The following is a 72,089-nucleotide window of genomic DNA, read 5'->3' on the forward strand; positions in this document are numbered from 1 at the left end:
GAGCTCCCTCTGACGGTGGGAGTGGATCGGTGCAGCCCGGGAGAGAACAGGAGCTCCCTCTGACGGTGGGAGTGGATCGGTGCAACACGGGAGGGAACAGGAGCTCCCTCTGACGGTGGGAGTGGATCGGTGCAGCCCGGGAGGGAACAGGAGCTCCCTCTGACGGTGGGAGTGGATCGGTGCAGCCCGGGAGGGAACAGGAGCTCCCTCTGACGGTGGGAGTGGATCGGTGCAGCCCGGGAGGGAACAGGAGCTCCCTCTGACGGTGGGAGTGGATCGGTGCAGCCGGGGAGGGAACAGGAGCTCCCTCTGACGGTGGGAGTGGATCGGTGCAGCCCGGGAGGGAACAGGAGCTCCCTCTGACGGTGGGAGTGGATCGGTGCAGCCCGGGAGGGAACAGGAGCTCCCTCTGACGGTGGGAGTGGATCGGTGCAGCCCGGGAGAGAACAGGAGCTCCCTCTGACGGTGGGAGTGGATCGGTGCAGCCGGGGGGGTGAGGACAGGCCTCTCGGTGATGGCCACGTTTTTCGGGGAGGTTGTGCCGGTTTTCTCGCGGGCGGTGGACGACGATGATGAGGAGGAGGATGAGGATCTGGAGATCCGGAGGGAGATCGAGGGCCAGAGGTGAGGCCGGGCCGCGGAGGCTGGTGTGAGGGGGGAGGCTGTGGATCCGGGATCAGCTCTGGAGTGTAGCCGGGGTGGGGTGGGGGGGAATTGTAGGGAGGGTCAGTGAGGTTAGAGGTCAGCAGCAGGGTCAGGGTCAGTCAGGTTACACCCCTCCCCCCCGGGGGGGGTGGGGAATTGTGGTAAGTTGTGTTCCCCACCACATTACAGGGGGGGGGGATGTACAGGGTTGTTGTGGAGAGGATTACACAGTATCCCCTAAAAGCAGAGGCTCAGGGCATCAATGTGGACTTTAACAGTTTCCTCATTTCCTCTTTCCCCTCCTCACCCTAGTTCCAAACTTCCAGCTCAGCACTGTCACCATGATCTGTCCTACCTGTCTAGCTCCTCTTCCACCTATCCACTCCACCCTCTCCTCCCTGACCTTCATCCCCTCCCCCACTCACCCATTGTATTCTATGCTACTTTCTCTCCCCACCTCCACCCTCCTCTAGTTTATCTCTCCACCCTTCGGGCTCTCTGCCTTTATTCCTGATGAAGGGCTTTTGCCCGAAACGTCGATTTCTCTGCTCCTCGGATGCTGCCTGAACTGCTGTGCTCTTCCAGCACCATTTTACCACCTTGATGGAAAAATATAAAGTGATGAGATTCATAGATAGGGTTAGAACATAAAACACAAAACATGCCAGCACGTTACAGGCCCTTCGGCCCTCAATGTTGCACCGACCTGTGAGGAATCTGAAGCCCGTCTGCTATTCCATCCTCGTTCGTTTGGCAGAAATGGGTACTGCAGACACTGGAGTAGAGTCAACATTAGAGTTGTGCTGAAAAAGTACAGCAGATCAGGCAGCATCCATGCAGCAGGAACATTGACATTTCAGGCAAAAGCCTTTCATCAGGAATGAGGCTTTTGCCTGAAACATTGACTCGCCTGCTCCTCGGATGCTGCCTGATCTGCTGTACTTTTCCAGCGTCACTCTGTGCTTGTCCATATGTTTATCCAATGATATTTAAATATCCTTAAAGTTGGCAAGTCTACTACTGTTGCAGACAGGGCTTTCCATGCCCCGCTACTCTCTGAGTAAAGAAACTACTCCTGACATCTGTCCTATATCTATCACTCGCAGACACCTCCTCCGACTGCCCCCTTGACCATGACCCCACCTCACACCACCAAACCATCATCTCCCAGACCATCCATAACCTCATCACCTCAGGAGATCTCCCATCCACTGCCTTCACCCTCAAAGTCCCACAACTCCGCACCGCCCCGTTTCTACCTCCTACCCAAAATCCACAAACCTGACTGCCCCGGCCGACCCATTGTCTCAACCTGCTCTTGCCCCTCCAAACTCATCTCTGCATACCTCATCACTGTCCTGTCCCCTTAGTCCAAAATCTCCCCACCTACATTCAGGACACCACCCACGCCCTCCACCTCCTCCATGATTTTCGCTTCCCCGGCCCCCAACGCCTTATCTTCACGATGGGCATCCAGTCCCTATACACTTCCATCCCCCATCACGAAGGCCTCCAAGCCCTCCACTTAGATTAGATTACTTACAGTGTGGAAACAGGCCCTTCGGCCCAGCAAGTCCACACCGACCCGCCGAAGCGCAACCCACCTATACCCCTACATATACCCCTTACCTAACACTACGGACAATTTAGCATGGCCAATTCACCTGACCCGCACATCTTTGGACTGTGGGAGGAAACCGGAGCACCCGGAGGAAACCCACACAGACACGGGGAGAACGTGCAAACTCCACACAGTCAGTCGCCTGAGGTGGGAATTGAACCCAGGTCCCTGGCGCTCTCCCGCCGACCCAACCAGTACCCTTTCACTGACACCCTCCTTCGACTGACTGAACTGGTCCTCACTCTAAACAACTTCTCCTTCCAATCCTCCCACTTCCTCCAAACCAAAGGAGTAGCCATGGGCACCCGCATGGGCCCCAGCTATGCCTGCCTCTTCGTCGGATATGTGGAATAGTCCATCTTCCACAGCTACACTGGCATCACCCCTCAACTTTTCCTCCGCTACATCGATGATTGTATTGGCGCTGCCTCGTGCTCCCATGAGGAGGTTGAACAGTTCATCCACTTTACCTTCCACCCCGACCTCAAATTAACTGGACCATCTCAGACTCCTCCTTCCCCTTCCCAGACCTCTCCATTTCTATCTCAGGCAACCAGCTCAACACAGACATTTACTACAAACCGACCGACTCCCACAGCTACCTAGATTACGCCTCCTCCCACCCTGCCCCCTGTAAAAATGCCATCCCATATTCCCAATTCCTCCGCCTCCGCCGCATCTGCTCCCAGGAGGACCAATTCCACTACAGAACAATTTAAATGGCCTCCTTCTTCAAAGACCGCAATTTCCCCTCCGACGTGGTCGATGATGCTCTCCACCGCATCTCCTCCACTTCCCGCACCGCCGCCCTTGAACCCTGTCCCTCCAATCGCCACCAGGACAGAACCCCACTGATCCTCACCTTCCAAGCCACCAATCTCTGGACACATCGTATCATCCTCCGTCATTTCTGCCACCTCCAGACAGACCCCACCACCAGGTCTCCCTCTCCACCCCTATCAGCATTCAGGAGAGACCACTCCCTCCGCGACTCCCTCATCAAGTCCATACCCCCCACCAACCCAACTTCCACTCCTGGCACCTAACCCTGCAACCGCAAGAAGTGCAAAACTTGCGCCCACAACTCCCCCCTCACCTCCCTCCAAGGCCCCAATGGATACTTCTATATCTGTCGCAAATTCACCTGCATCTCCACTCACATCATTTACTGCATCCGCTGCACTCGATGTGGCCTCCTCTACATCGGGGAGACAGGCCACCTACTTGCGGAACGTTTCAGGGAACACCTCGGGACACCCGCACCAACCAACCCCACCGCCCCGTGGCTGAACACTTTAACTCCCCCTCCAACTCCGCCAATGACATGCAGGTCCTTGGCCTCCTCCCTTACCAGACCCTGACCATACGACGCTTGGAGGAAGAGCGCCTCATCTTCCGCCTAGGAACCCTCCAACCACATGGGATGAATGTAGATTTCTCCAGCTTCCTCATTTCCCTTCCCCCACCTTATCTCAGTCCCAACCCTCAGATTCAGCACCGCCCTTTTGACCTGCAATCTTCTACCCTCACCTTAACCTTCTTCCACCTATTGTATTTCCAGTGCCCCTCCCTCAAATTCCCCTCCGCCTTACCTTTTATCTCAGCCCCACTTGGCACAGCCTCATTCCTGAAGAAGGGCTTATGACTGTAACGTCAATTCTCCTGCTCCTCGGATGCTGCCTGGCCTGCTGTGTTTTTCCAGCATCACATTTTTCAACTATATCTATCACCCCTCAATTTAAAGCTATGTCCCCTTTGCTAGCCATCACCATCTGAGGAAAAAGGCTCTCCCTGTCCACCCTATCTAATCCTCTGATTATCTTTATATGTCTCAATTAAGTCACCTCTCAACCTTTTTCTCTCGAACAAAAGCAGCCTCAAGTCCCTCAGCCTTTCCTCGTAAGACCTTCCCTCCATACCAGGCAACATTCTTGTAAATCTCCTCTGAACCCTTTCCAAAGCTTCAACATCCTTCCTGTAGTGCGGTGACCAGAACTGTACGCAATACTCCAAATGTGGCTGCATCAGAGTTTTGTACAGCTGCAGCATGACCTCATGGCTCTGAAACTCAATCCCTCTACCAATAAAAACTTACACACTGTATGCTTTCTTAACAAACCTATCAACCTTTGGGACGACATGGTGGCTCAGTGGTTAACACTGATGCCTCACAACGCCAGGGACCCAGATTTGATTCCTGCCTCTGGCGACAGTCTGTGTGGACTGTGCACATTCTCCCTGTGTCTGCATGGGTTTTCTCCCACAGTTCAAAGATGTGCAGATCAGGTGAATTGGCCATGCTAAATTGCCCTTAGTGTTCAGTACATTAGTCTGGGATAAATGTGGGTCTGGGTGAATCACTCTTCAGAGGGTCGGTGAGGACTTGTTGGGTCGAAGGGCCTGTTTTCATACTGTAGGGCATCTAATCAACCTGGGTGGCAACTTTCAAGGACCTATGTACCTGGACACTGAATCTCTTTGCTCATCTACACTACCAGAAATCTTACTATTAGCCCAGTACTCTGCATTCCTGTTACTCCTTCCAAAGTGAATCACCTCACACTTTTCCGCATTAAACTCTATTTGCCACGTCTCAGCCCAACTCTGCAGCTTATTTATGTCTTTCTGTAACCTACAGCATCCTTCGACACTATCCACAACTCTGTTTACCTTAGTGTCATCTACAAATTTACTAACCCATCCTTCTATGCCCTCATCCAGGTCATTTATAAAAATGACAAACAACAGTGGACCCAAAACAGATCTTTCCGTAACCCAACTAAACTGAACTTCAGGATGAATATTTCCCATCAACCACCACCCTCTGTCTTCTTTCAGCTAGCCAATTTCTGATCCAAGCTGCTAAATCACCCTCAATCCCATACCTCTGTGCAATAGTGTACCGTGGGGAACCTTAACTTTAATGCCTTATTGAAATCCATATACACCATATCAACTGCTTTACCCTCATCCATCTGTTTGGTCACCTTCTCAAAGAACTCAGTAAGGCTTATGAGGCGCGACCTACCCTTCACAAAACTGTGTTGACTATCCCTAATCAACTTATTCCTTTCGAGATGATTATAAATCCTATCTCTTGTAATCTTTTCCAACACTTTACCCACAACCGCCATAAAGCTCACAGGTCTATAATTTTCAGAGTTGTCTCTACTCCCCTCTTGAACAAGGGAACAACATTCGCTATCTTCCAGTTTTGTGGCATTATTCCTGGAGACAATGATGACATAAAGATCAAAGCCAAAGGCTCTGTGATCTCCTCCCTGGCTTCCCAGAGAATCCTAGGATAAATCCCATCTGGCCCAAGGGACTGATGTATTTTTACATTTTCCAGAATTGCTAACATGCCCTCCTTTGCATCTCAATCCCATCCAGTCTAGTAGCCTGCATCTCAGTATTCTCATCGACCATGTTGTCTTTTTCTAGTGAGAATACTGATGAGAAGTATTCATTTAGTGCTTCCCCATCTCCTCTCACTCCATGCACAACTTCCCACTACTATGGTTGATTGGCCCTAATCTTACACTAGTCATTCTTTTATTCCTGGTATGCCGATAGAAAGCCTATCTGCCAATGACTTCTCATGTTCCCTCCTGACTCTTCTGAGCTCTCCCTTTTGGTCTTTCCTGGCTAACTTGTAACTCTAACTGAGTTATCACATCTCATCCTAACGTAAGCCTTCTTCTTCCTCTTGACAAGGCGCACAGGTCTATAATTTCCAGGGTTGTCTCTACTCCCCTCTCGAACAAGGGAACAACATTTGCTTGACAAGAGGAAGAAGATGGTCAGATCCTTTGTTTCACGGAGTTGAAATGTCTAATACTAGGGGTATGCATTTAAGGTGAGAGAGGGAAATTCAAAGGAGATGTGAGGAGCAAGTGTTTTTTTACAGAGCGGTAGGAGTTTGGAACGTGCTGGCAGGGTGATGATGGAGGCAGACACAATAGGGGCATTTAATTGACTTTTAGATAAAGCACATCAATATGCAAGGAAAGGAGGGATATGGACCAAGGGCAGGCAGAAGGGATTAGTTGAACTTGGCGTCATGTTCAGCACAGCATCATGGGCCTATGTTCAGTGACTCCAGATGCACACCAGATTGACTCCAGATTGATTCCTGGACTGATTCTGAAATGTCTGTGGGATAGACTGCGGATTAGAGCTGAAAATGTGTTGCTGGTTAAAGCACAGCAGGCCAGGCAGCATCCTAGGAACAGGAAATTTTGCACCAGCTCGGGATTGACTCCGAGACTAATTCTGAATTAACTCTAGGTTGGCTCTGGACTGACTCTGCACTGATTCCAGGGCTGACTCTGCACTGATTCCAGGGCTGACTCTGCACTGATTCCAAGGCTGACTCTGCACTGATTCCAGGACTGACTCTGTACTGATTCCAGGGCTGACTCTGCACTGATTCCAGGGCTGACTCTGCACTGATTCCAGGGCTGACTCTGCACTGATTCCAGGACTGACCCTGCACTGATTCCTGCATTGAGTTTGGATTGATGTTGACTGACTTTGGTTTGACACTAGGTATGACTCCAAGACTGACTGCAGGATTGGTTCTGGTTTGACTCTGGAAATGACTCCCGTTTGAGACTGGGATTCATTGTACTTGGACTCTGGGATTGTCTTTGGTTTAACTCGGGAACTGACTTGGTTGATCCAAGATTCATTCTGGAGCTATCTCTGATTGACACTGGGACTGACTCAAGGATTGACTCCAGTTTGACTCTGGTTTGACATTTCAGTTGATTCTGGTTTGACTTTGGGACTGACAGATATTTCAAAAAGAAAAGAGTTAACAAAGTAATTGCTAGTCCTATTGAAAACAGTCTGGGACTTTAGTTACGGAGAATAAAGAGATGGCAGTTGAACAAATTATTTAAAATTGATCCTCACTCTACAGGGTACAATAGCATCCCAGAAATAACTAATGGTCAAGAAAATTACAGTAACTGGGGAAGTAGTGCTGAGCAAATTGCTGGGCGTGCGAGTTAACAAGTCCCTGGGTCCTGATGGATTTCATTTGAGGGTCTTCAGGGAAGTCATTAGTAAGAAGGTTAGTGCATTGACTTTAATTTTCCAAAACTCACCAGCTTTGGGGAACGTTCCTTTAGGTTAGAAGATAACTAATGTAACTCCTTTATTCAGAGAGGGAAGGAGCTGGAAAGCAGGAAATTACAGGCCAGTTAGCTGAACATTTAAAGCAAAATCTCAGAACCTATTATTAAAGATTTTACATAAAGGCATATGGGAAGGTTTAAGCTAATAAGGAAGCACCAACATAGTTTTGTCAAAGTGAAATCAAGTTTAATTAATTTATTGGAGATCATTGAACAATATAAATGAGAATGTTGGGGCGGGTTATGATAAGTAAGTTTGTGGATGACAAGGAGATGGGTTGAACAGTTAATAGCGAGGAAGGCCATTGCAAGAAGATACACATGTATTGCTCAAATGGGCAGATCAGAGGCAGATGGAATGTAACCTGAAAAGTGTGAGGAGATGCACTTTGGAAAAAGTAACAAGACAAGTGTTGTTTATGGGCAGCACGGTGGCACAGTGGTTAGCACTGCTGCCTCACAGCGCCTGTAGACCCGGGTTCAATTCCCGACTCAGGCGACTGACTGTGTGGAGTTTGCACGTTCTCCCCGTGTCTGCGTGGGTTTCCTCCGGGTGCTCCGGTTTCCTCCCACAGTCACAAAGATGTGCGGGTCAGGTGAATTGGCCGAGCTAAATTGCCCATAGTGTTAGGTAAGGGGTAAATGTAGGGGTATGGGTGGATTGCGCTTTGGTGGGTCGGTGTGGACTTGTTGGGCCGAAGGGCCTGTTTCCACACTGTAAGTCTAATCTAAAAAAAAAGTGAACACTCAATGAATGGTGGGACGTGAAGGATCATGGGATTCTTCTCCACAGATTCCTGAAAGCTGCAGGATATTACGTTCCAAGGAATTTGTGGAATGTCCATCAGATGAGTTTTCAGAGCAGCTTGTGGTAGAAGCCACTAGGGAACAGGCAGTTCTGGATTGGGTTGATGTGTAATGAGGCAGACTTGATTAGGGAACATAAAGTGAAGGAACCCTTTGGGGCCAGTGACCATAATATGATAGAATTCATCCTGCAGTTTGAGAGGGATAAACTGGAATCAGACATAACAGTGTTACAATTGAGTGAAGTAACCACAAAGACACGAGGGAGGAGCTGGCCGTAGTTGATTGGAAGGGAGCATAGCAGGAAAGATGATGGAGCAGCACTGGCAAGAGCTTCTGGGGTAATACAGGAGGCCCAGCAGAAATTCATCTCAAGGAAGAAGAAATATACTGAGGAGAGAACAAGGTAACCATGGATGATAAGGGAAGTCAGGGACAGCATTAAAGCAAAAGGAACAGCACACAATGTGATGAATATTAATGGGAAGCCAGAAGATTGGGAAGCCTTTAAAAACCAGCAGAGGAGAACTACGAAAAAACAATAATGGGGGAGAAGATGAAGTATGAGAGTAAGCTACCACATAATATAACAGACAATTGCAAGAGGTTTTTTTTAGATATCTGAAAGTAAGAGAGAGGCATGATTAACTGCTGGAAAATGAGGCTGGAAAAGTAGCAATGGGGAACAAAGAAGTAGTGGAGGAACTGAATAGGAACTTGACATCAGTTTTCACAGGGAAGCCACCAGCAGCATACCAGAACTTGAAGAGAGTTGGGGGCAGAGGTGAGTGTAGTAGCCATCACTAAGGAGAAGGTGCTGAGGAAGCTGAAAAATCTGAAGGTGGATGAATCATCCAGACCAGATGGACTGCACCCCAGAGTTCTGAAAGAGATAGCTGAGGATTTTTTAGAGGCATTGGTGGTGATCTTTCAGGAATTGCTGGAGTCAGGGAGGATCCCATAGGACGGGAAAATGGTTAATGTAGCATCCCTGTTTAAGAAGGGAAGGAGGCAGCAGCCAGGAAATGATAGGCTGGTTAGCACGATCTAAGATTTTAGAGTCCATTGTTAAGGCTGAGATTGTGGAATACTTGGAAGTGCATGATAAAATAGAACTGAATCAGCCCAGCTTTGTCTAGGGGAGGTCATGCCTGACAAATCTGTTAGAATTCTTTCAGTTCATTCTTTGTGTGGATGTACCTACTCAGGAAGGTGCAAAACTTGACCTACTCTTGGGAAATAAGGCAGGGCAGGTGACTGAGGTGTCAGTGGGGGAGCACTTTGGGGCCAGTGACCATAATTCTGTTCATTTTAAAATAGTGACGGAAAAAGATAGACTGGACCTAAAAGTTGAAGTTCTAAATTGGAGGAAGGCTAATTTTGATGGTATTAGGTAAGAACTTTCAAAAGCTGATTGGGGGCAGATGTTCGCAGGTAAAGGTAAGCTGGAAAATGGGAAGACTTCAGAACTGAGATAACCAAAATCCAGAGAAAGTATATTCCTGTTAGGGTGAAAGGAAAGGCTGGTAGGTATAGGGAATGCTGGATGACTAAAGAAATTGAGGGTTTGGTTAAGAAAAAGAAGGAAGTATATGTAAGGTATAGACAGGATAGATCGAGTGAATCCTCAGAAGAGTATAAAGGAAGCAGGAGTATACTTCAGAGGGCAAAAAGGGGACATGAGACAGCTTTGACAAATAGAGTTTAGGAGGATCCAAAGGGGTTTTATAAATACATTCAGGACCAAAGGGTAACTGGGGAGAGAATAGGGCCTCTCGAAGGCAGACTTTGTGTGGAGCTGCAGGAGATGGGGGAGATACTAAACAAGTAGTTTGCATCAGTATTTACAGTAGAAAATGACATGGAAGATATAAGATGTAGGGAAATAGATGGTGATATCTTGAAAAATGCTAGGTGTCTTGAAACACATAAAAGTCGATAAATCCCAAGGACCTGATCAGGTGTACCCGAGAACTCTGTGGGAAGCTAGAGAAGTGATTTCTGGGCCCCTTGCTGAGATATTTGTATAATCGATAGTCACAGGTGAGGTGCTGGAAGACTGGAGGTTGGCTAATGTGGTACCACTGTTTAAGAAGGGCTGTAAAGACAAGCCAGGGAACTATAGACCGGTGACCCTGACCTTGGTGGTGGGCAAGTTGTTGGAGGGAATTTTGAGGGACAGGATGTACATGTATTTGGAAAGGCAAGGACTGATTAGGGATAGTCAACGTGGCTTTGTGTGTGGGAAATCATGTCTCACAAACTTGTTGAGTTTTTTGGAGAAGTAACAAAGAGGATTGATGAGGGCAGAGCAGTAGATGTGATCTATATGGACTTCAGTAAGGCATTCAACAAGGTTTCCCATGGGATACTGATTAGCAAGTTAGATCTCATGGAATACAGGGAGAACTAGCCATTTGGATACAGAATTGGCTCAAAGGTAGAAGACAGAGGGAGGTGGTAGAGGGTTGTTTTTCAGCATGGAGCCTTGTGACCAGTGGAGTGTCACAAGGATCGGTGCTGGGCCCTCCACTTTTTATCATTTATATAAATGATTTGGATGTGAGCATAAGACGTATAGTTAGTAAGTTTACAGATGACACCAAAATTGGAGGTATAGTGGACAGCGAAGAAGGTTACCTCAGATTACAATGGGATCTTGATCAGATGGGCCAATGGGCTGAGACGTGGCAGATGGAGTTTAATTTAGATAAATGTGAGGTGCTGCATTTTGTGAAAGCAAATCTTAGCAGGACTTATACACGTAATGGTAAGGTCCTGGGGAGTGTTGCTGAACAAAGAGACCTTGGAGTGCAGGTTCATAGCTCCTTGAAAGTGGAGTCACAGGTAGATAGGATAGTGAAGAAGGCATTTGGTATGCTTTCCTTTATTGGTCAGAGTATTGAGTACAGGAGTTGGGAAGTCATGTTGTGGCTGTACAGGACATTGGTTAGGCCACTTTTGGAATATTGCATGCAATTCTGGTCTCCTTCCTTTCAGAAAGATATTGTGAAACCTGAAAGGGTTCAGGAAAGATTTACAAGGATGTTGCCAGGGTTGGAGGATTTGAGCTATAGGGAGAGGCTGAACAGGCTGGGACTGTTTTCCCTGGAGCGTCAGAGACTGAGAGGTGATGTTGTAGAGGTTTATAAAATCGTGAGGGGCATGGATAAGAGAAATAGATGACAAGTGGTGGTTTAACCTGAGGGTCACCACAGTTTTGACAAAGGGGAGCTTGAGAAGGAAAGTCCTTCATGGTAATCTCAGACAGTGCAGGAATTGAACCACACTGTTGGAATTACTCCACATTGCAACTCTGCCATCCAACCAACTGAGCTAACCAACTCCCCTATGAGGTTGGTTCGCATCATGGCCAGCTGTTGAAATTTGAAGGTCTAGTTGCAATATTTCCTTAGCAGCATAATTACCTGGTAGATCACTGTCCATTCCTCATTTGCAGGGTTCATTGGGGTGTCTCCATTTGTTCAGCAGCATGCTACTTTTAACACAGTGACATTCAGAGGCTGCCATTACCCTGGCTTCGATGTGTGCTCTCTGAGTTTATGTTTCTAGCAGTGGGTCATCTTGGGCTGCCACCAAGGAACACCTATCTCATTACCTCCTGGAAGGTCTTCTAGACTCCTGAAAAAGATTTCAGAAAATCACATTGACGGGTTTTCTCTCAGCGACAGTCAGCACCCACAGCCCTTTCTCTGAGACGAACCTGAAAGAAGTCAGGGAGAAATCGTTTAAGCAGTGCTGCTAGGAGCCCAATGGTAGTGTCCCTTCCTGTGGAAACAGGCCATTCGGCCCAACAAGTCCACACTGACCCATGCCCCTACATTTACCCCTTTACCTAACACTATGGGCAATTTAGCATGGCCAATTCACCTGACCTGCACATCTTTGGACTCTAGGAGGAAACTGGAGCACCCGGAGGAAACCCACACAGACACGGGGAGAATGTGCAAACTCCACACAGTCTGAGTTGGGAATTGAACCCGGGTCTCTGGCGCTGTGAGGCAGCAGTGCTAACCACTGTGCCACCGTGCTGCCCACTAAGGAACTTAGGTCCTCTGTGCCACCGTGCCGCCCTCAAGTCCCACTTGCTGTAGAGAGTGTGTAATAGCATCAATGAACAGGTTAAATTAGAAAAGGCATTAAGAAGTTCAAGGCTTGCTTTCGGTCAGACAAGAAGGGACGTGGATGCTGTGCCAGGATTCCCTTTGTGGGAAGGCCAAGCATGAGTTTGTGGGCGACGGTTCCAAGTTTGGTGGTAATGGTAGCTTGACTTTCCAGCCAGTCCACACACATCCATGTACCCCACCGTCTATCCCACCTGAGGTTCAGGCCGGGCCTTCTGTACTCTCGTGGTGCGCAATGAAAGGGAGTGATCGGTCATGTGTGAGGCAGTGTGTGTTTGGGTGGTACAGTGCATTGTGTGAGGCCAGTGCATACTGCGTATCTCCTCTGCCTGTATCCTGCTGAGATATTGCCACTTTGTTGTTGGCAGTTCCCCCCTGCAACCACTGCGCTGGCTCCCCCCTCATTGCCCACTTGCCTTTTTTGGTTCATCTACCTGATTGATCCTACCAGTAGCATGTGCTTGACCATGTCTGAGTACACATGGCTGATAATAATAAAACTGCAAATGGCTCATTAAATCAGTTATGGTACCTTTGATCGCTCCAAATATTACTTGGATAACTGTGGTAATTCTAGAGTTAATATATGCAAGTGAGCGCTGACCTATATGGGGATATATCTATGACTCTCTAATAAAGAGGTGTGGTGCCTTCATGCTTGATGAACTTTCTTGTAAAATTTCTTGCTCAATAACATTTCATAATTCTGGTTGACACCCTGGTCCATCAGTTGAATTAATGAGGTTATGTTCACTAGGTCAACTCAACAGTTATCCAGCAAAGTAAGTTAGCTTCTCTAATATTGTATATTTAATGCAGAGTGCCTTTAAGAGCTTTGTTTGATTCAGGCTTCGCATTGATTCTTTTGGGGCCTTATTGTGAATGAGGCAACATTACATTCTTTCATCAAACTTTTCCATTTTCATTCTTTGCGGTACGTCCAGAAGTGCCATTTTTCTATTTTAACGTAAACACAACTCTGATGTGCATCTTCTTCCACTTCCCTTGGGTTTATTGGATGCCATAATGAGGTTGGGTTTTATAATTCACAATAATGCACAATGTAATACCAATGCAGTCCTCACTTTCTCCTAATGTAATACCAAAAGCAAGTTTACAGTCATAAAGGCAAGACACAAATCACGGGGAGTTACCAATGACCAGGATGACCAACACCTTTAGTTGAAGCTTGCCTATCAGAGGTGAAACACCAACATTCTGAAATCTTCAGGATCTGCACGTCTTTTGGATGGTTTCTGTGGTAAAGTATCAACTCATGTTAGATGGGGTGAGATCAGAAATTCTGAGCATCCCATTGGTATAGTTCCAGATGATACAGTTTACTTGAAAAAAAATAACAGCAGATTAACATTTCAACTGGCAACCCTTTTGGTAGACTGAGTCAGATTACACATGGAAATCACTTAATCGTCTCTTCCCAATCAGATGCTCACTTTTTCTAGCTTTATGTTTTTTGCTGATTTACAAGCCTCTGCCAGTTTGTTTCTTCCTGCTTTCTGATCAGCTCTGTCTGGGGGAGTCTGAACTGCCAGAGCACCCTTATCAACCAGACTTGGCCAGCTTTCTTTATATGCGGAGGAATTGCATTGACTTTATACTCCTGATGATCTTTTCCTCAACTTGTCACTAATAGTTTTGGTATTTATTCAGGAACTAACTAGAAGTTTGATAAAACATTTCCCTGTGATGTGGATTTTCTTCAGACTGAAGTTTAATTGTACTTGTGTCTTCCTCACCAGAAAGATAAATATTCAGTGGAGTCCAGAGAGCAGAACTTCAACTGAAAGCACGACAGAGCAGAGTTTGCCTTGCTCTACATTTCTAATTGCTGTTGGACAGAATGCTGTAGGTGAGTGAGGAAGGTGCTGATGGGGTCTCCAGGTGGGAACTGTTGTCAGATTATGTTTCTCCTTCAGTCTAGGATCACATTGTTTGAGTATCAAGTTGTTGATGATCTGATTTGTGTGCTGATCTGTATGATTGTCTTCCATTCGTTTTATAAGAAACATTTCACATTGCATGCACCTCCACCTTGTACTGTATCCTTGCTCTACTGCAATCAAACATGGCCAGGCTTTCTCAGAATTCAAGTAGCTCCAGAACAGTGCAAACTTTCAGCTCCCTTCAGTCTGCCCGTCTCTGTCCCCTCGGTCTGTCTGTCTGTCTCTTTTTCCCCCCTCAATCTGTGTTTCTCTCTCTGTCCCCTCGGTCTGTCTCTGTCCCCTCAGTCTGTCCCTCTCTCTCCCCTCGGTCTGTCCCTCTGCCTCCCCTCGGTCTGTCCCTCTCTCTCCCCTCGGTCTGTCCCTCTCTCTCCCCTAGGCCTGTTCCTAACTCTTCCCTTGGTCTGTCCTTCCTGGTCTGTTTTCTTACAATCTTATGAGTATTAATCCACAAACTAGCTGGCTGAGCATTTAGAGTTACAGAGATCTACAGGAGTAGCCCTTTGGCCCATCAAACTGATCAAAAGCAACCACTAGATATTCTAATCCTGTTTTCCAGCACCCGGCCAATGGCCTTGGCATTGGAAGTGTACCTCTAAATATTAGTTCAGTGGGATAAGTGTTTCTGCCTCTCCACCCTTACAAGCAGTGAGTTCCAGATTCCTACCACCCTCTGCGTGAAGAAGTTTGTCCTTACCTCCTCTCTAATCCTTCTGCCCTTCCCTTAAAGCTGTGCCCCTGGTCATTGATCCTTGTGTCAAGGAGAAATTTTCTTCTTATCTACTCTATCTGTGTCCCTCATAATTGTATACATCACTATCATGTCTCCTCTGCTCTGCGGAAAGTAACCTCAATCTGTCCAATCTCTCTTCATAGCTGAAGCTCTCCAGCCCGGAGAACATCCTGGTAAATCTCTGCGCCCTTTCTAGTGCACTCACAATCCTCCTATAATGTGGATTCCAGAACTGCACACAGTACTCCAACTGTAACCAAACCAAGGTTATATTATCAGTCCAACATAAACTCTGTGCCTCAGCTAATAAAGGCTCATATTCATATGCCTCCTTCATCACTTTATATTGCTGTCTCACTACCTGAAATGACCGATGTGCATGCACATCAGGGTCTCTTTGATCCTCAGTGCTTCCTGAGGTGGAACTGTTCACCACACATTCCTTTGCCTTGTTTGTCCTGTCCAAGTGCATCACAGTACACTTATCCAGATTGAATTTCATTTGCCACTGATCGGCCCATCTGACCAGCCAGTATATATCCACCTGTAACCTAAGGCTTCCCCCTCACTCTTTACCACCCCCACCACTTTTTGCATCATTCATAAACTGACTGAGCAAGGGCCCCATCTTCCAGTCACAACAACACCCCTCTGCCTTCTGCCACTCAGCTAATTCTAATTCCAATTTGCCAAATTTCCTTTGATCCCATGGACTTTTACCTTCATATCAGTCTTCCGTGTGGGAGCTTAGCAAAAGTCTTGTCCTTATTGAAAGTCCGAGTAGACAATATCAAAAGCGTTGCTCTCATCTACACAGCTCTGAAAAATTCAATCACGTTGGTCAGACATGACCTTCCCTTAACAAAGCCATGCTGCCTGTTCTTGATTAATTCCTGCCTCTCCAAATGCACATTAATTTATACCTTAGAATTGCTTCCAATATTTAATTATTAATTATTTCTAAATAAGAAGGTGGTGGAGAGGTGCCTTCTTGAACCACTACACTCCTCTCTTTATGAAAATGTAAGTGCTGATTTCCCTGATTGCTTCTCCATTTACTTTGCCCTCAATGAGTAAATTAATTCCATTATTGACTTTTGCTGTTCCTTTTAACAGGTTTTCTGAACTCCTTTGTTCAATGCTCGGGGAGCTGGGAAATAATTGGAGCAGTTACACTGTGGAATGAGAGAGTTAAAGGCACAGATACCATAAATCAACAGTTTCCCACTGACACATCATGTCTTCTCTACCGGCTGACATCCAATCCAATGGTCTGTTCACTGATTTGTTGAGTGTGTCTGGATATCTGGCAATCTATTAAAATGTGTGTGGAAGAGACAGTTGCTCCTTTACTGACTCGTTTCTCATTCCTGTTCAAGTGCTTATTATTGTTAAACTGGAGAGGGTTCAGAAAAGAATTACCAGGATATTGCCAGGAATGGAGGCTTTGAATTATAAGGAGAGACTGGATTGGCTAGGACTTTTTTCACTAGAGCATTGGAGATTGAGACGTGACCTTATAGAGATTTATAAAATCATGAGGAGTATAGATAAGGTGAATGGCAGGTGTCTTTTCCCTAGGGTGGGGAAATTTCAAGAGTAAGGGGTGTATTTTTAAGGTGAGAGGAGAAAACGTTTAAAAAGACCTGACAGGAAGTGTATTACACAGTGAGCAGTTTATGTGTGGAATGATCTTGTAGATGAGATGGTGGACGCAGGTACAGTTACAACATTAAAAAGACATTTTGACGTGCATGAATAAGAAATGTTTGGAGGGATGTGGGCCAGTGTAGTTTAGTTTGGGATTATGGTCCACATGGACTGATTAAATTGAAGGATCTGTTTTTGTACTGTATGATTATATAACTTCAAATTCAGCCTTCACAAGCTCAGTCTGACCTGATGGGTAAGACTGTTTGCAAGTGGACTGACTGTGGTGCTGCCAGACTGGCTACCTTCAAGAATCATATTGCAATTTGATCTGACCCTTGCTAAATATTTAGACATGTCACCATCACAGCTAGTGACGAACATTGGGAGACCTGGTGGCTTTTTCTTCAGTCTGAATAGTCCTGTGAACCACATACTGGGTGAACAATGATTGATGTTTGACTGGGTTCAGTGCCACAATTTACCTTTTCAAACTCTCGTCCCTGTTCTATGTGAAGGATATTGCAAGTTGATGGAAGTAAGGCACAGAGAGTGTAGAATCCCATGTCACCCCAGGGTAATAGATTTATTCTATGGTGTTTTCATTAGAAGCTGTGCTATTCTGCTCTTTGATAAGTGTAGCAGAATCCCAAAACCCACTCACCAGTTTGGTCTTAAGTTGGTCAATGTTGTGAATGAACTAGTATCTTCATCAGTATCGATTCCTGTTTTGTCTGTGAATGTTGCTGTTTTTCATGTTTATGTCTTGCAGTAATTCCTGCTATCAGGCTGTTAAAATTCCTCAAGGTGAAGCAGTATCTACACTTTCAAAATAGATCCTAAGATCTTAAAAAGTGCCGTTCCATACTTCAGGAAACATTGCTGAAAAAATATTTATTTTGTCAAAGCTTTTCATCTTGCACTCATCAGGATATTTACAACAGGATGAACAGAGTGTCATTTAGAATGTTATTTGCTTTAAAGTAGTGGTTTTGTGAAGGTCCTGAGTGCAAGACAAAAACTTCCACAAAATGTGTCTTTTTTCAGCAATGCCCATGTATTGTCTTTTAATGCGCTGTCTCTTTTCTTACAGATTCTAACCTGCCATTGTAACTGTTACGTGGCTGAGGATCAACTCTTCGAGTGGACTGAAAAGGTACAAGACACTTTGACACTACTTTTGCAGCAGTGTCACCGGAACTTTTGTAAGATGTGTGGCATAAGACTAATGTGTATATATTGGTTTACATTTTTGTTCATGGAACAGCAACAGATTGGGAATATAAAGCATTATCCTGGAGTTTGGAACAAATTGAGTGTGCATCTCTCTGGGGCCGTTTGAGAATTTGAATTCAGTTTAAATTAATCTCAAAAGAAAAGGCTGGTATTTGTAAAATGATCATGAAATACACAGATTGTCAGAAAACCCTAAATAGTACATTAATAACCTTTAGAGTAGAGAATTTACTGTCCTAACTTAGCTCCATATTAATGTGGAGCTGATTATTTGTCCGAGTAGAATTCCGAGTAACATCTTGCCACTGACACCCCAATCCTGTATAGTAGTAAAGAAACAAAATACTAATAGACACCTTTCACTGCCTCTTTTGTGAAGCTGAATTTTTATTTTTTGTGTATGGCAGAAGGATATGTAAATGTACCAACTAAAGAAAGAACAAAACCTGACCTGCTTCTGGGAAATAAGGCAGGCCAAGTGACTGACGTGTTCCTAAGAGAACACTTTGGGATCAGTAATCATAATTCTGTTAGTTTTAAAATAGTTATGGTAAAAGAAAGGCCTTCCATATGAAAGTTTATTGGAATAAGGCAAATTTTAATGGCATGAGACAAGAATTGCTAAAAGTTAATTGGGGTAGACTGTTTGCAGGTAACAGAGTGACTAACAAGTGGGAGGCTTTCAAAAGTGTGATGACGAGAGTTCAGAGTATTATGTTCCTGTTAGAGTTAAGGGTGAAGCTGGTACAAGTAGGGAACAATGGATGAATAAAGATCAAGAACAAGAAAGAGTCATATATTTGATATAGACTACTGGGATCCAGTGAATCTCTTGAAGAGTATAAAAAGTGCTAGAGGTCTTAGAAAACATAAAAGTGGATACATCTTTGGTGTGATGTTGCTGCTCCTTTAACAAGGTTATGGTGTCCTTGGTTTTATTTTTCAGAGAGATTGTACAAGATATAGACTCCGAAAAGTCTAAGTTTGAAGGGTTTTAAGGCCAATTTGATTATAATTAACGGATACCGCCTCAGGCAAAAGGCTTTCAAGGTTTTAGAAAAAGTTTAAAAAAACACTTGTACAATGAAAGTTCCCCCACCTCAGCTTTTCTCTGGTTTGATTTGATTTTGGCAGTCTGGCTGTTCACTGAAAGCAGTCAGGCACTTTTGAAGCTGTTGGACCCAAAGAAGCAGGCTTATGCTGATCTTCTTCTCTGAGGAAAAAAGGCTCTCACTGTCCACCCTATCTGATCCTCTGATTATCTTATATGTCTCAATTAAGTCACCTCTCAACCTTCCTCAATCTAATGAAAGCAGCCTCAAGTTCCTCAGCCTTTCCTCAAATGACCTTCCCTCCATACTAGACAACAACCTTGTAAATCTCCTCTGAACCCTTTCCAAAGCTTCTACATCCTTCCTATAATGCGGTGACCAGAACTATATGCAATACACCAAGTGCGGCCGCACCAAAGTTTTGTACAGCTGCAGTATGACCTCGTGGCTGCGAAACTCAATCCCTGGACTAATAAAAACTAACACATCGTATGCCTCCTTAACCCTATCAACCTGGGTGGCAACTTTCAGAGATTTATTCATGGACACCGAGATCTCTCTGCTCATATACACTGCCAAGAATCTTGCCATTAACCCAGTATTCTTTATTCCTGTTGCTCCTTCCAAAGTGGATCATCTCACACCTTTCCACATTACATTCCATTTGCTGCCTCTCAGCCCATCCAGCTCTGTAGTTTATCTGTGTTCCTCTGTAACATCCTTCAGCACTGTTCACAACTCCACCGACTAGTGTCACCTGCAAATTTACTAACCCATCCTTCTACGCCCTCATCCAGGTTACTTATAAAAATGACAAACGGCAGTGGAGCCAAAACAGATCCTTGTGGTACACCACTAGCAACTGAACTCCAAAATGAACATTTCTCATCAACCACCGCCTTCTTTCAGCTAGCCAATTTCTGCTAAATCACCCTCAGTCCCATGTCTCTGTATTTTGTGCAATAGCCTACAGTGGGGACCCTTATCAAACAACTTACTGAAATCCATATACACCACACCAACCACATTACCATCATCCACCTGTTTGGTCACCTTCTCAAAGAATTCAATAAAGTTTGTGAGGCACGACCTACCCTTCACAAAACCATGTTGACTGCCCCTAATCAACTTATTCCTTTCGAGATGATTATAAATCCTATCACTTATAATCTTTTCCAACACTTTTCCCACAACTGAAGTAAGGCTCACTGGTCTGTAATTTCCAGGGTTGTCTCTACTCCCCTTCTTGAACTAGGGGACAACATTTGCTATCCTCACTTCTGGCAATATTCCAGTAGACAATGACAACATAAAGATCAAAGCCAAAGGCTCTGCAGTCTCTTCCCTGGTTTCCCAGAGAATTTGAGGATAAATCCCATCTGTCCCATGTGACGTATTGATCTTCACACTTTCCAGAATTGCTAACATCTCCTACTTGTGAACCTCAATCCTGTCTAGTCTAGTAACCTGACTGAACTCAGTATTTTCCTCGACAACATTGTCTTTTTCCAGTGTGAATACCGATGAATAATATTCAGTTTGCACTTCTATCTCCTCCGGACTCCACGCACAACTTCCCATTACTGTCCTTGATTGGCCCTAATCTTACTCTCGTCATTCTTTTATTCCTGATATACCTACAGAAAGCTTTAGGGTTTTTCTTGATCCTATCTGCCAATGACCTCTCATGTCCACTCCTGGCTTGTCTTAGTTCTCTCTTTAGGTCTTTCCTGGCTAGCTTGTAACTCTCAAGCGCCCTAACTGAGCCTTCATGTTTCATCCTAACATAAGCCTTCTTCTTCCTCTTGACAAGAAATTCAACTTCCTAAGTAAACCATGGCCCCCTCACTCGACCACTTCCTCCCAGCCTGAGATCACATACTTATCAAGGACATGCAGTAGCTGTTCCTTGAATAAGCTCCACATTTCAATTGTGCTCATCACCTGCAGTTTCCTTCCCCATCTTCTGCATCCTAAATCTTGCCTAATCACATCATAATTGCCTTTCCCCAGCAATAACTCTTGCCTTGCGGTATATATCTATCCCTTTCCATTGCTAAATTAAACATAAATGAACTTTGCTCACCTACTTCCAAATCTAACACCTGGCCGGGTTTATTACCCAGTACCAAATCCAATGTGGCCTTGCCCCTTGTTGGCCTGTCTACATACTGTGTCACGAAACCCTCCTGCACATGTTGAACAAAAACTGACCTATCTGAAGTACTCAAACTATAGTATTTCCAGTCAATATTTGGAAAATTAAAGTCCGCCATAACAATTACCCTGTTACCCTCACTCCTATTCAGAATCATCTTTGCTATCCTTTCCTGTACATCTCTGCAACTATTTGGAGGCCTATAGAAAACTCCCAACAGGGTGACCTCTGCTTTCCTGTTTCTAACCTCAGCTCATAATACCTCAGTAGATGAGTCCCCAAATGTCCTTTCTGCCACTGTAATACTGCCCTTGACTAACAATGCCTCACCTCCCTTTCTTTTACCATCTTCTCTTCTCTTACTGAAACATCTAAATCCTGGAACCTGCAACAGCCATTCCTGTCCCTGCTCTATCCATGTCTCCAAGATGGCCACAACATTGAAGTCCCAGGTACCAACCCATGCTGCAAGTTCACCCGCCTTATACCAGATGCTCCTGGCATTGAAATAGACACACTTCAAACCACTTTACTGCTTGCCGGGGCACTCTTACGACCTTGAAACCATATCACTGCTCTCAACCTCCTGGACACTGGATCTACAATTTAGGTTCCCATCCCCCTGCTGAATTAGCTTAAACCCTCCAAATGAGCATTAACAAATTTCCCCCCCAAGGATATTGGTACCCCTCTGGTTCAGGTGGAGACCGTCCTGTTTGTAGAGGTCCCACCTACCCCAGAATGAGCCCCAATTATCTAGGTATCCGAAACCCTCCCTCCTGCACCATCCCTGTAGCCGCATATTCAACTGCTCTCTCTCTATTCCTTGCCCCGCTAGCACGTGGCACAGGCAACAAACCAAAGATAACAACTCTGTTCGAGCTCCAAGCTTCCACCATAGCTCCCTGCATTTCTGCCTTAAATCCCCATCCCTTTTTCTACCCACGTCGTTAGTGCCTACATGGCCCATGACTTGGGGCTGCTCCCCTCCCCCTCAAGGATCCTAAAAACGTGATCCGAGACCTTTAATGCCAAGGGGTGTTTATGTGATTGTTGTAAGTATTTAGAACATCATTAAGTTGGAATGATCTGTTGGATTTTTGGATAGGTTAAGTTATTCAGTATTCTGTTCTCTTTTATTTGTGTTTCATTCAGTAAGCTTGTAAAACAAAATCTGTTTTGTTTAAAACTAAGTGGTTTGACCAGCTGCATTACTCTTAGAATATCTGCGTTACACTTGATTTAAACAACTAGCAAAATTATGGTCTGGGCCACTTTCTTGAAATGGTTTGAGGGGGTCTGGCCTGGTCTATAACAGATTGGGAGCTCGTCTGGGATTTTCTCTATAGTTCCAAATTGGGATTGGATTGTTGGATTCAAAGGCAGCAAGTGGTAGGTGTTAGTATGTTTTGTTCCGGGTATTGAATTTGGTTGATTTAAACAGGCTTGGGATAGCAATGGCTCTTTCAGTCACTCAGAGTTTTCTTGGGGTGGAAGAAGTGACTTTGGGGGTTTTACAAAACGTGATTAAGGTCAAGCTGCTGGAATTAGCAGACAAGCTGGAGTTGGAGGTGCCCTTCCGTGAGGAAAGGGAAAGATAATTACAGCAATAACTCAGAATTAAAATTTGCTGGAAATGCCATCAGAATCTTTAGAGTTGGCTAAAATTCAATTGAAAATGAAGCAACTTGAGTTCGAGGCAGAAGACAAGCAAAGGGCAAGAGAAATGAAACAATTTGAATTAGGATTAAAAGCAGAGGTCAGAGAAAAAGAACGAATTGCTTTAGCAGGACAGAAAGGAAAAGAGAGGGAAAGAGATAATAAAGGAGAGCGAGGAAAGGAAAGAGAAGAAGTTTGAACTTCAGAAATTGGCACTTAGACAGGAGAGTCAGCTTAAAAGGATGGAGATGAAGGCTGAGGTAAGCTCAGTGAGGAAGAAAGTTAGCATGAGCAAACCCATGGTAGCCAAAGGCCTGGTGAGAAACTATTTAAATATATTCAAGCGTTGCCTAAATTTAATGAAAAGGATGTGAAAGCCTTTTCCATCTCATTTGAAAAGGTAGGTTAACAAATCCGGTGGCCAATGACCATGTGGGTTGTGTTGATCCAAACAAAACCTGTAGGTAGAGCTAGTAAGATATTCATATCACTATTAGAGGAGGTACCTGGGGCATATGAGGAGGCGAAGAAAGCCATCTTAAGTGGAGATGAGCTTGTGTCAGAAGCTTACAGACAACATTTCAGGAATCTAAGGAGGGACCCTGGTCAAATCTATTTTGAGTTTGAAAGGATCAAGCAAAATAATTTTGATGGGTGGAAAAGAGCATTAAAATGGAGCAAACTTATGATGCTCTTAGATGATTATTTTGGAGGAGTTCAAAAATTCACTTTCTGAAGTAATGAGAACTCTTGGAAGAGCAGAGTTAAAACAGCGAGATTAGCAGTGAAATGGCTGATGATTATGAGTTGGTTCACAAATCAAAGTTTGGCTTCCAAAATCAATTTCAACCTGTGAGGGATCGAAATTGGGAGAAAAAGAAATCCTCAGGTGGTAAAGGAAAGTTAGATCTCGGTGAAGTTCTTAAAGGTAACTTACCACAGGATAAAAAGGAAACCTTTGACAGGGAAAGAGAAGTTGAAAAGCTCCGGTGTTTTCACTACAATGAAGGGGGCCACATGAAATCACAGGTTGGTCGTTAGGGAAAGTGCTGGGAAGCCAGATGTAGGAAAACAGGATAAGCCAGTGAATTTAGTTGGAATGGTAATGGAAGCACAGTGGAGGCTAGAAAGCTGCACCAGAATGTACAACCTGGTCAGAGGTTGGTTAACGAGGAAGTGCCAGATCTTCTTAAACCATATACCTGCGAAGGTAAAGTTTATTCGCATAGGCCAGGAGCAGCAGGTAAAGTGGATACAGTATTGTGAGATACAGAATCCTCTCAATCTGTCATGGAGAAAGATGAGGAGATATTTATCTCTGAAGGACTATTGCCAGAAAAGGTACTAGTAACAGGAATTCACAGTAAGACAAAAAGCACTCAACCATATAAAGTGAGGTTACAGTGTCCGATGAGGAGATATTTATCTCTGAAGGACTATTGCCAGAAAAGGTACTAGTAACAGGAATTCACAGTAAGACAAAAAGCACTCAAACATATAAAGTGAGGTTACAGTGTCCAATGAGGAGTGGAGAAGTCATAGTAGGAGTACGGGACAAACTCTCAGCTCCAGGAGCACAATTTGTCCTTGCTAATGATATAGCTGGTTCACAGATAGGAGTGCTGCCTACTGTGGTTGAAAAGCCTATGGAAACTCAGGCAACTGAACTATTGCAGGATGCACATCCTGGGATTTTTCCTGACTGTGTGGTAACGAGGTCACAAAGTCACCAGTTGAAACAGGAGAGATCAAAGAGTATAGATAAGAAAGTTGAAGTGGAATTAGCAGAGACTCTGTTTGATCAGATGGTTGAGACAAACCAGGAGCAGATAGATTACACAGCAGACATCTTTAGTTCAGATAAATTAACTGAGTTATAGCAGAAAGGTGAAAATTTAAAACAATTGTATCAAAAGGCATACACAGAAAAAGAATCGGAATGTATCCCTGCATGTTATTATCTTAAAAATTATGTCTTAATGAGGAAATGGAGACCATCACATATTCAGGCAGATGAGATCATCAAGTCATATTGCCAATGGGTTATAGAATGGAGGTGATGCGAGTGGCGCATGAGCTTCCACTAGGGGCTCATTTAGGAGTAAGAAAACATCAAAGCTAAAATACAAAAACATTTTTACTGGCCTGGATTGCACAAGGATGCAGTTGAATTTTGCCAGACCTGTCATACATGTCAGGTAATTGGAAAACTACAGGCAGTAATAAAACTCACACCTTTAATACCTATTCCTGTATTTGAGGTGCCTTTCACAAGAGTCTTAACTGATTGCATAGGATCCCTACCTAAAACAAAAAGTGGAATCATTATTTGTTAACAATAATGGATGTGTCCACTAGATTTCCAGAGGCCATTTGACGATGCACTATCAAAGCTAAAAAGATTGTAGAGAAATTACTCAAAATTTTCACTAGTTACGGACTATCCACAGAGATACAATCAGATCAAGGGCCAAACTTTACATCAAAACTATTCAAGGAAGTTATGGACAGCTTAGGAATAAAACAATTCCAATCTACTGAGTGCCATCGAGAATCACAAGGCGCGTTAGAAAGGTGGCATCAGACATTAAAGACCATGTTGATGGCTTACAGTCAAGTCTATCCAGATGTTTGGGAGAAGGGAATTCTGTTTTTACTTTTTGCAATCAGAGATGAACCAAATGAGTCAACCAATTTCAGTCCATTTGAATTAGTTTTGGGGCATGAAGTGAGAGGACCACTAAAATTGATTAAGGAGAAATTGATAATTCAAAGTTCAGGGGCACATATTTGGACTATGTGCCAAATTTTTGGGAATGATTAAACAGAGCGTGGTTGTTGGCCGGGGCAGCATTTAAAAGTATCACAGCGTACATTGAAACAGGAAGTAGGCAAGAAATTAAAAACTCACAATTTTGTTATCAGAGATAAGGTGTTACTTCCAGTGATAGGTGAACTGTTAACAGCAAGTTTTAGTGGAATTCATCAAGTCAAAAGGAAATTGAGTGAGGTGAACTATTTGATAAAGACTCCAGACAAAAATAAATCTCAGTGTGTCATGGGAATATGCTCAAAAGGTATTTTGATTTTGAAGGAAAGCCAAAGGAGAATGTATTATTGGTTACAACACACAGGGAAGAATTAAGTTCAGAGGAATCTGAATTGGACATTCCTCAAAACTAAATTGGACAATGAGGAAGTTAACAAGAATTGGGATAAATTATTGAGTCACCTTCCAGAGGAAAGTAAAAATGACCTGAGAGTTATTACTATCACATGGGGAGATATGTGGAAATAAGCTGTGAACCTAATTATGCATGATGTAGATACAGGAGATGCTGTTCAGATTAAGCAACATCCTTATAGGCATAATCCTCTAAAGTTGGCACAGGTTCAAATGGACTGTGAACACATGCTCCAAGACAATATAATTGAAGTGAGTTACAGTGACTGGAGCTCACCCATCGGTTATGTGTGGATGATCACAAAGTCAATGCAGTTATAAAGACTGATCCATATCAGATTCTCTGTTTGAAAGACTGTGTTGAGAAGGTGGGACAAGCAACTTATATTTCTAGTTGAACTTACTCAGAGGATAGTGGCAGGTACCTTTGTCAGAAAGAGCGATGGCAATTTTAGCTTTCGTAATGCCAAATGGACTGTATCAGTTTAAAGTTATGCCATTTGGTATGAAATATGCAGCAGCCACCTTTCAGAGATTAACCAACAAGGTCATTGTCGGATTACTGAATTGTGTCATCTATATTGATGACCTGGTGAGTTTTAGTCACACATGGAAGGAACATTTGCAACATTTATCGGACTTGTTCGGAAGGCAGGCTTGGTGATAAACCTGGTTGAAAGTCAGTTTGCCGAAGACCAGTCACCCTCCTGTGCCATGTTATTGAACATGAACAGGTGGCCCCACAAGATGCAAAAACAAAGGTAGTTGGTGAGTTTCCCAACCCCATTGACAAAAAGAGCAGTACAACGGTTCCTGGGATAAAGTGGATTTTATTGAAAATTTGTACTAAATTTTACCAGGGTGGCTGTTCCACTCATTGAATTGCTAAAGGAAGGCAAGAAGTTTCAGTGGACAGTGGACTGTCAGAAGACATTGGACAGTCTGAAAGCTGTGTTAGCCACTGCCCCAATATTAGCCACACCTAATTATGCAAAGCCATTCAAGGTGGCTGTCGATATGAGTGATGTGGGTGTTGGTGCTGTGCTCTTGCAGGAAGACAGCGAGAAGATAGAAAGACCTGCTGGGTATTTCTCCAGGAAATTGAACATTCATCAGCAGAAATATTCAAGAGTGGAGGAGGAGGTTTTGAGCTTGGTGTTGGCATCATAACATTCCAATGTTTATGTTATCACTAATGTGTTTGAGACAATGATACACTTTGATCTTAACTCATTGAGATTTATGGAGAAATTTAAGGACAAAAATTTAGGTAAAGCTTGTTGTTACAGCCATTCAATGTGAAAGTTGTGCATGTGGCAGGACCAGAAAACATGTTTGCCAATGCATTGTCGAGGCTTGAGTGAGAAATGGAGGTGTATGGTGGCAGGAGTAGAACAGATTGTAGTTGTACATGTTTGCATGTTTGCAGTCAATGTACTGTATATCAGTGTTGTCATGTACTAACAGATTAAGATTACGGAGTTTTAGATTAGATTAGACTTACAGTGTGGAAACAGGCCCTTCGGCCCAACAAGTCCACACCGACCCGCCGAAGCGCAACCCACCCATACCCCTACATTTACCCCTTACCTAACACTACAGGCAATTTAGCATGGCCAATTCGCCTGACCCGCACATCTTTGGACTGTGGGAGGAAACCGGAGCACCCGGAGGAAACCCACGCAGACACGGGGAGAACGTGCAAACTCCACACAGTCTGTCGCCTGAGTCGGGAATTGAACCCGGGTCTCAGGCGCCTTGAGGCAGCAGTGCTAACCACTGTGCCACCGTGCCGCCTACTTTATTTTAAAATGAAGCCATCTTTGGATATCTGTTAGCTATAATCAAATTGGCCCTAAAACTCTCCAAACGTAGACTTTTCGCAGTCTGTGTCTTTTACGACTTCTCAGAAAAAAACAAGGACAACACGGTTTTGTTAAAGGAGCAGCATCATCACACACTCCCACCGCCCCCCCCGCCAACTTAATGAAAATGAACCATCAATATCCAAAGACACAGACTCCGAAAAGTCTAAGTTTGAAGAGTTTTAGGACCAATTTGATTATAGCTAACAGATACTGCCTCAGGAAAAAAGGCTTTCAGGTTTTTAGAAAAAACACTTGTACAATGAAAGGGGAGTGGCCAGTTCTCCCAGCTCAGCTTTTCTCTGGTTTAATTCAGTTTAGGCAGTCTGGCTATTCACTGAAAGCAGGCAGTCAGTTTTGAAGCTGTTGGACGCAAAGAAGCAGGCCTTTGCTGGTCTTCTCTCTCTCTGACCTCTTTCTTATATGGACTTCAGTAAGACGTTTGACAAAGTTCCCCATGGGAGACTGATTAGCAAGGTTAGATCCCATGGAATACAAGGAGAACTAGCCATTTGGATACAGAACTGGCTCAAAGGTAGAAGACAGAGGGTGGTGGTGGAGGGGTGTTTTTCAGATTGGAGGTCTCTGACCAGTGGAGTGCCACAAGGATTGGTACTGGGCCCTCTACTTTTTGTCATTTACATAAATGATTTGGATGCGAGCATAAGAGGTACAGTCAGTAAGTTTGCAGATGACACCAAAATTGGAGGTGTAGTGGACAGCGAAGAGGGTTACCTCAGATTACAACAGGATCTGGACCAGATGGGCCAATGGGCTGAGAAGTGGCAGATGGAGTTTAATTCAGATAAATGCGAGGTGCTGCATTTTGGGAAAGCAAATCTTAGCAGGACTTATACATAATGGTAAGGTCCTGGGGAGTGTTGCTGAACAAAGAGACCGTGGAGTGCACGTTCATAGCTCCTTGAAAGTGGAGTCGCAGGTAGATAGGATAGTGAAGAAGGCATTTGGTATGCTTTCCTTTATTGGTCAGAGTATTTGAGTACAGGAGTTGGGAGATCATGTTGTGGCTGTACAGGACATTAGTTAGGCCACTGTTGGAATATTGCATGCAATTCTGGTCTCCTTCCTATCAGAAAGATGTTATGAAACTTGAAAGGGTTCAGAAAAGATTGACAAGGATGTTGCCAGGGTTGGAGGATCTGAGCTACAGGGAAAGGCTGAGCAGGCTGGGGCTGTTTTCCCTGGAGCATCGGAGGCTGAAGGGTGATCTTATAGAGGTTTCCAAAATTATGAGGGGCATGGATAGGATAAATAGACAGTCTTTTCCCTGGGGTCGGGTAGTCCAGAACTAGAGGGAATAGGTTTAGGGTGAGAGGGGAAAGATATAAAAGAGACCTAAGGGGCAACTTTTTCATGCAGAGGGTGGTATGTGTATGGTATGAGCTGCCAGAGGATGTGGTGGAGGCTGGTACAATTGCAACATTTAAGAGGAATTTGGATGGGTATATGAATAGGAAGGGTTTGGAGGGGTATGGACCGGGTGCTGGCAGGTGGGACTAGATTGGCATGGAATATCTGGTCGGCATGGACGGGTTGGACTGAAGGGTCTGTTTCCATGCTGTACATCTCTATGACTCTAACCTGTGTTTGATTTTTCCTTTTGTGCTAAGGGGTCTTATGTGGGGATTGTTGCAAGTATTTGGAACAGCATCATTCAGTTGGGATGATCTATTGGGTTTTTGGATGGGTTAAGTTGTTCAGTATTCTTTTCTCTTTTGTTTGTATTTCATTTGGTAATCTTGTAAATCAATTTTGTTTTGTTTGAAACTAAGTGGTTTGACCAGCAGCATCACTCCTGGCATATCTGTCTTACACCTGCATAAAATAGCTAGCAGAGTTAGGGTCCGGGCCACTTTCTTGAAATGTTTTGAGGGGGTCTGGCCTGGTCCATAAGTGTATTCAACAATGTTGTGGGAAGTTAGGGAAGAAATTGCGGGTCTCTAGCAGAGATATTTGTATCATCTATAACAATGTGTGAGGTGTGGGAGGACTGGACGGTGTCTAATATTGTGCCTTTATTTAAGAAAGGTAGTAAAGAGAAGGAGAACTATAGTTCTCTGATTTTGGTGGTGTCAGGTGAGTCTGACTTGGGTGGTAGGTAATTTGTGGAGGTGATTCTGAAAAATAGGATTTATATGCATTTGGAGAGGCAAGGATTGATTAGGGAAATCATCTTATGCGAGTGAAATCGTGCCTCACAAAAGCTTTGTTGAGTTTTTTGAGAAGGTAACCAAAAAGATTGATGAGGGCAGAGTGGTAGATATTGTTTACTTGGACTTCAGTAAGGCTTTTGACAAAGTTACACGTGATAGATTAATTAGTAAAGTTAGATCACATGGGATTCAGGGGGAGCTTGGTAATTGGATATAAAATTGGCTTGATGGTAGGAGACAGAGGGTGGTGGTGGAAGTTGTTTTTTTGGACTAGAGGCCTGAGATCAGTGGTGTTCCACAGGGATCTTAAGTGGTTCTGCTTCTGCTTGTCATTTATATAAATGATTTGGATGAGCATATTGGAGACATGGTTAATAAATTTGCAAATGACCCAGCGATTGGTGGTATAGTGGACAGTGAAGAAGGCTATCTAAGATTATAAACAGATCTTGACCTTTAGTATGAACTGTATCTTGTCTGCTCTTAAGTAATATGACTGGATGATATTCCCAGTTCATGTGAGCTAACCTATACTCTCACTTAGTTGTGACCACAAAGCCCTTCACACTGTTGTATTGCAGCTGGGGATCTCTGTTGCTACTGGTTTGTCAGTCAAAGCTGTCAGTACATTGGATTGATGTATTTTTACAAGTGGTAGTGATGATTAGCCAATCAGAAACAAAAATGCAGGAGTGATGGAATTAAAGTTTAAAAACCACAAGCTTTTGCCTCACTTGGTTTTGCTTCTGAGGTATGGTTGTCGACAAAGATCAAATTTGGGATTAAACAGGATGGCTGTTTGTTGGCTAGAAGAGTTATTATAGGTTAAATAGCCCCCTTTTCTGCTGTAAGTATTTCTATGTTTCTAAGAACTTGTGCCACATGAAAGTAGGTCACAATCTGCTGTGTGGAAAGCCCAGGTCTTGAGACATGGGTATACGCCCAGTTGACAACTCATGAGGTAATGAGCTCTGCTAGAAACCATACTTTTTTCAATATGAGCTTCACACTTCTGTCATTTAGTTTTCTTGTGTGTTTGGTTGACTAAAGGAAATGAATGTTTGTTTTCCATTACAGGTTTTTGGAAATATCCAGAAAAGGAATCTAAATGTGATAGTATTATCAAGTTGCTCTGTGACTGAATATAAAACACCCAGGTCTACTTCCAACATCTCTGTGCCTTTCCTCCGAGCTTTGAAAACCAGTGCATTCCAGGAGACATCCCACTGTGTGTTACTTGAGCAGCCAAATGTGCTTTCCGGTCTCCCTGCAGCAGGTATGGGCCATAAGTGTTTCTGTGAGAGAGGGGGAGGAAGTTCCATGATTTAGCAATTGATGATCTTGTCTTTATCAAAGAACAATATTTGTAGGATTTCAATCCCAAGCGATGCTGAAATGTCTTAGAGCTGCACAGTAAAAGGGGTTTAAATTAAATTTTCAGGCTTGGAAGTTACAAATTCTTGTTATTACATCAGGCATAGTATTTCCATTTTTGATGAATTAGTTTTCGTGTTCCTTTCACAAGTGGTTAATTCATAAATAGTCTTGATAACTACTGATGAAGAGCTTATGCTCGAAATGTCGATTCTCCTGCTGTTCAGCTGCTGCCTGACCGGCTGTGCTTTTCAGCACCACACTCTTCAATCAGGATACCTACTGACTCTTTTGCAATTTATTGATCATTTTGCCCTTAGTTTTTCTTTATATTTTCATCCCAAGAATACTTTCCCCCCTTTATTTTGGATCTTGTGCCAGTGGGTCAGCAGGGATGACCTCCAGCAGCACTGCCCTCTACATGTTCAAAAAGACATGTCAGTTGGACTGAAGTGTCTTTCCGTGCTGAACATCTCTATGACATTAATCACTATCTAAGGTTTATGTTACTTGGAGAGATCACACTAACCTGGGCTGTAATCCTTGGAGTTTAGAAGATTAGGGATGATTTGTCTGAAGTTTTCAAGATATTGAGGAGAAATGGATAGGATATAGATAGAAGAACTGTTTCTGCTGGTTGGAGAGTCTAGAATTGGGGGCATAACTTAATTCTCAGTTAAACCATTCAGAAGTGAAAGTAGGAAATATATACAAGGAAGTAGAAGTTTGGAACTCTCTTCCACAAATGGCAATTGATAATAAATTGATTGTTAATTATTAAACTGAGATTGATAACATGTTGTTAACCAAATGTATTAAGGGATATTTGAAAAATGGTACATAGTTAGGTCAGAGATGAGCCTTGACCTCATTGAAACACATAACAATCTTCAGGGGCTAAATGGCTTCCTCTTGTAGTTATATTCTGTGCCTTTTTGCAATATGAACACTGACGCTGGGTGAAGTGATCTGCTTGTGATCTGACATCCTGATAAACATTTCTCCTCACCTTATGCTGTCTATTTTAAAACCTTAATTCTTCTTAGTTAAACATCAACAAAGCCCCCTTTTAATGTAAGAATTGTAAAATCTTTCCTTGTGGAACTGCCGTACTATTACCTGGTCCTTTTGCTGTCACTTGCCTTCCTCACAGGTACCTGTGTATGATATTAAAGCACTGGCATCACTTTCACAGTGAGGTTATTCTGAACAGGCTTTGAAAGCACACATTTAGAACTGGTCTGAAGTAACTTTAGATACTCATAACCAATGCAAATTTTTCAGGTTACGGAGTTTAGATTTGGGTGAGGTGTCTGTCATGCCTGACCTTCTGAACTCATAATATCCTTTAAAATTGCGGTGTTATTTATCACCATTCTTTGTTGACAGAAAATTACTGCTTCTCTTTGCAATTGGATTTAGCTTCAGTTTGGTTCCTATTAAAATGCTGTGTTTATGTGAGTTCCCCAATGACAAATATTCCCACCCAACACTTGTTTCACATATATTCTTCTTTTTTCTCAGACTCCGTAGTTTTCTTTCATAATTCCCCAAATAAAGGGCTGTACCTCAAAGGGTTTGATTTCAGGAACAGCTGCATTCCTGAAAGACTTTCACCAAGTGGCTGTTGTTCATGTATTAGCCTCGCCGGGAAATAGTACTAAGGCCAACTGTGACAATAAACCACCAACCTGTGTGAGCTCAGTCAACTCAGACCAGGATGTAGTGTAGAAATGTGGGAAGGTAGCTTGTGGAGTGGTAATCTCACTGGGCTAGTAATCTAACTGCCCAGACTAATGCCCTGGGAAAGAGGGTGCAAATCCCATGAAGGTGCAGGTACCAGTCTCATGATAACTTGTTGATTGGTCACTAATCTGGCTTAGTAGTGGCCTACATGTTACTTCAGACCGACAGAAATTGGTTGACTTGCCTGCCCTCTGAAATGGCCTGGCAAGCCATTCATAGAATCCCATTGAGTCTGCACTGACCCTCTGAAAGGCATTTCACCCATCCTTGTAACCCCACATTTGCCATGGTTAACCCACCTAAGCCTGCACATATCCCTGGACACTGTGGGTCTCTGGCACAGTGAGGCAGCAGTGCTAACCACTCTGCCACTGTGGCATGCATTTTAAGAACAATCTGCGATAGGTAATAAATGATGACCCTTCCCAGTGATCCCCACGTCCCATGGAAGAATAAAGAACTGAAAGGTTCTGGCTTGTGTGCTTCAGTAATGTACCTGAACCTTCAACCTTTTGGGGGTGGGGCTGAGGGGTGGGAGTTTACTTCACAATCATGTCCGATTTTTTTAATTTCAAAAATGTACTTTATTCATAAAAAATCTTTATATACATACATCATACTAGAGATTGCTTGCTTTAATGAGTGAATTTTCTTTTGCTTTGTTCCAGTCCTCAGTTACTGCCAGGTTAAGCAAATACCTGCTGTCCTATATCACTGTTACAGTGATGTGACTACGATAGATTCTCTGACGATAGAAGGTTTTCGGCCAGTGCTCGCCTGCAAGAGTCTGAGTTCCTTTGTGAAAGTAAGGACGTGTGTGTGTGTGTGCGTGCACGTATGTACGTACTCATGGCATTAATTTCCTTTTTTATTTATAGCAATAGGCTAGTGATCCATTTTCAAATAATTAAGTAAAGTTCATCTTCATTACTTAACTTCAAAACCAGAATTTGATCTCATTTCTCCCTTACTTAATCCTGTGGTACTGAATCAATCCAATTGATTGCTGGAGGGTTATGGTTGTGTAGTCTGCAGTCCTGTAAAACAGTCTAGCTCATCAGTATGTTTGTGTGAGATTATGAAGCTGTTCCAACAGGCTATTCAACAAAGCAAAGTGCAGCCTGTCATTGTATCATATTCTGATTTGATATAATTTGATTTATTATTGCCACATGTACCGAGATACCCTGGAAAGTATTGTTTTGCATGCTTTCCAGACAAATCATACCTTATATAAGTATATCAGGATAATAGAACAGAATGCAGAATATAGTGTTACAGCTACAGAGAAGGTGCAGTGAAATATTACCTAATACGTGACGGATCTGTTTGTAAGTCTTATAACAGTGGGGAAGAAGCTGTTCTTGAATCCGTTGGTATGTGTTTTCAAACTTTTGTATCTTCCTACTGATGAAAGAGAGTGGAAGAGACTAAACCTGGGATGAGAGGGTTACTTTCCTGAGGCAGTTGGAAGTGTATACTGAGTCAATGATTGGAAGGCCAGTTTGCGTGATGGACTGGACTGCATTAACAATTCTGTAATTTCTTGCTTTTTATGGCGCACCTATATGCCAAATTTGCTTAACCATCTGAGGATGTAGAGTTGTTGGTGTGCTTTCTTGACTGTAGCATTGAATTGAAAGGGACAGGACAGATTGTTGGTGATATTTACTCCAAGGAATTTGATGCTCTTGATCATCTCTATCTCAGCTCTATTGATACAGAAAGGGGCATTTCCTCCATTTTGCTTCTTGAAGTTGATGACAGTCCTTGTTTTGCTGAGGAAAGATTGGACTCTTGACAGTGACTTGGCTGTTTCCTTAAGGAGTTTGTCCGGGGTGAGTTCAGAGAATGAATAGGCTACTTTACCATAAAAAGGATCAGACTCAAACCTGACCTGGCAGACATAACAACATCTAACTCACGTGGTGCAGAATGGAGCATTTGGACCGGATGGCCTATTTCGGTGCTACAATTTCCATGTAACATGTGTTTATCTTACACTTCACATGTTGAAAAACATCCCAAGGAGCTTCACAGAGGCATAAAGGTAACAGGGATCTGAAGTGAAGTTTTGGATGGAATAATTGTAAGTTTACTTAAAAGTAGGTGGCCATAAGAAATGTCTTAAAGGTGGAGGGCAGCAGGAGAGGATTTAATTGTATAATCTTGACTACTGAGAAAAACCTGACAGGGGTTGAATATGAGACTGGAAGCAGAGGACTTGGGCGTGATGGCTTGATACGTTGCAGCAGTGGTGGCAGTTATAGAGATCAGGAAGTGGAAAGCCATGAGGGAAACCCATCAGGCGATGAGTTGTAGATTTGGGCTGCTAGTGCACAGGCACTTGCCAGTGTTAATCAATAAGGACATGGGTGTTGGATAAATTGGGTTTGTTGTGGGACAGAACACTACAGTTTTTCAACAAGGGTCACTGGGAATGGGAACCTTGGACGATTTCTCTTCCCCTGTCCTCCACTCTGAGTAACCATGCACAGTCCTGGAACTCTTCAAGTCTAAAATGCTTTGGCATTTTCCAACATTGTTGAATGGTTTCTTTGTTTCCTTGCAGGATACCTCCCGAAGTGCAGAAATGCTGAAACAGCTCGTTGATATGAATAAGATCCAAAGCAACCTGTATACATGAGACTGGAACAATATCTGAACAATTTTAAAATTAACAAAAAAAATTGAGAAATATCCAAAAATACTTTGTTTGTTGTCCGTATTTAGTAGTATTTTCTACTGCTTAAGAATATTAAACTATGACAATTTGTTTTGGAGTGTTTTGAATTAAATATTTTGTTAGATTGTGCAGTGTACTGTTCATGTTTTTTACTCACTGCTTTATTTCTATGTTGAAGTTTTTTTTCTGTTGCACTACTCATTTATTTCCAGTCTGGAGCTAATTCCATCAGCCACTGCAATCCAGCTCTGGTCACATTGCTGCCATTATCCTGTAGACTTGTCAATTATTAAAATCTGCAGTGAAAAGACACCTTTGTTTCTTTTTATTGAGGTCATTTGCCTGATATTTACACTTTGGGGGTGGGAGTAGGTGAGAGGTTACCTCTCTGTGCCCTGGTTTTAAAAGCTCTGACATTTACAGTTCCGTGTATTTGGTCCTTGCATTGTTTCCTCCTGATACCCGCTGTTCATCAAATAAAAAAAACTCTCCAACTCCAAGCAACTGATTACACAGCTTTGGCCACACCAGTTGCCTGGTGAAAGATAACGCTGCTGGATATTAGAAACTAAACACAAGAAATTTACTGCATTGAGGAGAAAACTTGTTTTGTATAACAGGCTGTTTAAGAGTTTGATGACGAATTGTTCTGATCTGACTGCTGAACACTGGGAAGGTGAATCTGTGGGATTCACTGCTTCAACAGTTAGAAGCTTACAAGCCTTTGCCATTTCTGATATGACATACACGCACGGCATTGTCCTTATACTGTATGTAAACTTCTAACTTCTAACTTTTTGTTTGAAGTGTTTGAGAGGAAATACTTTGTCTCGGGCTGACTTCCTCAACTCATTCTTGCCTTTTATCCATGAAGCTCAGTGTTATTATCCTTCCCTCCCACCAAGTTTATCAATGAGAACTGTAATAAATCAGGAAGGGATTAAATATTCCTTTGGAGTTGGAGAGGACAGGAGAAGGTGGAACCATGTTAAGCCGGAAATGATTGAATACAAGAAGGAAGTGGTGAAGATTCAGGGACAAAGTGAATAGTACACACGCTACTAATTAGGTTTTCAGGTTTAATAGATAAAGCTCACAATCAAAAAGAATGCCATGTTAATGTAGTGCACTCAGTCCTGCAAGATGGGACTAGAATGTGCAGCTGGTTTTGTTTGCTTTCTTGGCCAGTGCAGATACAGTGTACTGGATGCCTCTTCCTGTGCCTTAACTTTTTAAAAATCATTCTTTGGTTACTAGATTGGCAATGTACAGGCCTGGACTGATTTGAGAGTTCAGAACCATCAGTGCTAAAGTGGGCCATTTGGCTCTTCAAACTTGTTCTACAGGTCAATAAGATTATGGACAATCCAACCATGGCTTCAACTCTAGTTTCCTGAATGAACCCATTTACCATCTGATTCCTCTTTGATCAAGAATCCAGCTATCTCAGCCTCAACGATGTTGAATGAGGCCACTTCCACTGTCATCTGGGCAAGGGAATTCAGTGACAGGAAAAAAAATCCTCTTTCCGTTAAATTGTCTTATTGTTAAACTGTATGTCCGTAGTCTGGTCTATACCTCAAATGAAAGCATCCTTTAAGCATCTAACCTTCCAAATCCATTCAGGATCTTATATGGAATTAAGGGCTACGGGGAGAATGCGGGCAAGTGGAGTTGAAATGCCCATCAGCCATAATTGAATGGCGGAGTGGACTCGATGGGCCGAATGGCCTTACTTCCACTCCTATGTCTTATGGTCTTATGTTTGAATTCAGTTTGAAACAATATCAGGAAGTGAAGAGCTTGCCTCAGGTTTGTAAGACAGAATGCTTCAAGAAGTTGTCAAACAGTCCTAAAACTGTTGTCCAGGAATATATTTCCACTTCCTGTTTTGAAGGTTACTGGTTATGTTGTGAGGCCATCCTGCTGCCTTTATCTGGAAAGTTCCATGTGTGAGTCCAGTCACGCTTAAATAAGATTGATTTTTAACTCAATATGACCACTTTGCTAATTATGTCAACATCTAGAGAATATAGGTTGAAAAAGGTTGTGCCTAGTGTCCAGATATTTTCTAATCAATATATCCAGAGATGTTAATACATACCTCTGGAATAGGTGAGACTTGAAGTCTGGTCACCTGGCTCAGTTGTAAAGTGTCAATGGATTTTAACACAAATGCCCACGCAGGTATCAGCTTCCTTTTGGATCTTGGTACAGTTCATTTTCCTCTTCCATAGAGGCCAAAGCTGTGAATATCTATGGTTTTGCTCTGATTCTGCATTTTCTAACCAATCAACACCAATGGAGCAAGTATGGTAGGTGGGATCAAGCCACAGCAATGTGCATTATTGAAGCCACAAGCTGGCAATCTGAAGCAGGAAGCATAATTAGTTCTGCTGTACTTCAGTTTCTGTTTCTTACTCTTTGATTCAACTTGTTTGAATATACTTAGTCTTGACATTTGGCATGTTATGTGTCCAGTTATATCTCCTAAATGGGAGCACCAAAATAGATGTCAATCCATCAATATGACATTTATACACAATTTCATAGCAACCTGGGTTTGTACGTTTTGTTACTCATTTTATGTGCCAGGAATAGCCTTTAAATCACATATACAAAGATAATAATTTGGATTTGTCTACAGATGCATATGATACAATTGTACAAAGTGCTGTTGCCCACATTGTGCCAATTTTGCCACACTCTTGTCACTGAGTTAGAAGATTGCAGATTCAAACCAGAAACTTGATCACATTACGGAGGCCTCTCTGTTGCCAGCACTGCCTTTGGATCCGACGTCATTCTGAGGGTATGTTTTCCTTCTCAGTGGGTGTGAAAGAGCCTGTAACTTTATTAAAAGCAGAAAATGGAGTAATGTCCTGGTCAATATTTAACTCTCAATCAGTATAATTGCTTGATCTCTGAGAGCTTGCTCTATGCAAGTTGGGCACTGTGTTCACCTTCAAGAACATTTCCAAAGCAATTCATTGCCTATGGTCTTGAGGTCATGAAGGTGCTACATAGTTAATTGCAAGTTACTTTTTATCTCGTAAAATGCAAAACGCAGGGAGGCAAATGTTTCACCTTAGGAAGATGCTTTCAGTTGGAGAGAGACCACAGCAGGAGTTATTGTGCTCATAAAAATGCTTTAAATTATTATATTTCTGCTTATTACTGAGAGAAGTAGTTTACTAGAAGACATGCAGGAGAGTACTGTGATGCCAACATTGCAAGATGATGGGTTGTTATAGCAATTAGAATACTAAAGTCCTGAACTTATTTTTGACAGATGTGCATTTATTTGCACTATGTATGGTGGCAGAGGGACAATGCTAGTAACAGACAATAAATTAAATTTTATCATTAAAATCTCTCTATTAGCTCTACTTTTCTGTTCTGAGTACTGAGGTGAGTTTTGAAGGATGATATTCATTCCCTGGTGCCATGGTTTACTCCCACAATTCAAAGATGTGCAGATTAGGTTAATTGGCCATGACAAACTGCCCGTAGTGTTCAGGGATGTGTAGGTTAGATGCATTAGTCAGGTGTAAATACAGGGTAGGGGAAGGGGTCTGAGTGGGTTACTCTTCATAGGGTCGGTATGGATTTTCTGGGCCGAAGGGCCTGTTTCCACACTTAAGGGACTCTACAGTGAAAGAGAAAATCCTCCCTAAGAGTGCTTAACCTTGATGAATGTTAAAGCTGAGTTTGATCTTGTTATACTATTGTTTTTATTGTGTATAAATACCATGGTACTGGGAATGGAGTAGAAATTCAAAGTTTACCAGTGAATCCGAGCTAGGAGGAGTCAGACACAGTGAGAATGTTATCGCCTGCAGCACAACATTGATAGGCCAGTTATGAATGCAGATGGCATGTAACATAGAGAGGTTTGGTGTGATGTGTTTTGCCAGAAGGGATATTGACAGGAACTATAGACTTAGTGGCATAGTTCAACAATTCAAAGAGGAATTAGATCTATACTAGAAAAGTCAAAATTTGCTGGACGCTTTGTTCTTCCTGTTTCTGACTCCTAGCTCAGGTTCACTGGTAAATTTTGAATTTCTGCTCCATTCCCAGTACCATGGTATTTATATACAATAAAAACAATAGCATTACAAGATCAAACTCAGCTTTAACATTCATCAAGGTTAAGCACTCTTAGGGAGAATTTTCTCTTTCACTGTAGAGTCCCTAAAGTGTGGAAACAGGCCCTTCGGCCCAAAAAAGAGAGAAGGACGCTCTTGAGTTGCTATTTTAATGAGTTGGAATAGGCCTGAATGAATTCCTGTGCTGTTGAATTCTATGACATTGTGATAACTTTACAGAAAGGACAATCAAGAGCAGGAACCTGGTTAATTTGACTTTCTTTTTGGGGCTAATTATTTCCCGTGAAAGGAAGAAAAGTGCAAGGGACATATTTGTTATCTAAGAAGAGTGCCTCCATGAGGGTGAGGATCTTATTTTTTTATAATTTTCTTGTCTTTTTAATTACAGTTGGTACACTGAAAAATCAACCAAAAAGTCAGAACAAAGCAGAGATAACACGTGACACTGGATTTAAATTGTTCTGAAATATCATTGAGTTCAAAAGTCTTGCTTCAGTTCTAAAGGAAATACAGCAGACAAATTATATGGAAGTGGGTGGGACCTCTGGGCAGCAGAGGTGAATAATAAGAAGAGTGTGTCTGGTGCATGTGTAGGCCAGATGAGGCAACACCAACCTTCACTTGAAACAGCTTTTCAGGAAAGTGCACAGGTTTTGTATGTGCTCAAATGTTTTGCAGAAATTTCTTGCCCTCTTCGCAGCCAGCAAGGGCCATTTCTGTAACTGAGAGATTTCCACCCAACCTATCATACCCGATAGAAAAAGGAAATGATTATTGCAGAATTTTCTTAATGTAAACTGAAAGATGTAAAACTAAAACACACGAGCTGCAAAACCCAAGAGGAAAAGTTGTAATTGATTTATTTTTAATGACTTCTTTAAAAGATTGTACTCAAGAGAATTTCTCAGGGAGTTGATTAAACTTTACATTTGAAGTAATAATGTTCCTGGAAATTTCTGTTCGGCTTTTCCTCCAAGCATCAGCAATTCTTTGTTACTAACAAGTTCACCAATTATTTCACTAGTGCTCACTTATGCCTCTGAATGGTTGAGGAGTCCAGAACTAGAGGGCATAGGTTTAGGGTGAGAGGGGAAAGATATAAAAGAGACCTAAGGGGCAACTTTTTCACGCAGGGGGTGGTACGTGTATGGAATAAGCTGCCAGAGGAAGTGGTGGAGGCTGGTACAATTGCAACATTTAAGAGGCATTTGGCTGGGTATGTGAATAGGAAGGGTTTGGAGGGATATGGGTCGGGTGCTGGCAGGTGGGACTAGATTGGATTGGGATATCTAATCGGCATGGACGTGTTGGACCGAAGGGTCTGTTTCCATGCTGTACATCTTTATGACTCTATTTTTGGGTTTAAATCCCACTCCAGAACTTGAGTACAACATTCGAAGGTTCCAGGGCAGTACACAAGATATGCTGCGCTGTCAGAGGTGCCGTCTTTGAATTAGACTTAAACTGAGGCTCTGTCTGGCCTCCCAGATGTATGATAAAAGTTCGAATTGCAGCTTACCACTCCACTTCAACCCAGTCCCTGACCCCTGGTTCCTGGTTCCACCCTAACCCATCCCTCCCCTGCTCTGCATCTCCTGATCATTGCCCAGCCCCACCTTGGTTACAAGCTGCATCCCTTTTAAACTTTAACCCAAACCCGTTTAGGTGAAATGCACTGATGTCAACAAACGTAGCCTCCTGTGATACTGGTCCAGGGATATCACCATTACACCATTTCCTTATAATATTGTTTGAATCTCAGTACAAGTAAGAGCCTTCCAGAAGGCAGCAATTAGAAGTAAATATGAAAGTGTTTTTCTGGATCATTTGAATCATTTATGTGGATACTAATGTGTTGCTTTTTGCTCACGTCTTTCTGAGTGATGACATTTCACTGATAGTCAGACACCACTAGATGGCCCTGCAGCTCTGTTTTATTACTTTGGTCTAAGCTATTGATTTTGACAATCAGACAACACTTTAGGTTGAAATTCATCTTTTGATGTTTAAGTGAGGCATTCCCTACTTTTATAGAGACTCATTTAATGCAATTCCAGAAACTGTGCATTTCAAAGTTTAGATTTCCTGTGATTGCTATGTTATATCACACAACTCATATACCTACAATAAACACCTTCATGAGACATGCTCATGACATCATCACTGTATCTTTTAGTATGTAACCTTCAGATATAGAAGTCACAAACTCCATCTTAACTTGGGCCACATGAAGCATAACATGCTGACAGAAGCTTGTTCCTCTTTGTAACTGAATAGCTTAATGTTAGCCCAGGCATGGGTGTGTGTATAATAATTGTATATATTAGTGAGCCATAACAAATGCTTGTTGGATGTTTCAATACCACATTACTTACAATTTAGTTTCTTATGTTACCAGGAATAAAATTTATATTGCCATAAGATACCCTGCTGGAGGCAAAACTCCTACCTTGGTTAGCAATGGTGTTCATCTATTAAAACAAAACTCCAATACCTCCAAGGTAGATGTTTGAAATCTCACTAACAATCAATTAGACAACAGCCTTGGACCATAAAAATATCCAGATAAGTAGAAAAATCAGGTCCTGTGAGTACAGATTAGTAAATATAGCATATGCAAGCAAGAAGGTAGTGCTACTTTCCTTCTGATTAAAATCTAAAATATTTTTCTGTTTAGAAGATCTGTATACCTTTAAAAAAATAACCTGAGTGCCTGTCGTTTTGACTTAGAAAAAGTCCAATCGATGCTCAAGACAGCATGGCTGGAAAGATTTTCGAAAAGAAGATACAGCTTTTAAAAGATAAAAATCACACACCAGGTTATAGCCCAACAGGTTTAATCACCTGATGAAGGAGCAGCGCTCCAAAAACTAGTGCTTCCAATTAAACCTGTTGGACTATAACCTGGTGTTGTGTGATTTTTAACTTTGTACACCCCAGTCCCTCATCGGCATCTCCAAATCACAGCTTTTAAAAGACTGAAAAAGTTGTTTAATACACAATCAAATCTTCTATTTCTTCTCCAAATCAGCACCAAAGCAGAGGGAAGCCTATTTGATATCATCACTCCTTATTTGGCACAATTACCCTCTGCAAGCTGAATTCTAAAGGTACTAGCCTGCAATTTTTAAACTCTGGGACTGAATTCTCAAAACAACACTCTTGAATGGACCAAATCCAGCAATATAACAGCAACAAGGAACAGAAAGAGAAGCAGGGGAAAAGAAAAAAAGTAGAGAAGTGAAACCAGGAAAAGGAATGAACAAACAAATCGTTGCACTCTACTTCATTTTAAAAAAAACAAGTACCTTTAACAAAAAATGGAATTCAAACACTAAATTATGAACTGGGCAACCATTGATATCTTTATTGTATTCTAAATGTGCCAACAACACATATAGTTCTATTAACAGATTAAACAATATATGATCTTAATTTGAAAATCTTGCTTGCCGTGGGCATGAAAGGCTTCATAGAATTGATACATCTGGTCATTCTAAACTATTATCATTATATTTAAATAGAGAGAAAATTTAGAGTGCTTTGGTGCAGAGGAAACTGTGTGTCTTCATCCATGAATTGCAGAAAAATTCAGGTACAGCAGGTAATGAAGAAGGTAAATGGAATTTTGGAATTTATCACTAAAGGAATAGCTTATAAAAGTTGGGAAGTATTGCTGCATCTGTTCAAGGCATTAGTGAGACTGCACCTGGAGTACTGCATACAATTTTGGTCCCTTTACCTGACCAGCAATGTAGTTGCATTGGAGGCACTTTAGAGGAGGCTTACTGTATTTACTCCAGAGATGAGGGGCTTGTCTTATGAAGAGAGATTGCACAGTTTAAGCCTATACTCTCTCTGGAGTTTAGAAGAAAGAGGGGATCTAATTAAGGCAGAGAAGATACTAAAAGGGTTTGACAAAGTAGATGTAGAAAGGATGGTTCCACTTGTGGGGTAATCTAAAATGAGAAATTTGGAACAAAGGGTAGGAGATTTAAAATAGAGATGAGGGGAAATTATCTCTTTTATGAATCTGTGGAACATTAAGTAAATTTAAGAGGAGATAACTTTTCAATTAGTAATGGTCTGAAGGGTTATGGTAAGTGAGCAGGATCTGAGGCCGAGATGAGATCAGTCATCAGTGAGCATGATTGAGGGACTGAATTTTTGACTCTTGTTCCTAGTTCTTATAGTTTGTGGATGATCAGAAAAACTCAAGAAGGATGTTGAAGGCATTTGAAGTCCAGCTCCAGATAAAAATGAATTTCAGGTCTAACAGACTTCACCTCATTTCAAACAGACAGCAACCCTAAGAGTATACTGATCAGTTTATTAACAGATGCTGTAATAAAAGGAATGAGTACATCTTTTCTGAAGGGGAGCTCTCAAGAGATATTATTTAATTAATAATTGCCTCTAAGCCAACTCAAGTCTTCAATAAGGATCTCTGTGTAGGAAAATGAACTGTAACATTGACAAATAGCTGGAGAATATAAACACGTAGAAAAATTAAAGTCTCCATAACCCCACCAGATCATAAACTGTTCGCTCATTAGGGAGTGACAACTGATCATGTTTAAGAATAAAAAACATTGCAGGGCAGGCACAGTCCCTTCAGCCCTCCAAGCCTGCATCTATCCATATCATCTATCTAAATCCACTGTCTATTTTCTAAGGATCTGTGTCCCTTTGCTCCCGGCCCATTCATATATCTGTCTAGATACATCTTAAATGACGCTATTGTTCTCGCCACTACCACCTTCGCTGGCAACGCCTTCCAGGCACCCACCACCCTCTGTGTAAAGAACTTTCCATGTATATCTTCCTTAAACTTTTCCCCTCTCCCATTGAACTCATGAGCCCTAGTAACTGTGTCCTCCACTCTGGGAAAAGGTTTCTTGCTATCCACCCTGCCTACACCTCTCATGATTTTGTAGGCCTCAATCAGCTCACCCCTCAACCTCCTTCTTTCCAATGAAAATAATCCTAATCTATGCAGCCTCTCCACATAGTAAGCACCCTCTATACCAGGCAACATCCTGGTGAACCTCCTCTGCACCTTCTCCAATGCATCCACCTCCTTTGGTAATGTGGCGACCAGAAATATACGCAGTATTCCAAATGTGGCCGAACCAAAGTCTTATGCAATTGTAACATGACCTGCCGACTCTTGTACTCAATACCTCGTCCAATGAAGGAAGGCATGCCGTATGCCTTCTTGATGACTCTACTGATCTGCGTTGCCACCTTCAGGGAACAATGGACCTGAACACCTCGATCTCTCTGTACATCAATTTTCTCCAGGACTTTTCCATTTACTATACACTTCACTCTGGAATTGCATCTTCCATAATGCGTCACCTTGCATTTGTTTGGTTTCATCAGCCTACCATCGGGAACTTTATCATACGCCTCACTAAAGTTCAGGTGTATGACATTTACATTCCTTTCCTCATCAATCAACTTTGTCACCTCTTCAAAGAATTCTATTAGGTTTGTAAGACATGACCTTCCCTGCACAAAACCATGCTACCTATCACTGATAAGCCCATCTTCTTCCAAATGGGTATCTATCCTATCCCTTAGTATCTTCTCCAGTAGCTTCCCTACCACTGACATCAGGCTCACATCAGGCTGTAATTACCTGAATTATCCCTGCTACACTTCTTAAACAAGGAGACAACATTGGCAATTCTCCAGTCCTCTGGGACCTCCCCCATTTTCAAGGATGCTGCAAAGATATCTGGTAAAGCCCCAGATAATTCCTCTCTCGCTTCCCTCAATAAACTGGGATAGATTCCATCTGTTCCTGGGGACTTTTAATGCATTTCAGATTACACAACACTTCCTCCCTCCTTATGCCGACTTGACCTAGGATAATCAAAGATCTATCCCTAACCTCAACATCCGCCATGTCCCTCTCCTCAGTGAATACTGATGCACAGTACTCATTAAGAATATCACCCGTTTTCTCTGACTCTATGCAACCCCACCGTCCTGTGGCCCAACTTTTCAACTCCCCCTCCCACTTTGCTGAGGACACGCAGGTCCTGGGCCTTCTCCACCGCCGCTCCCTCACCACCCGACGCCTGGAGGAAGAACGCCTCATCTTCCACCTAGACACACTTCACCTCAGGGCATCAATGTGGACTCATTCCCACCTCCCCCCCCTTCCACCTTACCCTAGCTCCAACCTTCCAGCTCAGCACCATCCCCATGACCTGTCCTACCTGCCTATCTTCCTTTCCACCTATCCACTCCACCCTCCTCTCTGACCTACCACCTTCATCCCCACCCCCATTCACCCATTGCATTCTTTGCTACCTTCCCCCACCCTCCTCTCTGATCTATCATCTCCAATCACACCCCCATTCACCTATTGTACTCTATGCTACTTTCTCCCCACCCCCACCCCCCTCATTTATCTCTCCACACTGCAGGCACCCTGCTTCTATTCCTGATGAAGGCTTTTGCCCGAAACGCGATTTTCCTGCTGCTTGGATGCTGCCTGACCTGCTGTGCTTTTCCAGCACCACTCTAATGTTGCCTCTTTCCTCCTTTGTCCTGAGTGGGCCAACCCTTTCCCTCGTTATCGCTTGTTCCTTATATATGAATAAAAGGCTTTTGGGTTTTCCCTAACCTTGCTCCCTAAGGATATCTCATGACCCCTTTTAGACCTCTTAATTCTTCATTTCAGATCAATCCTATATTCCCGATATTCTTCCAAAGCTTCGTCTGACTTCAGTCACTGAGACCTTATGTATGCATGCTTTTTTCTCTTAGCTGGTCTCACAATTTCACCTGTCATCCATGGTTCCCTATTCTTGCCGTTTCTATCCCTCATTTTTCACAGGAACATAGCTCTCCCGAACTCTAATCAACCTCTTTTTAAAAGCCTCCCACTATCAAATGTGGATTTCCCTTCAAACCGCTGCTCCCAACCAACATTCCTCAGCTCCTGCCGAATTTTGGTAGAGTTGGCTTTCCCCCAGTTTAGCACTCTTCCTTTAGGATCAATCTCTCTTTGTACGTGGAGATCCTAAAACTTATGGAATTGTGATGACTGTTCCCAAAGAATCCCCCACTGAAACTTCAACCACGTGGCTGGGCTCATTTCCTAACACCTGGCCCAGAATGGCCCCTTCAAGCATGGGAATACTTACATAGTGCTCTAGAAAACCTTCCTGGATGCTCCTTACAAATTCTGCTCCCTCCAATCCTCTCACACTAAGTGAGTCCCAGTCAATGTTGGGGAAATTACAATTTCTTATTACCAGCACCCTGTTGCTCCTACATCTTTCTATGTAGTACAATCCTAATATTGTTACCGCACCCTTCCTATTTCTGAGCTCTGTCCATATTGCTTCACTGCTCGAGTCTTCCATAGTGCCCTCCTTCAGCACAGCTGTGATATCCTCTCTGACCAGTAATGCAACTCCTCCACCCCGTTTACCTCCCTCTCTATCCCGCCTGAAGCATTGATAACCTGGGACATTTAATTGCCAATCATGCTCTTCCCTCAACCAAGTCTCAGCAATAGCAGTAACATCATACTCCCAGGTAATAATCCAAGCCCTAAGTTCACCTGTCGTACCTATTGTACATACTTAAAACAAATACACCTCAGACCACCATCCCTCTGCATTCATCTGCCACTTCCTGCCTACTCTTCATCTTAGTCACGTTAACTTCATTATCTAGTTCCTTACAGGCTTTAATTATTACTTTTTTCATATCCACTAACCTTCTCATTTGGTTCCCATCCCCCTGTACATTAGTTTAACCCCACCCCCCCAACAGCATTAGCAAAAGCACCCCCAAGGACATTGGTTCCAATCTGGCCCAGGTGTAGACCATCCAATTTGTAATAGTCCCACCTCCCCCAGAACTGGTTCCAATGTTCCAAAAATCTGAACCCCCTCCTTCCTGCACCATCTCTCAAGCTACACATTCATCATTCCTACTCTGATTCACATGTGGCACTGGTAGCAATCCTGAGATTACTACCTCTGAGGTCCTACTTTTTAACTTGGTTCCTCACTCTCTATGTTTTTCCTTCGGACCTCATCCTGTTTTTTTACCTATATCATTGGTGCCCACGTGCACCACGACAACTGGCTGTTCACCCTCCTCCTTGAGAATTTTCTGCAGTCGATCCGAGACATCCTTGACCTGTGCACTTGGGAGACAATATACCATTCGGGAGTCTCGTTTTCGACCACAGAAATGCCTATCTACTCCTCTTGCAATTGAATCCCCTATGGCAAAAGTGAGGACTGCAGATGCTGGAAACCAGAGTTTAGATCAGAGTGGTGTTAGAAAAGCACAGAGGTCGGGCAGCAACTGATGAAAGGCTTTTGCCCGAAACATCGATTATCCTGTTCCTAGGATGCAGTCTGACCTGCTGTGCTTTTCCAGCACCACTCAGAGCTAAACAATTGAATCTCCTATCACTATAGCCCTTCCACCCTTGTTCCCACCCTTCTGTACAGCAGAGCTAGCCATTGTGCCATGAACTTGGCTACTGCTGCCTTCCCTTAGTGAGCCATCTCCCCCAACAGTATCCAAAACAGTACACCTGTTTTGGACGGAGATGACCACAGGGGACACCTGCACTGCCTTCCTGCTCTTTCTCTGTCTTTTGGTCACCCATTCCCTTTCTCTCTCAGCAATCCTAATCTGCAGTGCGACCAATTCACTAAACGTGCTATTCACAACCCCCTCAGCATTGCGTATGCTCCAAAGTGAGTCCATCTGCAATTCCAGAGCGGTCTAACAACAGCTGCATCTTAGATGGGTCATCAGCTGTGTCCCTGAGCTCTCACATTGAGCAAGAGGCGCATAACACGGGTCTGAGATCTCCTGCCATTTTTAATCTTATGCTTTATCTGATTTGTGACTAAAGTTATGAAAAAGGTACGAGAAGTTTTTTTTTAACTAACTTAACTTATCAAAATCCTGCCCTTATCAACACGCCACAGAGTCCTTTGTTTTGGTTAGAGGAGAAGGGTGGGTGGGAGACACTACATGTGTAGTGTCTGAGGTTCAGCTGCTGCCCAAATATGTCAGCTTTTTAAATGGGTTCCTTACCCGCCCGCCCGCAACCCCCCCTCCCCACACACCGTTCTCATTCTCTCTGCCCTCACTGCAATTAAAATGGAGGCTGCAGACTCCCATGGGATGCTTTTTAAATGGTTGCCTACCTTCCCGTAACCTGACAGTCACCACACCTCAGGTGAGGGTTTGAGTTGAGATGGTAGAACAATCATGGTGACTTCAGAAGTACGGGAATAGAATTTGTGCTAATGCAGTTGCTTTATATCCAAAACCAATAGTTTAACTAACTGATCCCAAAGCTATAGTGTTAGATGAACAGTCAGCATACTGCAACAAAATAACAAAATCTGTAACAGGTATGGCTTGTCACACCTATCCAAAAGCTTTCCAGCTTTTAATGATAGTTATAAAGCACTTGGCACCAATGGACACCTCTTCAGACAAGTATATGATCACCTGATCAAGGCGAGTTGTTGCCTATGCACAATAATGCATATTTTTTAAGGTAAATTTTAGACCAAAAAGGGATGTGCTACATTTCACAGTAAGTATGTCAGTACAATTGTAAGAGGCATGCTCTTGGTACTATCACTTAATCACAGCATGTGATCAGAGCGTATAAAGATTTCAGACTCCACCTTAACTTGGGCCACTTTAAGCATGACATGAGCATAGAAGCATTCTACTCTTTGTAACTGAATGGCTTGATGTGAACACAGGCAGAGCTGTGCCTCTGAATATAGTATTTGCACATAAGTGAGCTGTAATAAACATCTATTGGATCTTTCATTATCATGTTACCCACAATATAGTTTCTTATGTTTCAAGGGATAACATACTTTTCAGATTGGAGGCCTGTGCCACAAAGACCGGTGCTGAGTCCACTGTTTTTCGTCATTTATATAAATGATTTGAATGCAAGCAGCGGAAGTGTTGTTTGCCATAGTTTATAAAGTTTGCAGATGACACCAAACTTGGAAGTGTAGTGGACAGCAAAGAAGGTTACCTCAGAGTACATCAGGATCTTGATCAGATGGACCATTGGGCCGAGGAGTGGATGATGGAGTTTCATTTAGATAAATGCGAGGTGCTGCATTTTGGAAAGGCAAAACTAACAGGATTGGTCAGAGTCAGCATGGATTTATGAAGGGGAAATCATGCTTGACTAATCTTCTGGAATTATTTGAGGATGTAATTCTGAAGATGGACGAGGGAGATCCAGTGGATGTAGTGCACCTGGATTTTCAGAAAGCTTTTGATAAAGTCCCACATAGGAGGTTAGTGAGCAAAATTAGGGCGCATGATATTGGGGGCAAAGTACTGACTTGGATTGAAAATTGGTTGGCTGACAGGAAACAAAGAGTAGTGATAAACGGCTCCCTTTCGGAATGGCAGGCGGTGACCAGTGGCATACCGCAGGAATCAGTGCTGGGACCGCAGCTTTTTACAATATATGTTAATGATATAGAAGATGGTATTAATAGTAACATTAGCAAATTTGCTGATGATACAAAGCTGGGTGGCAGGGTGAAATGTGAGGAGGATGTTAGGAGATTACAGGGTGACCTGGGCAGGTTAGGTGAGTGGACTGATGCATGGTACATGCAGTTTAATGTGGATAAATGTTTGGTTATCCACTTTGGTGGCAAGAACAGGAAGGCAGATTACTACCTAAATGGAGCCAAGTTAGGTAAAGGGGCAGTACAAAGAGGTCTGGGTGTTCTTGTACACCAGTCAATGAAGGCAAGCATGCAGGTACAACAGGTAGTGAAGAAAGCTAATAGCATGCTGGCCTACATAACAAGAGGGATTGAGTATAGAAGCAAAGAGGTTCTTCTGCAGCTGTACAGGGCCCTTGTGAGACCGGACCTGGAATATTGTGTGCAGTTCTGGTCTCTAAATTTGAGGAAAGACATTCTGACTATTGGGGGAGTGCAGCATAGGTTCACAAGGTCAATTCCTGGAATGGAGGGACTACCTTATGTTGAAAGATTGGAGCGACTGGGCTTGTATACTCTTGAGATTATTAAAGGATTGGACACTCTGGAGGCAGGAACGATGTTTCTGCTGAGGGGTGAGTCCCGAACCAGAGGACACAGCTTAAAAATAAGGGGTAGGCCATTTAGGACAGAGAAGAGGAGAAACTTCTTCACCCAGAGAGTGGTGGGTGTGTGGATTGCTCTGCCCCAGAAGGCAGTGGAGGCCCAGTCTCTGGATTCATTTAAGAAAGAATTGGATAGAGCTCTCAAGGATAGTGGAATCAAGGGTTATGGAGATAAGGCAGGAACAGGATATTGATTGAGGATGATCAGCCATGATCATAATGAATGGTGGTGCAAGCTCGAAGGGCAGAATGGCCTACTCCTGCACCTATTGTCTATTGTCAAATCAGAGCAGGACTTATCCACTTAATGGTAAGGTCCTAGGGAGTGTTCCTGAACAAAGAGACCTTGAAGTGCAGGTTCATAATTCCTTGAAAATGGAATCACAGGTAGATAAGATAATGAAGAAGGTGTTTGGTATCCTTTCCTTTATTGGACAGAGCATTGAGTATTGGAGTTGGGAGGTCATGTTGTGGCTGTACAGGACATTGGCTAGGTCACTTTTGGAATATCGTGTGCAATTCTAGACTTCTTCCTAGCGGAAGGATTTTGTGAAACTTGAAAGGGTTCAGAAAAGATCTACAAGGATGTTGCTAGGGTTGGAGGATTTGAGCTACAGGGAGTCACTGAATAGGTTTTCCCCTGGTGCATGAAAGCTGAGGGGTGACCTTATCGAGGTTTATAAAATCATGAGGGGCATAGTCATTCCCCTGGGGTGGAGGAGTCCAGAACAAGGGGGCATACATTTAGGATGAGAGAGGAAAGATTTAAAAGGGACCTAAGAGGCAACTTTTCACTCAGATGGTCGTGTGTGTACGGAATAAGCTGCCAGAGGAAGAGGTGGTGGAGGATAATATCACAACATTTAAAAGACATCTGGATGGGTATATGAAAGGTTTAGAAGGATATGGGCCAAGTGCTGGCAAATAGGACTAGATTAATTTAGGATATCTGGTCAGCGTGGGCGGGTTGGACGTAAAGATCTGTTTCTGTGCTTATGTCTCTCTGATTCTGTGACTCTGTGACTCTATAAGCATTGCTGCATCAGGTAAAGATGCCATGCTAGAGGCAAAATCTACGTCAATGATTCTATTAGGACATAAAAAAGCAGAGAAAAGTGTAGGAATTCAACATAATGTACATTGACAGTGCAGTAAAACTTGGATTGGAATCGATAAGCATCATCAATAATGTTAAGCTCCAAATTTCTAGCAGGAAATTATTCTATTCCAATAGTTTCTGCTTGGATTGATCTGCTTCAGGGTTAGTTCTGAGAATGGTGAAGACAAAAAAGAGCAATTAAATTGTTGCTAAATTATTTTGATTATTCTATAACGGAATGGCACAATATTTGACCGGCGATGACAACAAATCCTAAACATCTCAATGTCAATGTGTGCGCATTTTTCAAATTCAGTCACTCAATAGTAATCATAGCCTCATTGTATTAAATGAGATCAGCTTACTCAGCTCCAGACCAGCATCAACTGCAACGTGGTCTGGGGACCTTTCTGACCTGTAATGCTCAGTACCACACAGGGGGGTCAAATAAATCACTGAACTTGCAATGGTGAAAAGGATTTATACTATTTTCACTTCTAATGTTACCCTTTCAGAGATTATACAACATGTTGTACAGATGGTGGCCATGTGTAGTCTGGGCTGTAAAAAGGTACAATACATAGTCTAACCACAAGAGTGGTTACTTAATTTACAGCAAACGTTCTTTAGCTGAATGGAGTGAATAGTTCCATTACATTAATTTAAGTGGAATCACTGGTATTTATCCTGGAGCAATGGGTGGTCTTTTAAACAATAACTAAACTGTGTTATTTATTAAAACTGATAGCTGCAATATTTATGTCCGGGTCAGGGGTGAGCCAAGGTTTAGTTTCACAAAAGATTTACATTGTTCCATTCCCACTTGTTAACATCTCGCATCCTGTGGCCTGAAATCGAAACCCCTGGCCCTCTCCCCTCAATTGCACACAATACGTTTGGCCACATTTCCTGTAGTTACTGACCCTCAACCCCTGAGGTTTTATACACCGACCGGTATAAATGTTTCCTTTTGCCCTTGGTTCTATTAGTGAGTGAGAGAAAAAATATCAGTGCCAACAAAATGGGATCCAGATCACATCCCCACCTTATGCATGCAAAGTGGTCAGACAGAATTTTATTTTAACCCTGTCAGTACCAAATACCTGTAGTGATTTGCAACATTAGTACTGACAAGTGATTAAATTTGAGCTATTAATGACATCAGCTCAATCTCTCAATTTGGGAAAGCCAGGGTCCACCTAACAGGAATGGGTTTCAATAATACACAGAAAGGAGATAACACAACAGAACTATATTGGTTCTCTTTATCCCTAATAGATTTTAAGAAAATCATAAATATATGTGGTATCTGAAAAAGTCAGATGGAAACCCAATGGCTGCTGGGTGATGCACAAGTATATTGTGGAGTAGGAGTCAATTCTCAGTTCCTACCGAGATCGATTTGTTTCTGCACCAGCTCCCCACAGTTGCAATCAGTACTTATTGTACGCAATAAACCATAACCGCAAAGCCATGCCTTACCACAAGATGGCGGAGTGGCCTAGTATTTACCTTGTACAATTCTATGGTGCAATTAAACTAACAGCACCATTCAAAGGTAATTTACAGTTTAACTGGGATTATAAATATCTGGGAAGAATAAACTCATACTCATTTTTTGCTTTTCCCCTAATACTTCACTTTTTGTGCAGGGAATAATTATTCTACTTGAAGTACAAACGAGTATAAAAGCATAAGAAATCACAGCAGGATTAGGTCGTATGACCCTTCGAGCAAATTCCAACCTTCAATAGATCACGGCCTAATTTAAACATCAACCTTTCTGCCATATGTCCCCAATTCCTCAATTTCCATAATCACCAAACGCTAGTCTGGAATATACTCAATGAATAAGCTTCAAAGCTCTCTGGGGGTTGGAATCTAACCCTGTTGATGAAGAAATGTCTGTTACATAGCTGGATCCCTTCATTTGAGACTGTGAGAGCTCTAAAGTCTCTGGCCAGTAGAAACAGCTTCACAGCAACTGCTGTGTCAAACACCCTGTTAGTCTTTTAAATTCTAGGGATTATAGGCATAAACTATGCTCCCCTTGTAGGGCAGTCCTGTCATCCCAGAAATCAGTGTAGTGACCCTTTGTTGCACTCCAGAATGTATATGCTTCTCCAGGTGATAGTCTGCCTGTCATTCTCTTTCCAGTTGCAAGGCTTCCAGTGATAATCAAATAGTGCTAACATTGTCACATTTCATGGCTGGATTCAATACCTTTTATTACACAGAAGGTTAACTCTGAAGCAGATTTTATCCACTAATTAGTAGCAGGCCTTCACTGGGCGGACACTGGAAGCCTGGTGGCAGAGGGAATGTGGTTTTCATTTAGTCTGGCTTGTGGAACTGAACCCTTTAGGTCTCATTGACAGTTAATAGTGCAGAGTTCAGCTCAGTTGTAACCTGTGTAATTACTGTGGCTCCCAGCTATAAGATCACTGTCATTGAAACACACAGCACTGAAATCTCAATGAGAACCAGACAAAGCAAATAAACAATCATAATTCAAATGTAACAAAGAGAATATTGTGGAGAAATGGATGGATGTTTTCCATTTGTCAGTCATGTTTTGTAAAAAAAAACTGTACCTACCTAAAAATATCTGAAGTCTGATACATTGTTAGCCAGACATCAATTGGACTGTTTTACTTGTATGGATGTTGCTGGTGAAATCCTTGAGGTATCAGTTTCGCCTTGTGATCCCCCATTGACTGAATTTAGAATATCAGCCACATGACCTTGGGGTCAGACACCTCATCATAGGATGTGACAGAACATTGGGGGGCGGTCAGTCTGAGGCAGATCTCATGTGTCCCCAGTTGGCTATATTCAAGTGGCAACTGAATGGAATTTGTATATTCAACATCGGGAATGCCTCACTATCCAAATTCTTTAAATAAGTAAGATAACTCAGGTTTCATTTTACACATTTGTAGAATTTATTTACAAATAACAGCACTGGCTGTATCCCTAGTTGATTCCTGGCTGCTTTTCATTCAGTCAATGAGATTTAGATTAGGGCCAGTACATGTTGCCGCCGCTAATTGCCCTTGGGCAGGTGATGGCTCATCAGCTTCTTGAGCTGCTGCAGTTCCATGTGGTGCAGACACACTCACATCGCTATTGTGGCAGTAATTCCAGGATTTTGACCCAGCAGTAGTGAGGGAACAGCAATATATTTCCAAGTCAGGATGGTGAGTGGCTTGGAGGGAAATTTGCAGGTGGTAGAGTTCCCATACATCTGCTGCTCTTGTTCTTCTAGGTCATTTAATTTAAAAGGTGGTGCCAAAGGAGTCCTGATGAGGTGCAACATTGAATCTTATATATGGTACACACTGTTTCCACTGTGCGTTGAGGTGAAGGGAGCACATGTTGAACGTGGCAGATGTGGTGCTAATTGTGCTGGCTGCGTTGTCCCAGATAGTGTCAAGCTTCTTGACTGTTGTTGGGACTGCACTGTCTAGCCAAGTGGAGAATATTCCATCAAACAAGTCTTACTTGTAGCTTGTTGATGGTGGGCACAAATTGAGAAGTCAGGAGGTGAGATAACACTGCAGAATTCCCAGACTCTGACCAGCTTTCGTAGCTACTGTATTTATATAGCTAGTCCAGTTCAGTTCCTGTTTAGTGGTAATCCCCAGGATGACAATAGTGGTGTGTTTAGTGATAGTAATGCTACTGAATGTTAAAGGGCAATGGTTAGATGCGAATGTAGGAGGTAATTGTATGATGTTAATGATATTTGCCACTTATCACATGCCTGAAAGTTATTCAGGTCTTGCTGCTCAAAGGCACCATCTATTTCAGTATCTGAGTATTGGGAATGGTGCTGAACATTGTGCCATTGTTAATGAACAGTTTTACATCTGACTTTTGATGGAGAAAAGTTCATGGATGAAGCAGCTGAAGTCGGTTGTGCCTCAGACACTACCCCAAGGAACTCCTTAGAGATGTCCTGGAGCTAAGATTATTGACCTCCAACCAACATGACTATTTTCCTTTGCACTAGCTTAGTTAAAGTTGTAGGCGTAACAGCCACTTGTGAAACCCACACAGACAAATAACAGGGTCCAGTTTGGGCTGAAGAGCTTGTCTCTGTACTGTAGCACTCTATGACTATGTGATTTATAGGAAGGTCTACTCAATCTGTTGATAGAATGGTTTGTAAGATTATTGGGCCTGATTTTAACCCTGACTGTTGACAGGAATGGAAGGGTATGGCAAACAGTAGAACCTCTGTGCTCCTACCTACAGACACTGTAACCTCAGTTTTAGAGCTGGCCAAGAGCTTGCCAGAGGTTGATGTATACTTTGTGAATATCGGTAAACTGGATGGTTTGGTGCAATCAGATTGCTAATGTCTTTTAAATTTTCAAGTTAAAAATTAAAATTTCAAGTTATGAAAATTGTGCCTATTGCTCAATCTGTGAATCAACCATGGCCAGATTAATCTCTCAAGGATCATTGTAAAAGCTGTTCCCAGTTGTGAAAGGATTGAGACTGAAAGGGCACCTTTTAAAAATAAGTTGCAAAAGCAACATGAGGAAAAGTCTTATCATACTGCGAGTTGTAAAAATCTGGAATTTTCTGTTGAGAGCCTAGTGGAGGCAAGTTCAATTGAGGCTTTCAAAAAGATGTTAAGCTGTTATCTGAAGAGAAAGAATGCACAGAGTTACAGGGAGAAAGTGAAGGAGTGAATTGTTCATTTGGAGAATCAGTGCAGGCACAATGGCCCAATGGCCTCTCCCTGTTAGGTAACAATTCATGATTCTGTGAAGTGGTGTTGAGAGGGACATTCATCTTTAGAGAATTGCATCATGGTAGTTTTTGTTGCATGTTTCATCTGAATGGAGCAATATAGTTGGAAGTTGAGCAGTAATAACATTTGCCTCAGCAAAGATCTACAGGTTTGGAATAGGTGCAACTCACATGATGCCAAACCTAGCCACCTAGAGAAAGAATGGGCAACCTGTTCTTAACTTATCTCAAAGCCTCTTGTCACCTACCTACACTAAGCATTTTAGCTACAAACTGTTGCATGCTTCTCTCAGCATGTCATGCTGCAAATGGCCCCAGAGAGATGGAGTCTGAGTCTTTTATACCCTCAGATCACATGCTGCGGTACAATGATGATATCATGAATGGCTCTCATAAAAATATATTGCATAGTGGCTATGAGACTTAACACAACAATATGTGCATTACAATTCACAATTTTATTCCAATTTAAATGCAATTAATCTTGGAATTGCTACCCTTTAATAGAGTCCTGTAAACAGAGATTGAACACTTGATACCTATCATTTGGGAGTTACCTGGAGTAGTAGAATTCTTAGGCCAAATTGGCATAGCAAACTAAGTGGGAATTAATGGCCGGGGCTATACTTTCTAGATTCTGAAATTCTAGAAAGCAAATTGAATAAAATGTGTGATCAGCTTAGCACAATATTGAAAGATTAATCACACAGTGAATAAAATGTTATGTTTTGTATCCATAAAACTTGCCATCTGTTACAGCAAAAGTACAATTACAAGCCATCTCTGGCTAAAATGGCAGCGGCAGAATAGCAGCATATAGCATGGGCTCCTCAGCTCAGGAATCCGTTGCTTATCTACTCAGTTGCCTTTACTATTCTTTTTCCTTTTTTCTGTTTTTAAGGTCTTTAAGTTAATGTATATACTATACTACAGCTAAGTTCAAATTCACTTACCTTCGTATTTGAAGCCTTCAGTCATGGGCTTCCCCTGAGTCACAGAATCAGAGAGACATAAGCACAGAAACAGACCTTTACGTCCAACCCGCCCACGCTGACCAGATATCCTAAATTAATCTAGTCCTATTTGCCAGCACTTGGCCCATATCCTTCTAAACCCTTCATATACCCATCCAGATGTCTTTTAAATGTTGTGATATTATCCTCCACCACCTTTCCCTCTGGCAGCTTATTCCGTACACACACGACCATCTGAGTGAAAAGTTGCCTCTTAGGTCCCTTTTAAATCTTTCCTCTCTCATCCTAAATGTATGCCCCTTGTTCTGGACACCTCCATCCCAGGGGAATGACTATGCCCCTCATGATTTTATAAACCTCGATAAGGTCACCCCTCAGCTTTCATGCACCAGGGGAAAAACCTATTCAGTGACTCCCTGTAGCTCAAATCCTCCAACCCTAGCAACATCCTTGTAGATCTTTTCTGAACCCTTTCAAGTTTCACAAAATCCTTCCGCTAGGAAGAAGTCTAGAATTGCACACGATATTCCAAAAGTGACCTAGCCAATGTCCTGTACAGCCACAACATGACCTCCCAACTCCAATACTCAATGCTCTGTCCAATAAAGGAAAGGATACCAAACACCTTCTTCATTATCTTATCTACCTGTGATTCCATTTTCAAGGAATTATGAACCTGCACTTCAAGGTCTCTTTGTTCAGGAACACTCCCTAGGACCTTACCATTAAGTGGATAAGTCCTGCTCTGATTTGACAATAGACAATAGGCGCAGGAGTAGGCCATTCTGCCCTTCGAGCTTGCACCACCATTCATTATGATCATGGCTGATCATCCTCAATCAATATCCTGTTCCTGCCTTATCTCCATAACCCTTGATTCCACTATCCTTGAGAGCTCTATCCAATTCTTTCTTAAATGAATCCAGAGACTGGGCCTCCACTGCCTTCTGGGGCAGAGCAATCCACACACCCACCACTCTCTGGGTGAAGAAGTTTCTCCTCTTCTCTGTCCTAAATGGCCTACCCCTTATTTTTAAGCTGTGTCCTCTGGTTCAGGACTCACCCCTCAGCAGAAACATCTTTCCTGCCTCCAGAGTGTCCAATCCTTTAATAATCTCAAGAGTATATAAGCCCAGTCGCTCCAATCTTTCAACATAAGGTAGTCCCTCCATTCCAGGAATTGACCTTGTGAACCTACGCTGCACTCCCCCAATAGTCAGAATGTCTTTCCTCAAATTTGGAGACCAGAACTGCACACAATATTCCAGGTCCGGTTGCTTCTGGCAGTCTTTCATGACGTGTTGGTCTTGGTCTGCGGTGTGGTCTCTGTTGGAGCAGTTGTCCCAGTTTGCGATCTTGGCAGCTGTCCAGCTTGAATCTAGATCTTCGTTGACTGCTTCTGGCTTGGTTTCTGATGTCTCACCATTTTGTTTTATCCATGGGTGGTGGCCTAACGATCCGATGGCTCAGTGATCTGATAGCCCAGTGTTCCGATAGCCCAGTGATCCGATAGCCCAGTGATCTGATGGTCCAGTGATCTGATGGCCCAGTGATCCGATGGTCCAGTGATCCGAGGCCCAGTGATCCGATGGTCCAGTGATCTGAGGCCCAGTGAACTGATGGTCCAGTGATCCGATGGTCCAGTGATCTGATGGTCCAGTGATCCGATGGTCCAGTGGTCCGATGGCCCGGTGATCTGATAGCCCAGTGATCCGATAGCCCAGTGATCCGATGGCCTAGTGATCCGAGGCCCAGTGATCCGATGGCCCAGTGATCTGATCGCCTAGTGATCCGATGGCTAGTGATCCGAGGCCCAGTGATCTGATGGCCCAGTGATCTGATGGCCCAGTGATCCGATGGCCCAGTGATCCGATGGCCCAGTGATCTGATAGCCCAGTGATCCGATGGCCCAGTGATCCGATGGCCCAGTGATCTGATGGCCCAGTGATCCGATGGCCAGTGATCTGATGGCCCAGTGATCTGATAGCCCAGTGATCTGATGGCCCAGTGATCTGATGACCCAGCGATCCGATGGCCCAGTGATCCGATGGCCCAGTTATCCGATGAGCCAGTGATCCGATGGTCCAGTGATCGGATGAGCCAGTGATCCGATGAGCCAGTGATCTGATGGCCCAGTGATCCGATGAGCCAGTGATCTGATGGCCCAGCGTTTTTTTTTCACTCGTGTTCTTGGTGGCGGTATTTCTTTGGAGACTTTCAACCCAGTGATGTGGCATCCCAGCATTTCAGTTTTTGTCCAAACATGTTGTTCTCATCGTGGATCTGCTTTCTTCGAGACCAGGAGCCTTTAAATGGACTTTGTTCAACTCTGTCTTATATTTACTTAATTTTACTTAATTTTGTAATCTGTGTTTTTATCATGACTTCTGTCATTATAAGTGCCATGATAAGGTGACTTAGAACACTTTTCATTGCATTTTTAATGTTAAAATACATATGATTATAAATTCTAATCTTAATTCTAATTCTAATTCATTTGAACTTGAAAAAGGTAGAACTTACTAATGGCTGTGTCAATACAAACCACAATTCTTGACCTTGTCTTTGACCTTGGAATACTATGAAAGTAAGATCTATCACTGTGGTTCCAGCAGAATTGCTGCTATCAATCAGCTCCTTTTGTTGCTCACACTCTTCCTTTGTTCACACTCTTCCATAGTTTATTTCCTCATTGAACACATAGAAAGGGCGGCACGGTGGTTCAGTGGTTAGCACTGCTGCCTCGCAGTGCCAGGGTCCTGGATTTAATTCCAGCCTCGGGTGACTGTCTGTGTGGAGTTTGCATATTCTCCCTGTATCTGCGTGGATTTCCTCTGAGTGCTCCAGTTTCCTCTCACAGTCCAAAGATGTGCAGGTCAGGTGAATTGGTCATGCTAATTTGCCCATAGTGTTAGGTGCATTAGTCAGAAGGAAATGGGTCTGGGTGGGTTACTCTTCAGAGGGTCAGTGTGGACTTGCTGGGCTGAGGGTCTGTTTCCACACTGGAGGGAATCTAATCTTAACATAGGAGCATTTGAGACCTTGAGCCTGCTCCATCATTGAAAATGATCATTAAACTCAATACTCTAATCCCACCCTCACCCTTAATCCTTTAGCCACAAGACCCATGCCAGCCTCCTTCTTGAAAAAAAATTTGTTACAAGGTGAAAAGATTTTCTCCAATAGTTGCCAGAGCTCACAACTAATATTTTTGCATCACTTATACTGGGTTCCTGCTTCTTGGTGGCAGAGATATAAAAACATGTTATTGGCAATGCCAAGCATCCTGTCAATCTCTGCCAATTAATTTCAGTTAGTGATGATGGATGGATGCCACCAAGCCAGAAACTAATTTCCCTTTTGATTTACCAGGATCTTGTTGGCAGTCAGATTCTTGACATCAAGAAATCTGAGCTTTAGTTGGGCAAGGGGAACAGGAATTTCAAATGTAAGTGGAAAACAAATTTTGCAAAATTGACCTAAGTATTCCAGTGTGGAATTAATGACCATGTGTTCCCAAAAGCCTGCTGTGACAATGGAAGATTCTTGTTAAGGTTGCTTTGCTGGATCCCCTTGACTATCAGGTGAGTCTCTTAGCTTCATGGACCATCAAGCAAATAATGAAACCTTATGTTGACAAAGTGTCTTTCATGTCTTTGGAACATTTTGGAGGAGTTGGCAGCTAATAAGTTAGTTTTTAAGTGTGGTTGATGGGTGCCATATGGCCAAGTATGATGGTGAATTGTTCACAGCATGAATTCACAAACAACAAAAGAATGCATGACTGAATAATAGATTTCTAGTGGCATTGGAGGAATGTTGGCCACCAGAACAACATCCTTCTTTTCTTTGAAGATCTTTTTGTTTGGCAGATCTTCATTCTAATTGTCTGTTCTTAACCTTGGCAAACATCAATCCAGTTTTGCTCAGTAAAAGCCTATCAGCCTAGTTTCCAATAGCCAGACAGTTGTTTCCGCAATGTAGATGGGTGTTACATCTTGGGACCCTGTGGAATCCCTAACATAGCAGACTCTGAGGGAATTGCCCAGAAATTGATCATTCTGCTGGGTAGTTCCTCTCAAGCTGGAGACCTCCAAAAGTAATCGTTTGTCTTGCTCTGTCTTGCTGCTGGGTCTCTCTCTCTCTCTCCGGTGCAGCTTGGGTAATCATGAAGGATTTTGGGTGTACTATCTTGCTAAGGAGGGGTTGCTGGAATCTTTTCAAAGTGTCAATTCTTTCCCATTTTCCTAACTATATACATTTTGACTTAATTTTAAAAGTGTCTCTGCCATCATAAGATCTGTTACATCATCACCTGCAGTTCAAAGGAATATGTAACTTATGATGATGTAATTGATGATGCTGTTCTAAGATCAACAGAGCAAAGTGGAACAGAACGTGAGACCAGAGAGCAGCAGGTGAAGAGAGATTGGACTCAAACACAAGAAAGATGTATTCAATAACTTGTAAATACACAAGAGTCACATTACTGAGGAGAATGAGGGAGTTGTACTCTCGGATAAAGATATAATAAAGATGCTAGGGACAAAATAGGGTGGTAGCATAATAGACAAGGGAGCAGCTTTGAAGAGTATATGTGCATCCATTCAGTGGCAGGGGGTAGAAGGGCTAATCAAGTTTGTTGATAAAACAGACCAGTATTGGTGTTAGCATAATGCTAACTGAAAGAACCATCATACAAATCATTGTAGAATGTTTCAAAGGATTCTTATTAACATAAACAAATATTAGCCCATTAGTGTACAACAGCTGTCCATTTGTGCAAGGAGGAACAAAAGTTCTTATTCATAATTGTTTGCCTATGTATCTGGTTTATTGCAAGGAGTCCAATCCTTGTTAGTCTAATTAAGACATACACCTTTCTATTGACATAAATTTTCTGTTTGAATCTGAGCAACACATCTAGCAAGGTGTATTCTGTAAGTGCAGTATGCAAACAGTGCAGCTTTATTGCCTATTGCTCATATACAATGCAAACCTGAGTGAGAAGAGGGTGACTAACTTATTTGCTATTAGTTTAGTTTATCTCATTCCCAGTGCCTCAGAGGCTGAGGGGTGACCTTATAAAGGTTTATGAAATCATGAGGGGCATGGATAGGGTAAATAGACAAGGTCTTTTCCCTATGGTGGGGGAAGTCCTAAACTAGAGGGCATAAGTTTAAGGTGAGAGGAGAAAGATTTTAAAAAGACCTAAGGGTCAATGTTTTCATGCAGAGGGTATTGTGTGTATGGAATGAGTTGCCAGAGAAAGTGGTGGAGGCTGATACAGCTACAACATTTAAAAGGCATCAAGATCGGTATATGAATAGGAAGGGCTTAGAGGGATATGAACCAAATGCTGGCAAATAGGACTAGATTGATTTAGAATATCTGGCCGACATGAATGAGGTGGACCAAAGGGATACTTTCTGTGTTGTACATCTCTGTGATTCTATGACTCTAAGACAGTGCTATGTTAGCTGGCAGCTGTACCTCAGTGCATAGCTCTTTTGGCAAGAGGTTATAGGTTCAAGTCTTCCTCAGTGCATAAAATATCCAACAGCACAACATTGAAGAAGAGTATCCTGCTCAATGCTTAGCCCTCAACCAACATCACTGAAGTAAATTAACCTGATCATTAATGATCTGGGCAAGCCGATTACCATGATTCATACAATACAGGAGTGAGTATACTTCAAAAACTATTGAATTGGCTATAACGTATTTTGGAACATCCCGAGGTGAAAGGCGCTATATAAATCTAAGGCTTTTATCATTCAAAATGGATGCTGTATGCATTAAAAATGTTTGACATTTTGTGTGAAGAAGACAATTATTGAACTTTTATTTATATACATTATGAGGCAAGAATGGCCATTCAACTTGATGAAGTGTCAATCAAAAATATATTGAAAAGCAAATTGGTGACCAGTTTGGGAATGTGCCAGATGGTAGAGGAGTGGGCTGGATAAATTCCAAGATACTGGCATCCCACATGGCAGTGGATATCCAACTCACAGCCTTAAAACTGTGGTGCTCAGCCCTAAAGGTACTAGCCTTGAGGAAGCACAGACAGGTTTGTTGTTTTGAATTCTCTATTCCTGAGATGCTGCCTGGCCTGCTGTGCTTTGACCAGCAACACATTTGCAGCTGTGATCTCCAGCATCTGCAGACCTCATTTTTTACTTGTTGGAATCTTATCTGAGTATACCTCTATTCAGAAGGAATTTTATGTTGGCTCCAGTTTTCAGAATCCTGTGCCCCACCATCTGAGTCATGTCATTAAAATTTCTTCTGTGACATTCCTTGTAGCATTTAGGCTTTTCCTAGACGTTGTACTGCTATACACTGCCACTTCTTCACCTTCATCCAACATTAACAAAGTTAGAATGCAGGGAGAACTAGCCATTTGGATACAAAATTGGCTCAAAAGTAGAAGACAGAGGGTTGTGGTGGAGGGTTGTTTTTCAGATTGGAGGTCTGTGTCCGGTGGAGTGCCATAAGGATTGGTGCGGGGTCCACTACTTTTCGTCATTTATATAAATGTTTTGGGTATGAGCATGAAAGGTATAGTTAGCAAAGTTTGCAGATGACACCAACATTGGAGGTGTAGTGGACAGTGAAGAAGATTACCTCAGATTACAACGAGATCTTGATCAGGTGGACTAATGGGCTGAGGAGTGGCAGATGGAGTTTAATTTAGATAAATGCGAGGTGCTGCATTTTGGGAAAACAAATCTTAGCAGGACTTATACACTTAATGGTGAGGTCCTAGGGGAGTGTTGCTGAACAAAGGCACCTCAAAGTGCAAGTTCATAGCTCCTTGAAAGTGGAGTCACAGGTAGATAGGATAATGAAGAAGGCATTTGGTATGCTTTCCTTTATTGATCAGAGTATTGAGTACAGGAGTTGGGAGGTCATGTTGCGGCTGTACAGAACATTGGTTAGGCCACTGTTGGAATAGTGGAGTTGGAGGATCTGAGCTACAGGGAGAGGTTGAACAGGCTGGGGCTGTTTTCCCTGGAGCATTGGAGGCTGAGGGGTGATGTTATAAAGGTTTATAAAATCATGAGGGACATGGATAGGATAAATAGACAAAGTCTTTTCTCTTGGGTTGGGGAGTCCAGAACTAGAGGGCTTAGGTTTAGGGTGAGAGGGGAAAGATATAAAAGAGACCTAAGGGGCAACGTTTTCACACAGAGGGTGGTACGTGTATAGTATGAGCTGCCAGAGGATGTGGTGGAGGCTGGTACAATTGCAACATTTAAAAGACATTTGGATGGGTATATGAATAGGAAGGGTTTGGAGGGATATGGGCCGGGTGCAGGCAGGAGGGACTAGATTGGGTTGGAATTTCTGCTTGGCATGGATGAGTTGGTCCGAAGAGTCTATTTCCATGCTGTACATCTCTATGACTCTCTGACTCTATCCAGACATACCTTGGCATTTCTTTCACTGCCCAGCAGTTCTCACTGGGGCTTTTCTATGTGGGAGTCCTTCCACTTTCCATCAGGCCCTGGGTGGAGGGTGAGTTCAGTATCTAATACAGCAGAGTGAAGGTTAAGATACCTCCAGATTGCATGCCTCATGTAGAGGTTATGTGACTGTAAAACTGAAACAGATATTTGTACCTGACTTGGTTTCAATGTAAGCATCTCTTTTCTGAAGAGAAAAATAGCATGCATTATCATATAGATTTTTAGTTATCCAAACTACAAATTATATAGTAGTTCTCCAGTCATTACTTTTTTCAGCTTCGGCAAACACATTGCATACTGACTTCCAACAACCATTACCATCTTCCTGAGAGCCAGCTATGACTCCAACCAGCAGACAGTTTGCCCCTGATACCCAATGATGCCAGTTTCGCCAGGGCTCCTTGATGCAACATTCGGTCAAATGCAGCCTCGATGTCAAGGGCTGTCACTCTCACCCCACCTTCACGTTAACTGTATAATTGTATGCAAACTAATTCAGTTTCTTGCAGTGAGTTTATTGCTTTCCTTGCACTACACATACCTTCTCCTCTTTTGTATGGTGTCTTAGACCGTAAGACCATAACTATTTGTATCCTGCCTTTTATCTGTGATTGTTCTGTTCTGTGTCTGGCGAATCTGTCAGTAAAATGCAAGACCTGGTCTGTGCTGCCATAAATCTGCTCTAGCTGCTGACTCACAGCATTGGCACTTCGCAAAGGTTTCTATCAGGAGTTGTGCTTTCACTTTTTGATTCCCTACTCCTAATACAATCCTATCTCTAATTATCCAATCCTTTAGTTGTGCAAGCTTTCTGAAAGGAGAAAGTGAGGACTGCAGATGCTGGAGATCAGAATAGAGAGTGTGGTGCTGGAAAAGCACAGCAGGTCAGGCAGCATCCGCTGAGCAGGAGAATTGATGTTTCGGGCAAGAGCCCTTCATTAGGAATTAGGCTTGTGAGCTGAGGGAGTGGAGAGATAAATGGGAGAGGGTGGGGCTGGGGAGAAGGTAGCTTAGAGTGCGATAGGTAGATAGAGGTAGGGGTAAAGGTGATAGGTCAGAGAGGAGGGTGGAGCGGATAGGTGGGAAGGAAGATGGACAGGTAGGACAGGTCATGAGGGTGGTGCCGAGTTGGAAGGTTCGAACTGTGATAAGGTGGGGGAGGAGAAATGAGGAAATTGGTGAAATCCACATTGATGCCATATGGTTGAAGGCCTCAAGGTGGAAGATGCGGTGTTCTTCCTCCAGGCGTTAGGTGGTGAGGGTGTAGTGATGGTGGAGGTCCAGGACCTGCATGTCTTTGGCAGCAGGAGTCGAAGTGTTCGGCCACGGGGCGGTGGGGTTGGTTGATGAGGATATCCCAGAGATGTTCTCTGAAGCGCTCTGCAAGTAGATGTCCTGTATCCCCAATGTAGAGGTTTTCTGAAAGCTGAGTTATTAATGTTATCTTTAGAGCAATTGACTCTATCACTTTGTTCCCTCATATTGAATATACATTGTTGTCATGTAATATTCATTTGGTGTCTCTTTTGTGATTATGTACACACCGGGGTGCCCTTGGAGAGGGAGAACACTATATCTGACTGCATGCTCAAAGCTTTTAAGGGCCTGTGTGTAGTGTGACTGAGGGACTGTATGAGACACTGAGAGTGTCTGTGAGGGAGAGAGCCCCTTCTGAGAGCCAGAGCATGGAGTTCCAACATGTTTTACGCCATGATGGGCGATATTAAACACAACCTGTTAACTCCATTTCTCTTTGTAGACTTTACCACAACCAGTGAGTATTTCCAATACTTTCTGTCTTTAATCTGACTAATGTTGCTCAAAGCTGTTTCAATGTATAACTTTGATATTGTTATAAGTTTGAAACACATTGTGAAATATGATGTACTTTGGAAGTGTAACCACTGTTTGAGTGCAGAAAATGTAGCAGGCAATCTGTGTGACAACTAGCTCTCACAAACAACAAGGAGATAATAACCAGCTGCAGATAATATCTGTTTTTGGAATGCGGTTTGAGGCACAAATAATGAACGAGACCATTTGCAGAGGCTGCCTTTGCTTGTATAGCTTAGTTTCACACTTTGATTAATTGCATTTTATCAGCCTATAACATGAAATGGCACATTTTATTATATAAAGTTTATAAAGATCAGGACAGGATAATGTCATGGAAACAAGTTGGTAAGAAATATTCAGTGCAACATGATATTCACTCTGCAAAAATTGCTACTCTTAATCTGTTTACCGAGCCCCCAGCATCTGAACTGAAAATGATAAGTAGTTCAGACTTCAAGCCCACTGAATTTACACTTCAACTTGTGTGCGCATATTAACGTGTTATTTTTGAACAGATTGGTTGACCAGAGATCAGATCTCTTGATGATGCTCACTTTATAGAAATAGAAATGCAGTTGAGATTTAAAAGAAAGTATTTCAAGTTTAAAGGCTGAATTTTCTACCCCATATTTGGGGGTGATCTAGAATCATAGAATCTCTACTGTGCAGATGGTGGCCACTTAACCCATCGAGTCTGCACTGACCCTCCAAAAAAGCATCCAATCCAGATCAAGCCCCCACCCTATCCCCATAACCCTCCACTTCTTATGACCAATCCACCTAGCCTGCACAACCCTGGACTACAGGGCAATTTATCATGGTCAATCCACCTAAGCTGCGCATCTTTGGACTGTGGGAGTAAACTGGAGCATCTGGAGGAAACCCTTGCAGACATGGGGAGAACATACAAACTCCACACAAGCTGTTGTCCAAGGCTGGATTTGAACCTGGGTCCCTGGTGCTTGGCAATAGCAGTGCCAACCAGTGTGCCAACATGCTGTCCCGTGATGAACAGTAGCAGGAAATGAGTTGTGGATCTCTGATGCCAGCCCTTTTTCAGCTATGAAAGATGGTTAAGTTATAATATGCGCATTCTGTATGGCACATGTTGAGCTGGCTTTTCCGAGGAATGGCAATCTCATGCAGATTTCCACTCCATCCTTTTGTTTTAGGAAAGTCAGGGACTCATTAATTCTAATCAGGCCTCCCTCAGAAATGCAGAGGCATACTTCCAATCTGATAGCTCTTTCATCTGAATAATCTGAAGGTGGGAAACTACACCCCTTTTATGCAATAGATAGCAGCTATTTTCCTGATGAAGGGCTTATGCTCGAAACGTCGAATTCCCTATTCCTGAGATGCTGCCTGGCCTGCTGTGCTTTGACCAGCAACACATTTTCAGCTGTGATCTCCAGCATCTGCAGACCTAATTTTTTACTCTGGAACTTAAAGGCCAAGAATCACAGACAATCACTTTGACAGAAGCTGTCAAACAATAAGTATATAAGGTAAGTGTGAGATTAGCGTGCCAGGAGGATAGGGTACCAGATAGATAGGAAGGTAGGGTACCAGGTGGGTAGGGTGCCTGGATTAGAATCCCAGATGAATAGGGAGTTAGGGTGCTAGGATTGTAGGGAAGGATAGCAGGATGCATCATGGGAAGAAGTCCAGGGTCTGTGTGGTCTGGGGAAGGTGCAGTTGGAGATATATGAGGTAGGTATCAGGTCAATAGAATAGTTTCTCAGGAATTAGATGAGGTCTTTCATCATTTGACTTTTCCTGAGCTAACTTACTTAATTTCATTGGGAATCTCTGAATTCTTCTATTTAAATTTGATACTTTTGGAGGGTTGCAGGTGTAAATGAATCACTCAGTGGAACCTTCAATTTCCAAATTAATTCCTTTGGGTCTGCTATGATAGGGATTCCACAGATCCCTGCACTACAGTGGCATAACAACTGTCAGGTCAAGAGAAAACCCAAACTATTATAATTCGGCACAAATGTTGGAAATACTTTAACAGTTTCTGCTTTTATTTCAGGTTTCGAGTATCTGCAGTATTTTTATTTAATCTGACATAAATCAGTCATTTTCAGCACAACAGTGCTGGGTTAAGACAAACTTTAGACAAAAAAAAGGACTCCTGAGGCAACAGTAGAAATGGCAGGTATTAAGGCCATAAGACAAAGGAGTGGAAGCAAGACTATTCAGCCCATTGAGTCCACTCTGCCATTTAATCATGGCTGATGGGCGTTTCAATTCCACTTACCTGCCCTCTCCCCGTAGCCTTTAATTCCTTGTGAGATCAAGAATTATTAATCTCTGCCTTGAAGACACCCAACGTCCCGACCTCCACTGCTCTCCGTGGCAGTGAATTCCACAGGCTCACCACTCTCTGGCTGAAGAAATATCTCCTCATTTTTGTTCTAAATTGACCCCCTCTAATTTTAAGGCTGTATCCACAGGTCCAAGTCTCCCCGCCTAATGGAAACAACTTCCTAGCATCCACCCTCTCTAAGCCATGCATTATCTTGTAAGTTTCCATTAGATTCCCCCATAACCTTCCAAACTATATTGAATACAATCCCAGAATCCTCAGTCGATCATCCTATGTTAGGCCTACCATTCTAGGGATCATCCGTGTAAGTCTCCGCTGGACACGCTCCAGTGCAAGTATGTCCTTCCTGAGGTGTGGGGCACAAAATTGGACACAGTATTCTAAATGAGGCCTAACTAGAGCTTTATCAAGTCTCAGAAGCACATTGAATTTCATCAGCCATTTCCTGCACCACTCTCCTAAACTGTTGAAATATTTCTGCAGCCTCCTCACCTCCTTAGTAGTACTCCGTAATATTGGAGACTTGTTCGTAGGCAATCTTCAATCCAGTAGGACTGAAATTATTTAAATTGACTTTTCCTTAAAAAAAACTCTCTGTGGTGGATTGAAGCACCAGATTGCTACAATTCTTGTAATGTAATGGTTGAATAGAAAACCAAAGACAAATAATGCAGTTTCTTTGCGTCATGAGAACTTCCTTTCCAGACAGCGTCACTGTTATTATTGAGCGATATTGCGTCAATTAATATAAATTGTCGGCATTACATGGGCCAATCTGAAAGACCATGACAGTCTGATTGCAGTGGCTGTGCTAAGAGTCAATTTAATTAACTTGGATTAATAGAAAGAGGTATTCCATTCTGATTATATGGGATTGATTTGTTGCTGACTAGTTTTGCACTGGGAACTGTTTTGTCAAATGCTTGATTAGGATCCTGAAGTTTCCATTACTTCTGGAATTTCCCCAAGTCTGGTGTAACAAAAGAAATAATAATTGACTGATAGTATCCCATGATTATTCATGCAATAAACACATGCAACCATTAGTTGTGAGGGGAAAATCTCAATGAATTGTTTTTGGAGTTTGTTGCCAAATCCTCCATGTTGAAATGATAAATAAACCATCCTCTGTTTTCCCACCATGTAATTAAAGATTAGCCATCAACCTAAATAAAACTGTAAATAGCAACTAGTTTCTGCACAAATGGATGCGCTTAGAGCACTGTGATGCTAAGCAGCTCCTGTTCCCAGCCAGGCCTTGAGAGGATACAGTTAGGAAAACTGTTTAAAAGATGCAACTACTCAACTAAGAGCTGCCGAATACCCCTCTACTGTTCCAGCTAATGCTAATCCCCACCATTATGCCAGTTAATGCTAATCCTTCAGCAAACATGATGAAAACCGATTATTTGCTGATCACTGTATAAATGCTTGCTGTGTACTGATTGAATTTCTGCGGTGCATCTTGTAGGTAGTCCACACTGCTGCTACTGACTGTCAGTGATGGATGGAGTGCGTACTTGTTGATGTTGCACTAATCAGGCAGACTGCTTTATCCTGGATGGTGTCAAGTTTCTTGAGTGTATTTGGAACTGCAACCATCCAGGCAAGTGGAGAGTATTCCATCACACTCCTGACGTGTGCCTTATAGATGATGGCCATCCTTAAGGAAGTCAGGAAATAAGCTATTCACTGCAATATTTTTAGCCTCTGATCTGCTTATGTTGCCAATGTATTTATGTGGTGAGTCCAGTTGAGTTTCTTGTCAATGGTAATCTTAAAATCTTGATAGTGGGGTATTCAGTGATGTTAAGACCATTGAATGGCAAGGGATGATGGTTAGATTGTCTCTTATCGGAGATGGTCATTGTCTGGCATTTGTGTGTGTTAATATAGGAAAGTAGCAAACCTAAGGTTATAGGTATTTAATAATGATGGAAGGAAGTGTTTGGGACTTTCCCTAAACAGTCAGATTGCTTCTATTCTATTTATTAGTTTAGTCATTTGTGTTGTTAGTCTTGGTAACAACTTCAAAACAATTTCCACAATGGTATGAGAAGTAATTAGGAAGTCAATCTATTGGATAGAATGAACTGATAGAATGATGAAAGAAATAAATCAGAATGCTGGGCCACTTAACTGGTATTTAAAGGAGTAGAAAATAATTCATTCTACACCCTACAAAGTACTGGATTTTTAAAAAGCTGCTTGTCCACTAGTTGCCTTGAATTATACAGAATTGTACATTGCAGGAATAGGCCATCTCACCGAACACATGTAAGCTACTTTTTTTTTGCTGCAGAAGTCTCCTCCCATCAGATATTATCACGTCATTCTATTTCTTTCTAAGTCGCTTTCCTTTCTGTTTTGTGACATGATGGCTTGCACTTTGTAGCCACCTGTGTTAAACATCACCTGATACAATTCTATTGTACAATTTGATTGGAGACTCTATTCAGTCTCCACTACACTTCCTGCAGATAAAGA

General features: G+C 42.7%; 1 protein-coding gene across 1 annotated transcript; it reads left to right on the forward strand.

Annotated features, from left to right (window-relative positions):
* The first annotated feature begins 458 nt into the window (after nt 1-458).
* Nucleotides 459-36,152, forward strand: psmg1 (proteasome (prosome, macropain) assembly chaperone 1). The gene is made up of 7 exons (XM_060833214.1): nt 459-624; nt 14,123-14,232; nt 16,173-16,327; nt 17,800-17,862; nt 31,112-31,310; nt 33,823-33,959; nt 35,727-36,152. The coding sequence occupies exons 1-7, from the start codon at nt 515-517 to the stop codon at nt 35,799-35,801; spliced, it is 849 nt and encodes a 282-aa protein (XP_060689197.1). The 5' UTR covers nt 459-514; the 3' UTR covers nt 35,802-36,152.
* The last annotated feature ends 35,937 nt before the right edge of the window (nt 36,153-72,089 follow it).

The sequence above is a fragment of the Hemiscyllium ocellatum genome, chromosome 12, assembly GCF_020745735.1.
Source record: "Hemiscyllium ocellatum isolate sHemOce1 chromosome 12, sHemOce1.pat.X.cur, whole genome shotgun sequence".
NCBI classification, from domain to species: Eukaryota; Metazoa; Chordata; class Chondrichthyes; order Orectolobiformes; family Hemiscylliidae; genus Hemiscyllium; species Hemiscyllium ocellatum.

Excerpts from the sequence above, each read along its gene's own strand:
- psmg1 (XM_060833214.1), top strand. The coding sequence starts at position 515 with ATGGCCACGTTTTTCGGGGAGGTTGTGCCGGTTTTCTCGCGGGCGGTG. Across the intron at positions 17,863-31,111 it reads TCTTCGAGTGGACTGAAAAG|GTTTTTGGAAATATCCAGAA; the intron begins GTACAAGACACT and ends TTTCCATTACAG. Across the intron at positions 33,960-35,726 it reads GTCTGAGTTCCTTTGTGAAA|GATACCTCCCGAAGTGCAGA; the intron begins GTAAGGACGTGT and ends GTTTCCTTGCAG.